Below are 72,089 nucleotides of genomic sequence, written 5' to 3' on the forward strand. Positions count from 1 at the left end.
TCCTAACCTTCAGACCTGCAGTAACCCCTGTCTATTAGACATATTAAACTGGATATTCATAGACATTATAAGCTCAATATATACAGAATTTATTATCTTCCCCTCCCCAACTATATCTTCCCAAGTTCCTTAACTTCCCTCTTCTGTCTCCCTATCAAAGACAACACCATTCTCCTGATCACCCATACTTGCCACCTTGGTGGCATCCTAAATTCCTCATTTTCTCACACATACCCCATAACTAATCTGTTGCCAAATCTTGTCAATTTTACTTTCAAATCATCACTTCTACATACCTCCTTCTCTCCCCTGACACCATTGCTTACACACATCAAATACTTGAACACAGTTATCATACCCCATCTAAAATCATCTCTTCCCACCCCTAAACATTCTCATTTTCCATAACCTCTTTTCATGTGACAAAGACTTAAGACCCATCCTGTATCCATCCAGTCTGCCCTTCCCTAGATCCTTTACAGCTTGTTAATATCCATTTGAAATCATGGCATCCAGAACTGAACATGTTCCCCACCCACCTACCAAGCAGTCAGTTATTAAGCTCTTATTAGTGTCAGGTACTGTGCTAAGTGCTGAAGATTTTAAAAAAAAAGGCAAAAGACAGTCCCTGCCCTTAAGGAACTTACAATCTAATGGAAAGATAGCATGCAAACAAATAACTATAAAGCAAGCTATACGCAAGGCAAATAGGAAATAATTACTACTGAAAAGGCACTAGGATTAAGAAGTGTTGGGAAAGGCTTTCAGTTGAAAATGTGATTTTAATTGGGACTTAAAGAAGGCCAAGGAGTTCAGAGTGGGTTGATGAGGATGGAGAGTATTCCAGGCATAAAGAATGACTGGAGAAAATACCCAGAGATGAAGTTTCTAGATCATGGAACATCAAGGAAGATATTGTCTCTAGATAAATTAGTATGTGCTGGGGAATAAGGTATAAAGAATGGAAAGCTAGGAGAGGGATACGTTATGAAGGACTTTTAGCAGAAAATTTTGTATTTGATTCTGGAGGTCACAAGTCAGTCACTAAATCTTCTTTTCTCTAGCCTAAACATAACCAGTTCATTCAACCAGGGCTCACATTTTGTGGCATCTTGAAAAGGGAAATGTATGACCAATAATTAAGTTTAATCTGCATTGTGGGCAATTAAACTGTTCACTTTGGCCCTAGAGAGAACTAAGAGCAATGTGTGGAAGTTTCAGAGATCAATTTAGACTTGATATTGAAGGAAAATTTACTAAATATAAAGGTTGTCCAAAAGCATAATGAGTCACTTTCGGAGGTGGTAGATTCCCAAGGTTTTACTATATGGAAGAGTGGATGTACCTGGAGTCAGGAAGACTCATCTTCCTGGGTTCAAATCTGGCCACCAATACTTACTAGCCTGTGTTACCTTGGTTAAATTAATTATCCTTGTTTGCCTCAGTTTCCTCATCTATAAAATGGTACATCTAAAGAATGACAAATCATTTTAGTAACAAGCCAAGAAACCCCCAAATGGGTCACAAAGAATTGGACATAATGGAAACAACTAAACAAGTACAAGGCATTCAGGTCAAAACTAGAAAACCACTTTGTAGGGTGTGACATTATTCAAGGATGAATTGGATTAGATAGTCCTGGATTGGCTTAAATAGTCCTGGACATCACTTCCAACTGAAAATCTGTGATTTCTGTACCATTTTTGGATTCTCAAAATGGTTTTCTTACTGTGATATAGGTAGTAAAAATAACAACAGACTTGTTTTATAGATGAGGAAACTGGGACACAGAAACTTGCTTATAGCCACATAGATATTGTTTCAAAACCAAGATAAATACCCAAGACTGCCAAATCAAAGAGTCATATTATAGGTACATCTAGGTGGGCTCAGTGGATACAGATTCAGGACTGGAAACAAGAGGTCTTGGGTTCAAATCTAGATTCAGACACTTTCTAGCTGTGTAATCCTAGACTAAGTCATTTAACCCCCACTTCCTAGCCCTTCCTTCTCTTCTGCCTTGGAACTGATATTTAGTATCAAATCAAAGATAGAAGGTTAGAATACAAAAATTATTTTTAAAACATATCATATTCTTTCTAGTGTGTCACAATGTCTTATATGTGATATGATTTGAAGAATACCTTTCCTCCATGGGGAGAAAAGGTCTTCTATACTCACCTGCAATGTTAATAAAAACTGAATCATTAACGATTTGTTCTATGGGTTAAAATTAAGGTCCTCTAGGGACCAGATGGGTGACTTAGTGGGTTGAGAGGCAGTCCTGGAGATAGGAGGTCCTGGGTTCAAATTTGACCTGAGACACTTCCTGACTCTTGACCCTGGGCAAGTCACTTCACCCCCATTGCCTAGCCTTTACAACTCTTCTGCCTTGGAACCAATACATAGTATTGATTCTAAGACAGAAGAGAAGGATTTTTTTAAAAAAGATTATGATTCTCTAGGAGTCTTCTACTATAATTTCAATAAAATAACAGTTCTTTGGGGGAACAGATTATTTCATCTTTGTTGCAATGTCCTCAGTGACTAGCAAAATGTATAGCATATAGTAGGTACTTAATAAATGCATTTTGATTAATTGTGCACATATAATGAGAGTTTGGCCAGATAGAGTCCTGATTTTACTAAACTGATGCAAATTCCCCATGTGGAAAAGCTGATGAATTCTTTTCTGGAAGTCACAATGCTGTGGGAGAAATGAGATCACAGAACACATGTGGGCACTGTGCAGCTGCTTCTATAGAATCTCTTAATCATATAATGAGTGGAAGACTCTGATGGTCTGTAGAAGCTTCCACAAGGCCTTTGGGGGTTTCCATAATGTCTTCCTTGCCATAGTCCCTTTGGCCACTTTGTTGATAGTTGGCCTCCACTCTTGGTATATGGTAAGAGACAGTGTAATAAGGGGAAAAGTCTTAGGACTTTCTTCTCATAGAGGCCATGAGGCTCTGAGAAATGTCCTTCCTACTTGATTTCTGCTTTTATTATTTTCTTTTATGGGTGGAGGGAGTGAAGTCTCTGATATTCTGAGCTGTAAAAGGCCAGGAAAACATGTTGGAGGGATCCAAGAATCAGGGTCCAAACTGAGTTGTGACTCTAGCCCAACACTGATGGGCTGAGGAGCAAGTAGTGACCTTCAGGGACGATTTTCTGGGTTCAGGACAGGGCAAGCTGAAACAAGAATTAATTTGGAAGTTTTGACACATCTAGACTTGCACTTAGTAGGGCCAATACTATTAGAAATTGAGCTCTTTAATGAATAATGCATGGAAATGATCAAATAAAATACTATAAAATTAAAAAAAAGAAATTGAGCAAAGTGTTGGATAGGGTACAAGAGAATGACCTCGAAGGGAGTTGGAGGAAATATTTATATATTTGTTCTTGCTTCCTGTATCTTCAATGTAAATATCTCTTTGGGAAATGTAATTGAGTTTAGTGGTAAAAAGGAACTGAGATAGTAGTCAGTGGCACCTCCCAGTGGAGGGGGAAATAAAGCTGATGGCAGTAGAGAAAAGAACCTGCAAATCACTCAAACTACCATGGAACCCTGAGGGGTGACTATAACCTTCCTGAATATGGAAGTGTAGGACAAGGTATATATACTACACAAATACTCTCGGGAGAAATAAGCCATTATTCTATTATTAAACCATTAAGGTACATTGACTGGGCTTGAAATGACCTCCTTATTTTGCACTAGGAGGAACTGAGACCCAGACTAGTTTTGGGACTTATCAGAGGTAAAACTGTGACTTAAAAAGAGAGGTAGAAGCCTAATGTCAAATTTGATTGATTCTTTCTTCTTTATATCTTTCACACCCATCATTTCCTTTTCCTTCTTCTTTCCAAGTCCTACATTTAGCTTACCACCATGTCTTGAGAAAATGGATATAACTTTGTATAAGTGGACTCCCAATTCCTCTCTGTCCCTCTCTAGCTCATATCACACATTACTAAAAGTTCGATTTTCCTGGAGCAGCTAGGGGACAGAGTGGATACAGGGACCAGTCTGGATTCAGGAAGAGTAGAGTTCAAATCCAGCTCTGACACCTACTAAGTGTGTGATCTTTTTTTTTTTTAAATAAAACCCTTACCTTTTATCTTAGAATCAATACTGTGTATTGGTTCCAAGGCAGAAGAGTGGTAAGGACTAGGCAATGGGGATAAGTGACTTGCCCAGGGTCACATAGCTGGGAAGTATCTGAGTCCACATTTGAACCCAGGACCTCCCATCTCTAGGGCTGACTCTCCATCTACTGAGGTACCCAGCTGCCCCCTAGGTGTATGATCTTAAACAAGTCTCTTGACCCTGTTTGCCTCCATTTCCTCATCTGTGAAATGAGCTGGAGAAAGAAATAAGAAACTACTCCAGGATCTTTGCAAAGAAATCCCCAAATGGGGTCACAAAGAATCAGAGATGACTAAACAATGACAACAATTGCCCTAAGTGAGTTTTAGGAAGCATAGATCCTTCCCCTACTCAAATATATTTCATAGCTCTTCATCACCTAGAAGATGAAGTCAAAACTCTTCAGCCTTAAATCCAGCACCTTCTACAAGCTGTCCCAGCTGACTTTCCCAACCATTTCTATTTTTTTAATTTTATTGATGTGTTTTGTTTTTACATTACAAACATTAACAGATTAATCCCTCGGTGAGAGGTCTCTTGTAATAAAGCAAAACAAGTAAAACTAACAAAACAGTGACCTCATCTAAGCAGCACCTGCTTTGCTTCTCTATTTTTTTAAATAACAGAAATCTATTTTTTTCTGTACCATCCCTCACCCAACTGGAAAAAAGAGAAGAAAAATAAACCTTGTATTAAATGTGCAGAGTCAAGAAAAACAAATTCCCTCAATGGTTGTATATGAAAATGTATTTCAATCACTATTCCCTATACCAACTCTTCTCTAGCCAAGCTGGTCAAGTCAAAGTTCCCCCTGAGTGTGCTTTAGGATTTTCTGGCTCTGTGTCTTCATTCAAATTCTTCTCCTCCCCATTAAAACAATCTGAAATTCTCTTCCACAGTTGACTATCAAGGTTCAGAATGATTCCCAGCTCCTACATAAAACTGTCCCTGATCCTGTCGTTCTCTGGAATCTCTTCCTCCTCAGAAGCCATGGGTTTTACCATTTATCTCCCTCGTTTGGCTCTCCAGCATATGTGAGTTTGTTCATGTGTTCATTCTACGAGTACATTTAAAGTTTTTTTTTTCATCAGAAGAGACAGTGTATTAGATATCCCTTTATCCCCTCCCATCCAGCACCTAGTTATCAGTCAGTCGATAAGCATTAAGTACCTACTATGTTCCAGGCACAATACTAAGCACTGATGATCCAAAGAAAGGCAAAAGATGGTCCCTGCTCTCAAGGACTTCACAGTCTATTAGGAGATGGAACATGAAAAATATCTAGGTACAAACTAGCTTTATATCCAGGATAAATTGAGACAGACTGAGATTGTCACCTCTAGGAGGTGATGTTTTAGGACAAAATTAAATGGGAAGAAGCCTTATTATGGAGCCAGAGGATCTGAGTTCAAATTTTAAACCTCTGCTATGACAGCAGCTATAGCTAACATTAATATAGCACCTACTATGTGCCAGGCACTATGCTAAGTGCTTTACAAATATCTCGTTTAATAATAACTAACATTTAAATAGCACCTACTATGTCAAGCACACTATCTAGACCTTAAAAATATTATCTCGTTTAACAATGGCCAAAATTGATATGTAGCACCTACTATGTGCCAGACACTCATTAAGCTCTTTATAATTAATAACTCATTTACTCCTCACAATAAGCCAGGGAGGTAGATATTGTTATTATCCTCATTTTACAGATGAGGAAACTGAGGCCAAAAGTAGTTAAGTGACTTGTCCAGGGTCACACAGCTAGCAAGTGTCTGAGGTTGGACCTCAACTCAAATCTTCCTAACAGCATGCTTAGAGCTCTGTGCACTGTGGCACCTCTTAGATGTTTATGGTTAAATTATTTAACTTCTCTGGAATACCATCTTTTCAGCCATATATCAGGAGAGTTGGGAAAAAGGCATTGTGTGTGTAGTGGCTGGTACAGTGGACCCAAAGGCAGGAAAATTAACATTCAAGTCCTCTCTGATACTTTCTGCCTAAGTGACCTTGGGTAAGTTACTGTCCCTCCCCTAGCCTTTCTTTTCTCATATATAAAATGGGGGTAGCATTTGCATCTCAAAATGAAGGAACAGAGGATGACATAGTAAAAAGAGGTCTGAAGTTAGACCTGGGATCAAATCCTGATTCAGTCACCCTGTACTTGTGTGACTTTGAGTAAGTCACTTAAATACAAACTCAAGATTTTTTGGTGATTTTTTTTATTCTGTAAAATGGGAAGAACTAGGTAGCACAGTAGATAGAGGACCAGGTCTGGAGTCAGGAGGACCTGGGTTCAAAACTGACTTCAGACACTTCTTAGTTGTGTGACCTTGGGTAAATTGATTAATTCCCATTCTCTAACCATTACCACTTTTCTGCCTTAGAACGAATACATATTAGGGATTTTAAGACAGAAGGTAAGAGTTTGAAGAAGAAGAAGAAGAAGAAGAAGAAGAAGAAGAAGAAGAAGAAGAAGAAGAAGAAGAAGAAGAAGAAGAAGAAGAAGAAGAAGAAGAAGAAGAAGAAGAAGAAGAATTGATACTAAGACAGAAGTTAAGGGTTTTAGCAAAAATAAAATAAAATAAAATTAGAGGGGTTGGAATAAATCCAGCTCTGGGTCTGAAATTCTCTAATCTATGGCCATTAAGATTCCTTCTAATTCTAATTTATAATTACACTATTCATATAAAACATGTTCCAGCTTCCAGACCAGGAGTTCTGAACCCCTTAGACTGCCTGGTGAAACCCATAGATCCTTGTCAGAATAATGCATAAATTTAAATGCATAAAATAAAATACATTTTAAAGACATAAAATAAAATACCAAGAATGGCAAAGGAAATCTATTCTAATAAAGTAGAATCAGCAAATAATTTTAAAAATAAACAAGTTTACAAACCCAGACCAAGGTAATGGGATCAGGGGGAGGATGAAGAAGAAATGGGTGTTTTCAGATATGGAGAGATTCCCTCAGTGGACAGAGACTGGCTGAAATGGTGAGAGCACACTGAAGGAACATTGTTCTAACTGCAATTTTGCCAAAGGCCATCTGAATAATCTGACCTTTAAAAATAATTTAAAAAATATCAGAGATTCAGAACTCAAAAGGTTTCTAGAAGTCATCTACTCTAAAGCTCTGGTTTTTCAAGTGGGTAAACTGAGGCCCAGAAAAGTTATTCGCCTAACACCAAACTGTAAAATGGAGATTTGATCCCTAGACTTCAATCCCCAGAAGTCCTTGGTACTCCCTAAAATTCCCTATAATCTCACCGAGTCTCCATCTGGACGAGATCACAATGAGTATTTAACTGGCTCTCTGCCTCAGATGCTCTATCTTCCAATACAGTGATGTAGTGGGTAAGCTAAGTGCAGGGGTTTTGAATGGGCTAATCAATCCTAGGCATATGGTTTTCTTATTTGTATTTTATTTATTCCTTAATTTCTAATAATCTTTAATAAACCTATTAAAATATGATATTTATATTAATAGAGACTAAAATTAATTTTTACAAAACCCAGGAGTTCTTTCACCATTACTTCTAAATATTTACTCTCAGGGGCAGCTGGGTGGTCCAGTGGATTCAGAGCCAAGTCCAGACATAGGAGGTCCTGGGTTCAGATTTGACCTCAGACACTTTTTAGCTGTGTGACCCTGGGCAAGTCACATGACCCCCATTGCCTAGCCACTACTCTTTTGCCTTGGAATCAATAAAGGGTATTGATTCTAAGAGGGAAGGGAAGGGTTTAAAATAAATAAATATTTACTCTTCATCTTTGATAGGATTTAACTACTCATCACAGTATTTAATCCTGGATCCTATTAAAAAAAAATAAGGCCTGATCTATTCAGGTAGGGTATATTCCTTCTGTCTGAAAGACATTGCTAGTTTCTGCCCATTCAAGTCAACATTTTATTAAGTGTTTAATTTGCGTATATCACTGTCCTATGAAAGAGAAGCCCTGAAAAGGGCTCATACCTGAGGTGCCAGTCCTCCTTCAGTACCCCATTTGCCCCAGATACCTTTACTCAGATCTCATCAGTGGGTCCAAGAAACTCTAGCAAACAGCAGCCACATCTCAATAAAACTGTCTAAACAGGTGGGCTAAATCAGGTTGAGAGTAATCAATAGGCCTGGAACCTATGGGTGAGTTAAGGGGATGTCTACCTGAGGCATGTGAAGACTTCCTCTAGCCATTTCTTTTTCCAGTTCATTTTATAGATGAGAAACTAAGGTTGTTTTAACTTGCCCAGACTCACAAAGCTAGTAAGTGTAGGGGGCCAGGTTTGAACTCCAGAAAATTAGCCTTCCTGAGTCCAGATCCAATTCTGTGTCACCTCTGTTACTGTCCCCAAGTGTGATATTGGGCATTTCATTTAAATTCCCTGGGTTTCACTTTGTTCATCTTAAAAATGAGGCAGATATTTACAACACATGAAAAATGATCCAAATCACTAATAATAAGAGAAATATAAGTGAAAAGAAACCTGAGCTTTCACTTCATACCCTGAAAATTGCCAAAATGACCTAAAAATGGGAATAATCAATGTTGGAGAGGCTGTAGAATGATAGATACACTAATACATTATTGATGGAGTTGTAAAATGATAAAGCCATTTTGGAAATCAATTTGGAATTATGCAAATAAAGTGACTAAAATATAACATTTTATATAGAATAGAAGCAAAGACATCTTTGCTGGGCTTCAACCCCAAGAAAATCATCCATAAATCATCATTCTAGTGGAGAATACAACATGGAAATCACAATGTAGGTTGTTAAGGTTAAAGTTAGGGGTTATTGACTGAATATATTATTCTAGTAGTCTCGAGGGATTAATTTAATCCTAATAAAATAGTCAAATCAGTTTGGGATTTCTATGGTGGTTTAATTATAATAGAGGGAAGAAATAAGAAGAGAGAGAGAAAATTAATTTGATCTGCTTTGGCAAGCCAGATAGGAGTTCAGAGGCCTAGGCCAAGGGGCCTTCTCAATCTAGCTTGGCTTCCAGCCACAAAATCTCCTCTGAGATGAGGGGTCTCCTAGGAGGATATTGTTTTAGGAGATAAAGGGAAAAACGAATCAGCCTAAATCACTCACCAAGCACAATAAAGACACCGCCACAAGCTCCTAATGCTGAAAGAACCCAACATCTCCAAGAGAGAAAGCCTGGAGAGTGGAAGTTACGTGAAATATATACACTGTTCTTTACATCACTTCCTGTGTCTCACATGTACCAATGGTAGCTTAAGCTTGACTTAGGGTAGCCCAGGGTCTGTCAGTTGTTTCTTATTTGCCACTTGTTAGCACATGTAGTCATAGGCCATCCTCATCAACACTTAATTCTTAAGTAGGGGTGTATACATTCCTGGTTGCTAGGATTTTAAAGACTAATCAGGGTGGAGAAAATCTAAAATTCACAAGGTGCAGGATATACATATGCAACTGAAGATATTCTTAGAGGAAAAGGATTAGCAGTTGAGACAGGAACTATGAGAAGCAAATAGGAATAAACTGAAGAGTAGAGAAAATGGAGGTGAGAGTGAGAGCTATCTGCTAGAGAAGACAGGAAAGGAGGGGACCATGGTTTCATGTAGAAGAATTTGCCTTAGCCAGAAACATCATTTCTTTATAAGAGATAGAAACAGGGAAGGAAAAAGTAGGAAAAGATTTCTGAATGGTATAAGATGAAGAGGAGGGCAAAAGAATGAGTCCTTAGTGAATATCTTGAAGTTTTTCAATGAGGTATGTTAGGTGAGGTCTTCAGCTGAGACAGTGAAAGAGAGAAAATGTTGATAAAATTTTAAGGGATAATAAAATTATTTGGAACAGCCACTGTGGGGCAGAGGATATGGAATTAAGTAAGGAGGTATAAAGGTATTGCTTTGTAGTAGTAAAGGTCTAGGTGAGATTATTTAACATATGTTTGTGATTTATTCTACCTCAGTTTGGCAGAAATGCAAATAGGAGAGAAGAAAGCAAATGTTGGGAGAAATTCAGGATTGGGATTTGGAAAGACATGATAGGCAAAAAGAAAAGGGGTCCAGGGATTCAAGGGTAGAATATGTGAAGAGTTGTCTTGTATCACAATGAGTCAAGTCAGGGAAGGGGAAAAAACTTCTCTAAGTTCAAAAGTGATAGCCTTGGAAACAAATGAAGAGTGGAGGAGCTAGTGCTCAAGGTGAGGGTAAAGAATAACAATGAAAAGACTTAGGAAAGGATAAAATAATAGAAGAAAATACTCAGATAAAGGAATTTTATAGTTCTTGAAAATGGAAGTGGTATCGTTATGTGAGATGACAAAATCAAGGATATGACTACCTCTGGGTGGAATTGGCATGGAGTTGAGGGGAAACTTAGAAGAAAGACTAAGAACCAGACATCTAGCTCTTTAAAGAAAAATCATGGCCTCCATGATCTGGTTTGGCTGATAAATTTTGAGACCATGAACCTCAAAAGAGAAGAAATTTCTGAGTAATGGTGGTAATTAGGAAGAGCCCCAAAGCAGCAAAGACTATTTCACCTCATCCATGATGACAGGTGAGACGAGGGAGTGAATGAAAGTATAAACAATAAGAGAAAAGATAGACAAGGATTCCATATCATCAGGAAGAAGCCAGGTCTCAATGAGTGTCAGAAGATGGATAGAGTTAAAAAGGGAAAAAATAAGATCAAAACAAACATATTAAATGGAATAGGCATTTTGAAGAGGACAGAAGGAGTGGTTAGATATTGAGTAGAACAGTGGAGAAAGAGAGAGGATTGAAAAATATGGGAATGAAGGAGCAGACATTTGAGATAAAGAACAGAATGTATGCGCTGGCAGCCAGGAATTCTGAGTTACTAGGCAGGGGAGATTTCAAGGGAGTCTGAGATCCCTCCCTCTTCTAGAACTGTGACACTTTGCTTTTTGATCTTTGCTACAAAAGCTCTTACTTCCCACTCTGATTACAAGATTTTCTTTATTGTTCATGATTCTAAAAGTCATGATACTTACTGCCTCCTTTAACCAGGATAAACACAGCCAGTGTCAAGAGTAACACCACTTGGTAAGGATATGAATTTTAAGAAAACCTTCTAGAGCATCTGACGTTGACATTGGTTATTTGCTTTCCAAAGATGCTCTCCTTCCATGAATAATTCAGTCTGTAATTCTAGGATAAATACAGACTTTTGTTGACTCTCCCTTGACCCAGTTAAAGGTATGAATCTGCCTGGGAACTTATTAGAGGAAAAGGGGGAGAAAAAGGTGATACCTGCAAGAAATTTCAAGAGCTCACAGTACTCTAATCTGACAAGATGCCAGAAGGCTTGCGGCCTGTTTAGTATCATCGACATCTTTCATCTGTCTTGAAATGTTCCTCCACTATCCCACAGTGAGAAAAAGTGACACCAAATTGTACTTATGTAAAAAGTCACTTTGTCAGGGACATGGAATAAGATCAGAGATAATCTTCCTGGGAAAACCTTAATTAAAGAATACGACTGAAGTAAGATATGTATTCTACAATGACATTTAAGATTTTTTTCCTTCTCAAATGAATATAATAATGGCAAAGTCCAATTTTAATTCTAGACATATACTTTTAAAAACTTTCTTTTTTCCCTTTGTTCAGATTCAGAAGATATAACTTTAATAAAACTTATATGACATGCTAGTTCTGGAATTGTTAAAACTAAGTTCAAATCCTACTTCTAATGACTAGTATCTTGTGATCTTAGGAAAGTAATTTACCTCTCCAAGCCTCAGTTTATTCAATGACATATCCAAGGTCCTTTGCAGCTCTGATTCTATCCAGTGCCTTATTTTGTCATGAAAGGGACCCTTGGTAATTTAAGGGCTTCATAGTACAAGCTGAAAAGTTTAGGGTATAGATTTAAGAAATGATAAAGAATCAAGGCCAAAGACTTGGGTATGAACAATAAGTCTGTTACTCAAGAATCATTTTATGATAGATATAGAATTAGAAGGGTTCTCAGAGGCCATATAGTCTTATCTCTTCATTTTACAGATGAGGAAACTGAGGGCCTGAGAATTTAGTTGACTAGCCCAAATCACCTAAGTGATAAACAGCAGCAATGATATTTGAACTCAGGTATTATTTTTTTAAACCTTTACCTTCCACCTTAGAATCAATACTATGTTGGTTCCAAGGCAGAAGAATGGTAAGGGCTAGTCAACGGGGTTTAAGTGACTTGCCCAGGGTCACACATCTAGGAAGTATCTCAGGCCAGATTTGAACAAAGACTTCCCATCTCTAGCCTGGTTCTCAATCCACTGAGTTACCAGCCCCCCCCCCCCAGGTCTTCTGAACCTATAACCATTTGTCTTTTGCCTAATTACCTCCTTGGGCAGCTAGGTGGTACAGTAGATAGGACATTAAGCTTGTAATTAGGAAGACTCATCTTCATGATTTCAAATCTAGTCTCGAACACTTCCTAGCTGTGTGAGCCTGGCCAAGTCACTTAACTCTGTTTGCCTTAGTTTCCTTATCTGTCAAATGAGCTAGAGAAGGAAATGGAAAACTACAGCTATATCTTTGTCATTAAAATCCCAACTAGGGTCATGAAGAATAAAACATGACTAAAAATAGCTGTTAATCATCAATTGTCTCTTCAATTGTCTCTTCAATCTTGGGCAGATTGATCAGATTCAATTTCATCATCTTCAAAATAAGGAGGTACTATATGATATCAAAGGCCTCTAAAGCTATAACCCTATCATAAATATGACCTGGTCAAAAGACTGGAGTCCAACATTTTACTGAATCATTAATGAATATTCTTTGAGTCAATGAGTGAATTAATGGACACTTATCAAGTACCTACTATGTGTTAGGGACAGGACTAAATGCTATGTAAATAAAGAAAGGCAAAAAAAATAATCCCAATTCTCAAAGAAATCATAGTCCAATGGGGGAGACAACATAGTAACAACTCTGCACAAACAAGATATAGATGAACTTAAGTAAAAGATAAACAGAAGGAAGGTACTAGCTTTGAGGGTAATTAGGAAAGGCTTTTTACAGAAGTGGGATTTTTTTAGCTGGGACTTGAGGGAGATGGAGATATGGAAGAAGATAGTTTCAGGTATGGGGGGACAGCAAGCAAAAATTGCCAAATTTGGAAGATGGGGTACATGGTGCAAGGAATAACAAGGAGGCCAGAGTCACTGAATCACAGAGTATTTGGGGGAATAGTGTAAAGAGTAAGAAGACTGGAGAAGTAGAAAGGAAAAGTTTATTAACTTTTAAAAGCCAAAGGATTGTCTATGCCATCCAAGAATCAATAGGAAATCCCTGGAGTTGATTGAATAAAAGGGGGGAGAAAGAAGAGTGCTATGTGGCCATACTTTACCTTTAGGAAGATAAGTGTTGCAGTTGAGCAGAGGATAGACCACATGTGATGTCTAGATTCTTTTTTCTGACAATGGTTTTCAGATATTCCAATAATTCTTAAATGATTTTTCCATCTATTTTCCAGGTCAGTTATTTTTCCAAAGAGATGATTCATATTTTCTTCTATTTTTTTATTCTTTTGACTTTATTTTTTATTATTTCTTGATGTCTGATAGAGTCATTAGTTTCCACTTTCCCAATTCTAATGTTTAAAAAAATCAATTTCTTCAATGAACTCTTTTACCTCTTTTTCCATTTGTCCTTTTCTGCTTTTTGATGATTTCTTTTCTTCTGGATTTTTGTGTCTCTTTTACCAAGCTGTTGATTCTCTTTTCATGATTTTCTTTCATTACTCTCGTTTCTTTTCCTAATTTTCTATTTCTTTCTTTTATTTTCCAGGAATTCTCATTTTGCTTGGGTCTAATTAGCATTATTTTGATGCTTTGGTTACAGCTATTTTCACATTGTTTTCTTCTGAGTTTATGTCTTGAGCTTCCCTGCCACCAGAGTAATTTTTTGTTGTTCAAGTTTTGTTCTTGTTGTTTTTGCTGTTTGCTTATTTTTAAAACTTCGTTTTTGACTTTGAACTTGATGTTAAAGTTGGGCTCTGTTCACCTGGGGTGGAGAGGCATTGTCCAAAGCTTCAGGCATTTTTATGATCCTGTCTTCAGAGCTACTTCTGGGAGAGGGAAAATTTTCAATGCTTCTAAGGTGATATGATCTAGGATGGGTCATTGCTCTCCTGGTCTATACTCTGATCTTTATTTTCAAAAGGCCCTTAGACTCCTGAAGTCACAAATGCTAGTGCTCCACTCTGCCTTGGAAATGAGAATAGAGTCTCTGCTCCCTTGTGACCCACAATACGCACTCCTCTCCACCCATGAACTGTGACCAAGAACTGCTTGCTTATGGACAATAGAGTTCCTAGTTCCTACAAGCTGTACTCAGTCCTAGCAGTGGGACTCCTAAAATCTCTTTCTGACCAGTTGTCTAAATCTCTTACCATCTCTAGACTGAGAGCTTCTGCTGCAGCTGCTTCTGTTGCCCCTAAAACCCACTACTGGTGCTGCCACCTCATGCATACACTCTGAACAAGTCTCCACCCTAGTGTCAGAAACCTTTCCTGACAATCTCTCATTCAACCAATAATCTTTGGGGGATGGATTGGGAATGGAAATCAATACCCGGCTGACAAACAGAAGTGTTACTTATCAAGAACTTGTCTCCTCTTCCCCTGGCACTAAAAGTTCCCCATTCCCCATGCCTAATTAGATGAGATAAATAAACTATAATAGATATACATCATTTCCATATATTATGGCTCCTTTTAAGTATTTTTGAAGCTAAATATAATCATATGTACTATTTTTCATTTGTACTTTTCAACTCATGCCTTTCCAGTTCTAAGTCTCACAAATGATCTCCAGGCTAGACTAAGTCTCAAAGAGGCATTTAATAACACTAAAAGAAAAGGGAAAACATTTTGACTGTATTCTTGCTGTGAAGGCAAAAAAAAAAATGTGATTCCCTTGCACTGCACTGGAAGATTTAGACCTAGAAGGGGCCGTGTTGATCATTTAGTACCAGAATCCTATTTTAGAGATGAGAAAACCAAAGCCCAGAGAAGAGTGAAATAGTTTGTCCAAAGTCACACAAGTTACTAAGTATAATAGGAAAGATTTGAACTTGAGTCCTCAGTTTCCTCATCTGTAATATGAGCTGGAGAAGGAAATGGCAAACTTCTCCCGTATCTTTGAAAGAAAATTCTCAACAAGTAAACAAGTGTTAGATAGAATTGAAAAGAGTGAACAACAACCTCTAACTTTGTATTACACCATTGTCTCCTCCCCATACAACCTCCACAGGGCTTCCAGTTTCAAACCCAGGGCTTATACTTGGCTTCACACTGCTACCCCACTCAAGTTATACCTCCTCTACCTGCTTCATTCTGGCTCATACCAAGTTCCTGGCAAAGAATAATATATAAAGATGCATCTAGACTTGTGCTCATTTTCCTTAAAATAAAAGTTTATCAAATTTTCCTTAACTCCTCTGATTTGAAGTAACTTTAGATATAATTGTAGGAGTTCTGGCTACCAAAAAAATATGGCAGAGAGATAATGAGCAAGCCATCATTTAAATAAGTTTAATCAAGCATTATTTTAATTGGTGCCAATATGGACTAGTGAACATGTGTTTTATATGTATATATATTTACTGAAAAATGAAACTGAATCAAGTTTCTTCCTTCCCACTTTATTGAAATATCTCCCCTAAAATAAGTTTTAACTTCAGACCTTCTCTTCTTCCCACTCACCAAACAATCTCCACAGAGACATATGAAATATATCCTTTTCATCCCAACTCTGATTCTGATCTGTAGATGCGATGAAGAAGGAGAAAAAGGTGATGAGAAAATAAATGGGATAAGAAATGAGGAAATTACAGGTAGAAGAGGAAATAAAAATAATGCTGGATTTGTCATAGTCATAGTCATAGGACTTGGGTTCAAATACAAACTTTGCAACTTTATCCCTATAAGATCTTGGGCAAATCCCTTCATCTCTCTCATCTTCAGTTTCTCCTTCAGTAAAATAAAGAGATTGTGTTTTATGGCCATCTCTCTACTCAATAAACTCTAATGTCTACCTACTGCTTTTAGGAGAAAATTCTAACTTCTACATTTGACATTCAAATCCCTTCATAACTTAGGTCTCTTCTACTTAACCAGTGTATTTTATCTCCCCCCCCCTCAATGTATGCTTTAATCAATGATGCTGACTTCTTGGCTTTTCCACTATCAAGATACTCCATCATCTTTTAGCAGTGGTCATCAAAACATTATGGTGTTGGCTAAGAGACAGGAGAGTGGATCAATGGAATAGACTAGGGGTAAATGACCTCAGTAAGATAATGTTCAGTAAATCCAAAGGGTCCAACTTTTGGGACAAGAACTCACTCTTTAATAAAAATTGGAAAACAGCATGGGAAAAATCAGCTTTAGATCAACATCTCACACCCTTTACCAAGATAAATTAGAAATGAGTAAATGACTTAAATATAAAAAGTGAACTCATAAATAAATTAGGTGGACATAGAATAGTATACCTGTAAACTCTGTGGGAAAGGAAGGAATTTAAAACCAAACAAAACATGGAGAACATTACAAAAAATGTAAAATGAATTATTTTCACTATACAAAATTTAAAAGGGTTTGTATAAACAAAACCAGTGCAACCAAAATTAGAAGGAAAGCAACAAACTGGAGAAAAATTTTATAACAAAACTCTCTGACAAAGATTTAATTTCCCAAATAGATAAGGAAGTAAGTCAAATTTACAAAAAATAAAGCCATTCTCCAATCAACAAATGGTCAAGAGATAGAAATAGTTAGTTTTCACATGAAAAAATAAAAAATATCAATAAACACACAAAAATGTTCTAAAACACTCTTGATTAGAGAAATGCAAATAACAACTCTGAGGTACCACTTCATACCTAGCCAACTGGTCAATATGGCAGCAAAGGAAAATGACAAATGTTGGAGGTGTTGTGGCAAAATTGGGACACTAATACACTGCTGGTAGAGTTGTGAATTAAACCAATCATTCTGGAGGGCAATTTGGAATTATGCTCAACGGGCTTTAAAAGAATAATTGCCCTTTGATCCAGACCTACCACTTCAAGGTTTGTATCTCAAAGAGATAATAAGGAAAAATACTTGTTCAAAAATATTTATAAATATGAATAATATGGAAATAGGTTTTGATCAATGATGCATATATAACCCATTGGAAATGCTTGTCAGCTCTGGAAGAGGGGAGAATAGAGGGGAGGGAAAAATCATGAATCATGTAACTATGGAAAAATATTTAAATTAATTAATTTTTTAAAGACTCCATTTTTTCTTTTTTTTTTCTTTTCTAAAACCCTCAACTTCTATCTTAGAATTAATACTCTATATTGGTGCCAAGGCAGAAGAGTGGTAAGGGCCAGGCAATGGAGGTTAAATGACTTGCCCAGGGTCATACAACTAGGAAGTGTCTGAGGCCAGATTTGAATCCAAGATCTCCCATCTCTGGGCCTGAGCCTCAATTCACTGAACCACTCAGCTGCCCCCAACCCTCTATCTTTTGACTCAAGGTATTTTCTCTTTTTGTTGCCCATACCTGTAATGCCTCATCTCCATCTACTGCCCTGCTTGACTTCCTTTAAGTCTCAACTAAAATTTCACCTTCTAAAGGAAGCCTTCTTCAACCCCTCTTAATTCTGATGCCTTCCCTCTGTTAATTATTTCCTAATAATCCCAGCTATTACTTGCTTTATATGTATTTGTTAGCACATTTTCTCCCCTATTTGATTGCAAACTCCTGGAGAGTAGGGAATGATTTTCGTCTCTTTTTGTATCCTGTGCTTAATACAGTGCTTGGCACACAGTCAACACTTAATAGATGGATTGATTCTAGCTCTAAATCTCCCTACTTCTAATTGTATGATGGAAAATGGAAAGCTCACTCTAGGACCTCCATTTAAGAGCATGCCATCTCTTCATTTCCTACTTGACTTCAGTCCTCTGATTTTCATGCTTTTCTTTTTTCCATTATGCACCCATACTAGGTACCATTCTCCCCACCCTCCTTTTCAGTTTCCTTTTGTGTATTTTCCTCCATTGTTAGATTAGAAACCTCTTGAAAGAAAGGGCTATCATTTGCCATTTTTGAGTATACAGCATTTAGCACAGTTCTGGTGCACAGTAGGCACTCAAAATGTCTCATAACTAAATCTTTGATTGTATGATTCCAAATCTAAACTACCTAATTTCTGAGGCTACTTCTAGGAATTCTGACATGAAGGAAATTGTGGGGTCCTATAATTGAGAGTTGTAGGTGAAATGAAAAAGACAGTAAGACCAAGTCAGGGGAAGTTACATTAGGCATTTAAGGTCTATGTTTTAATATGAAAAAAAGGATCTGTCCCTGCATATTGGTACCCTAGGGCAATACTCCTGTTATCCCTTCCTTGTCATTCCTCTGCATGTCCTACATTGGTAATTATGCAATATTTCTTATTTGCTTTTGCTATCTCTTCTCATATAACACAATTCATGTGCTGGTAATTAATTTATCCATGGCAGGTAATTAATAAATAAATGTTGGTTAAATTAAATTGTGAGTCATGTGCTTTCAAAAGCTTTTTAACAATTTCTTTCTACCACTCTCCACTAATATTCATATAACCCCATTTCTATCCCATTAAATTAATTTTGGTAGGGAGAAACATCCTCACAATCCTAAAACATTTTCCTCTGTCATCAGTGTGTTATACTAGGTACAGCCCTAGACTTGAAGTCAAGATTACCTGGGTTCTAATCCTGCTTCAGACATTTACTAGCTGTGTGATCCTGGGACACTCCCTTAATTTTTCACACCTTCAATTTCTTTGTTTTTTTAATTAAATTATTTATTCCAAATATTTTCATGGTTACATGATTCATGATTTTTCGTACTCTTCTGCCCTCCTCACTCCCAGAGATGACAAGCAGTTCCAATGGGTTATACATGTATCATTGTTCAAAACCTATTTCCATATTACTCATATTTGCCATAGAGTGATCTTTTAATGCCAAAACCCCAATCATAATCATATCCCTATCAAACCACATCATCAATCATGTGTTTTTCTTCTGTGATTCTGCTTCCACAGTTCTTTCTCTGGATGTGGATAATGTTCTTTCAAATAAGTCTTTCTGGATTGTCCTGGATCACTGCATTGCCATGAATGGAGAAGTCCATTACATTCGATTGTACCACAGTGTATCAGTCTCTGTGTACAATGTTCTCCTGGTTCTGCTCCTTTCACTCTGCATCACTTCCTGGAGGTTCTTCCAGTTCACATAGAAATCCTCTAGTTCATTATTCCTTTTAGCATAATAGTATTCCATCACCAACAGATACTACAATTTGTTCAGCCACTCCCCAATTGAGGGACACTCCCTCATTTTCCATTTTTTTGCCACCACAAAGAGAATGATTATAAATATTGTTGTACAAGTCTTTTTCCTTATTATCTCTTTGGTATACAAACCTAGCAGTGGGTCAAAGGGCAGACATTATTTTAAAGCCCTTTGGGTATAATTCCAAATTACCCTCAAGAATGGTTGGATTAATTAAGAACTCCACCAGCAGTGTATTAGTGTCCCAACTTTGCCACATCCCCTCCAACTCAATTTATCCATCTAAAATGAGAGAATTGAACTTTGGAGCCCTTCTGGCTCCAAATCTGAGATCCTTTGTCCATAAGTAAATCATCCATTCTGAGCCTTACTTTCCTCATCTATAAAATAAGAGATTTGGACTTGATGGCCCCTAAAGTACTTTTCAGTTCTCAATCTGGAATTCTTTCATTTACATTGCACAAAAAATTTACATTTTGCAAAATTATTTGCATTATATGCATTATCATATGTCAGTTGGGTACAACTCTCAATGTCTCATTTTGGAGTTTTCTTGGCAAAGATTCTTGAATGGTTTCCCAATTCCTTCTCCAACTAATTTTACAGATGAGGCAATGGAGAAAGGGTCAAGTGACTTGCCCAGGGTCACACAGATAGTAAGTGTCCAAGGCTGGATTTGAACTCATGAAGATGAGTCTTCCTGATTCCAAACCCAGTGCTCTATCTACTGTGCTTTCTAACTGCCCCATATTATTTGTGTGTATTATATTTTTTTTCACAAAAGTCCCATGAAATGTAAGCATCATTATTCTTGTCTGGTAAGGGAAGACTATGGGGCTTAAGTATCTACAAGTGTCATGGATAATGTAAATGTTGCAGATATGAGAAAGATTTGGAAATGTTATTCTAAATTATGAGACTACAAAATAAATGGCACAAAGATCCAAGGAAATGGGAGTGAGAAAAAGGCAGAAGAAGGAATAATGGTGGATTTTTCTACTTTACAGGGCTCAAATCACTTCTTTCCCCTTGTTTATTGACTTCTTTCTTTTTCCAAGTAAAGGGATTTAATGAAACCACAGAGAAAAACATCAGTGGAATGTTACCTCAAATATGTATAACATCAATAGAAAGAGTGGACATATACAGGGATCGCCCATGGGAGCTGTGCATAAAGAACTGTTTATTCACTTCTGAGAGAATGGACTACAATATGTTTAGTTCCAGGTTATTGAAAAAAAAAAATCTTTCTCTCCTACTGTGTCTGACACTACTTAGCTTCTCCAGTCCTTACTCCCTCTTATCTCCTGCTTTATATGTGGTGTTTTGGGATTTCCTGAAATTTCAGCATAATGTAGTGGAAACCAAGATGGTTTTTGAAGCTGGTAGATCTCTATTCAAGTACTGCCTCTGATACCTACTGGTCATATTCCTGGGTGTATCAGACCCCTTTCAGTGGTCTAAACAACTTGCCAAAATTTTAAGTTGCAAAAATGGTACTACTTTCATTGGGAGAGGGAATTCCTCACTTGGAATTTCCCTAGACCAATAAAATCACAGGTCCGATCCCTATCCCCACAAATATACTTCAGCAAATCCTCTACATTTGTTGGGTACTAACTCTACCTGGGCAGAGCCAAACGTGTCTCCATCTTCAAATGCAACAGGAAGACTTCTTTAAGAATAAGCATTTAATGTTGTCTGCTGAATCAAATTCCAGAAGAGTGGAACCTCCTTTTCTCAATATCTCTCCCTCAAGAACATGACTATTGAGATATAAATTAAATTATAAACAAAAGCCTGCTTGTCCCCTTCCCATAGTTTTATCAGTCATTCTCTAGATGTTTATGAAGATCATTCTTGACTTATGATCCACTGAATTGGTAAAATCCTTCACTGCAACTATGAATTGTGTAGGTTGTGAAGGTACTATCTGCTTGTGTAGATCATTCTCATATAGATTATCTAGAGGTAAGGAAATGGGCATATGGATAAATCAACTACCCTTTTGTAGAAAATTATGCTGATTGTAATTGATTTCTTTTCCATTCATTCAAAACCTTTGCTTCTTTGACATATCTTGAAAAATTTTATCTTGAAAATTAATCCCCAAATGAAACCAAAAATGTTTCCTCCAATAATAATGTAAATATGCTTCCAAAGTTCTTTTTAAGAGTCAAATGAGAGTTGATGAATAGATATTAAGTGTTTACTATATGCCAAACACTCTGCTAAACTCTGGGTATAAAAGGAATTGCAAAAGGTAATCACTGCTCTCAAGAATCTCAGTTTAACAGGAGAAGCAATATGCAAGCTATTATATATAAGCAAGCTACATATAAGATAAATTGAAAAGAATGTCATTATTTCATCTAGCATATCAGATATTAGGGTGTCAGAGTACAAATGGGGTAATTCCATTGCCATTGATAATGAGAATAAATCATGATTGATATGGTGATTGATCTGTTCCATTTCAGATCTATTTGCTGTCTTCCTTTCAGTTTCATTTCTCAGTGCTTTAGGGTTCATCTAAATTAATGGAGGCTCAAGCAAAACTGTTTGCAGACCTATTAAATTCCTTAATTTTGTTTGTTTGGCATGTGTTTATAATCTTCCTTTATCTTCCTGTGTAATGTTTTTAAAAATAATTTGTATTCTACATATAACCCAGATCAAAACTGCTTATCAGTTCTAGGAGGGGGAAGGGAAGAGAGGAAGGGAGACAATTTGGAACATATAACTTTATGTGGAAATTTTTTTCTTACATGTAATTTGTAAAAAATAAAATATCTTTATAAAAAATCTTGTATTCTAAACCTATGTAGCCTATGGTTGTCATGTCTCTATCTGGCAAGATCAAGTCTTTGATAGTCAAATTGATTTCTGGACTCTTCTAACAACTTTATTGTAGGAATTATATTTTTACATTTAAATTTCTCTAAGAGATGTTAATAATCATAACCAATATTCCTTACTTTTAGGTATTTCTCATTTTTAGTCAACAGCTTATTTAAATGCATAGTAGAAGCTATTATAATTGCATGCAATATCTTTTAATTTGGTATCAATTTTAGGCTTCTCTTGGGTCTTGTTTTTGAACGTCAAATTTTTTGTTTAGATATGGTCTTTTCATCAAGAATGATAAAAATATTCTATTTTATTAAATAACAATTTTCCCCCTGAAAGGATATACTTAGTTTTACTGAATAGGTGATTCTGGGTTGTAAACCTAGATTTTTCACCTTCTGATGTATCATATTTCATACCTTCCAATATGTTATGTGGAGACAGATAAGTCCTGTGTAATGCTGACTGTAACTCCATGGTATTTGAGTTGTTTCTTTCTGGCTACTTAGAGTATTTTCTCTTTGATTTGGGGGAGGGGGCTCTAGAATTTAGCTATAATATTCCTAGGAGTTGTCATTTGGAGATTTCTTTCTGGAGGTGACCTGTGTATTCTTTCAATCTCTATTTCACTCTCTTATTGAAGAATATCAGGGCAGGTTTCTTTGATAATAGAATATTTAGTTTGCAAATATTTATATTTATTCACTTCATATGACTACTATGCATACTTATGTGTGTATATATTTTCTCCTATATTTGAATGTAAGTTCCTTGGCAATAGGGTTTTTTTCATTCTTTAAGCTTGTATCTCTATTATCTAGCTGTGCCTGACACGTGTTAGTGTTTATTAAGTATTTATTTATTTATTGAATGACTAATTATGGGGATCCATTGAAATTTATTTAGTAGATTGTTAGTAGGGTGGGAGGATGGGAGAGAGAAAATGACATGGTCAGAACTATGCTTTAAGAAAACCATTTTGGGAGCTGTGTGGAAGCAGACTGGAGTCAGGAAGTGAGACTTGAGTTAGGAATACTGAACTGAAGGCCACCACAATAGTTTAGGGAAAAAAAGATTAAAGAGTGAAGTAGGGTATTATCTGTATTATGAGAAGATTAAAATTAACTCTCCCCTGATTATAACAATGAAAATACTTAACTCTCCCCTGATTGTGAAGATTATATTGTAAACTCTGCCTATTTTTAGAATACTGTACTTAAAGTTGAGTAGGAGATCTGCCCATTTTTAGATTTAGTCGCCAAAGGTGCAAACACCCCATTTCACACATTGAGTGAGGGAAGTCTGTGACCCACATGTCAAATAGTAGGTGATGAATCAGAATCGACTGACTGCTTTCTGGGCAGTCCTAAAACAAAGTGTCAACTGTGATTGGTAGATGTAAAATTAGGGAAAGACACCAGAAGTGATGTAAGAGAAAATGTCTTTAAAGGGAGCTATTACTTCCTGTGAGAGTCAGTTCTTCATTTTTCAGAAGTGGAGACTGGAGTCAATTCTTCATACCTTGGAGTCCTTTCTGACTGGACCCGAGACCCTGTTTCCTGGTGAGGCTGATAAAAAATCTGCTGAATGGATTGACATATGGTGAGTGAAAAGCTGACTCTTAACTGCTGGATTGGCTGAAGAAACTAGCCTCAGGAGGGACCTCTACTCTTGAGAGAGGCTCCCTACATCCCAGGTCTTCGGCTCAAGGCCAAGGTCCCTCACAGCTAAGCACTAATTAGCCCTGCCTGGGTTGAGCCTGGGGGGCTGGAGATAAATTACTTAGTTATCCTCTCTCTGATTTCTTGCTTCACTCTTTCCACATTTTGTAAATAAATTGTAAATAAATCTCTTTGGAATTAATTAAATTCCTGGCAACCACATTCATAAAATATAAAGTCTAACCCTTTTAAAATTTTATCCCTTTCCCCCCTTACAATTAGTAGAAAGCAAAAAATTCACAAGATGCTATAGAGACAGAAATTACAATATTTGACAAGTGATTAAATATGAGAATGAGGAGAATAATAGGGATTATTTGAGTGATAAATGATAACTAAAGATCAGATCTGCCAATCTCCTCCCTTCCTCCTTTTTTCCTCCCTTTACCCTCCCTGTTTTTCCTCCCTCCTTGTCCCTCCTCCCTTCTTCCCTGCCCTTCCAGTTAATTCTTCTGTTGATCTCTCTCAATCAACTCAGGGTGAGTTTTATGATGTCTCAAATAAAATACTCTTTCTCTTCTCTAAGATTAAGTAAGGGGTTTATTGGGGAATAAGGGAAAGATAAGGAAATGGAAGGAAAGGGTTTGGGGTTTCCCTAACACTAGAATAATTCCTAGGTTGAAGGATGGTGAAATATAGGTCAGATTGGGAAATTTGGTTAACAGGTCTGGAAATTTAGTCACTATAGTACAGCAAAGAAATAAGACAGAGCTGGACTTTTGTCCTTCTTTCTTTCTGTCCCCAACCCAAGAGACCCTTCTTCTTTTCTGTCTCCAAGGCAAAAAGACCCAGATTTCAGTTTGTTTCCTCCTTTCTCAACAGTCTTTTCTGATCATCATTCCAATTAGAATGTTCTCCTTGAGTGACAGCTCAGCATTCTCAGCTACTCCAACTTTGCTGCAAACTTTTCCCATTTTCTTTCTTCCACAACATTACAAGAGTCAAGGTTGATGCCAAGATTTCAAATCCTGGATGGTGGTACCTTTGGAAATAATAGAGAAATTAAGAAAAGGAGGGGAAAAGTTTAGGAAACAAGAAAATGAGTTCTGCTTTAGTCATTTTGAGCTTAAGATGTCAAAGTTACATCTTATGCTAGATTTCAAAGAGTTATTGTTGATATGAGGTGATCTCAAGCCAGAGTTTAGAGCTAGAATGATATATAAATCTGGAAATTATCTTCATATAGATAAAAGCTAATCATGGGAGCTGATGAGATCACCAAGTGATAGAATACATAGGAAAAAAAGAAGAAAGCCAAGAACAGAGACCATAGTTGGTGGGTATGTCATAAATGAAGAACCTTACTGTAAAAGACACAATTACACATTTATATAACCAGGAAAGAAGAGAAATGAAAACACAAAAGAAAGAGAATATCCAGGAGGAGTTGAGCAATAGAGAGAAATCAAGAAGGGTGAAGATGAAGAAAATAGTTTTAAATTTGACACTTATGAAATCACTGGGAATCTGGTGGGTGGGGGGGTCACTTTTAATTAAATGATGAGATTAGAAGCCAGATTGCATAGTATTTAGAAGAGAGAGTTTATGAATGAGAAATTGAAATCAGATGATTTTCATGCCATTCAGCTGAGAAATAAAGGAAAGATATAGTGCAATGGTTATCAGGCATAGTAAGGGCAAATGAATTTCCTTTCTTAAAAATGAAGAGGACTGGGGGAAGCTATGTGATTCAATGGATATAGAGCCAAGCCTGGAGACAGAAGGTCTTAAGTTCAAATATTACCTCAGATATTTCCTAGGCTATTGCCCCTGGGAAAGTCATTTAACCCCAGTTGCATAGCCTTTACTGTTCTTCTGCCTTAGACCTAATACTTAGTATCACTCAGTTCTAAGGCAGAGGATAAGGATTTTTTTAAGATGAAGAAGACTTAGGGAAGTTTGCAGAAAACAAGGAAAAATATGATTGGGAGGGATTAAAGATTAAAAAAAATAGTGGAGATAATAATTGTGAATTTCAAAACTATTCCACCCTAATCAGACCATTCTTTAGAAGATCTGATTTAGCTATTTCCTCATCAATAACAATAGAGATACTTGGAATAACAGAATCGGGTCTTGGAAACTACATTTCTCCTCCCTTCTTAGTTTAACAAGATTAGGAAGGTCTGCATCAAACTCAAGATTTAATTATCTGAGAAAATGGCCTTCAACAGACATGTGCAAAAAAAGGACAGACTTCTGAGCTGTCCTAAGTCAAGCTTGAGCCACCATTGGCACATGTGAGATGCAGGAAGTGAGGTAGAGGACAGCTTCAGGAGTTCTTGTGACTTCCTGTGGAAAAGGCTAGAGTTCAGTTCGATCCTGGAGCTCGAGCTTGGAGGAACCCCGCAGACAGCTTTCCTTCATATTGGTCACATGAGTGATGAGGACTGACCCCTTTCTCTGCCTTGGCTCTCCAAGGCCTTAAACTCCCACTTTGGCTCAGTCTGCGCCAGAGCGATTTTTGAGTTAAACTCCTTTGCTTCTCTCCCTCTAATATTTTCTTCCTCCTGTTGTAATTAAATCACCATAAAATTTGGCAGCTAACTTGGGTATTTTATTATTTGGGATTTCCCTTTGCGACCACTTAAATGTAGATTTTTTCAGTCTCAACCATAATTTCACTCTTTACATAATTGGATCAATTTTCTAGAAAAGATGGGAGTAGATAAAATCAAATCTGTATACAGACCATTTGGACTTAGAAAGCAGATGGATCATCTCTTTATCAAAGCCTAGAGTGAAGTAAGAGTGGGGGTAAGGGCGATGTAAGAAAAATTGGGGGTGAAAAGGAGGGAAGAAGATGTACTTCTTGGCAAAATATATATATATATATATATGTATGTATGTATATTTTTTATTGTGAATTTCAAAACTACTCAACCCTGTTCAAACCATTCTTTAGAAGTTGGGATTTGGCTATTTCCTGATCAATAACAATAGAGATACTTGGAATGACAGAATCAGGTCTTGGAAACTACAATCTCCACCCTACTCAAGGTAACAGGATTTAGAAAGGGCTGCAGCAAAAGCTCAAGATTTAATTATTTGAGAATATGACCTTCAACAGACATGTGCAAATGGGACAGACCTCTGGGCAGTATTGGGTTAAGCTAGAGCCACCATTGGCACAGGTGAGACACAGGCAGTGAGGTAGAGGACAGCTGAGGAGGACTTCCTTCTTTCTGTGTGGAGGAGAGTGTGGTGGTTGGAGCCTGGACTGTTTCTCCATTTTGGTCATGTGAGTGATAGGGACTGATCTCTTTTCTTTGCCTCGGCTATCCAAGGCCTTGGGCCTTTGGCCCAGCCTAAGCAGAGTGGGTATTTAAGCCCTATTCCCTTCTCTCTCCTTTCTCTCTCTCTCTCATACCTTTCTTCCTACTGTTTGTAATTAAAAACTCCATAAAAGGTTGACTGCTGACTTGAGTTTCCATTTAGGAATTACATAGCTGAATTCCTTGGTGACCTTAAATTAATATATATCAGTCTTTTAAAGTGATTTCCATATCACATTATGAAGGATGAGGCTAGATTATTACATGAAAGATTTGTGGAGGAGGTTATATGGAAAACAAGGAGAGAATAGAAGAGCCCAATTGAAGTATGGTATGTAATATGAATTTGCAGTGGACCAAGTCAGCAAGATTTTAAGATTTCTTCCAACTTTATTCAATAGTAAGTAAGTATGGCCTCAGACACTTCCTATGTGTGACCCTGAGCAAGTCAATTAACTACCATTGCCTAGCCCTTCCTGCTCTTATGCCTTGGAAGTAATATACAGTATTGATTTTAAGAGAGAAGGTAAGGATATTTTTTAATAGTACATGAATAGGAAAAAAAAGTCGATGGTAAGAGTAATTCAAGGGCAGGATTTTGCAAGGAAGGTATAACCTACAATAATTCAAGGGGCAAGAGATTTGAGTGTAGAGTATAATATTATGGTATCTACATAACCAAAGACCAAACTAGCTTAAAGAGTGTAATTAGCACAAGTCTGAAGATCTTAGAAAGAACTAAGGAACTGGGAAACTGGTGGCCATTGTAAAGATGAATAGGGTTTGGCAGAGTAAAACACAGACAGAAAAGGAAATATAAATGATTATGACCAAATTAAAAATGGAGTTTTCAAGCATAGAATTGGATGATGGCAAGATCTTCATGTGTAGCAGAATTTGGAAGAATAGGTCATGGAAGTTGAATCAGTTGAGAAATTTCAAATTTAAGACATTAAAGAGATTACCAACATGTATTTTGAAATCCTTTAGTATGAGAGAAATTGCAAGAAGAAAGACTATTAGCCAGGCAATGAATCATTGACAAAGAAGGGAGAAAAACTTCATATTAAGAGATAATGGCTACCAGTGTCTGAACTAGGTGGTAAAATTGGAAAGCAAGAACCTCAAAAGAAGAGAGATTCTTAAGTCATAATGATTGAGGGAGGTAATAGAATTAGCAATGGGGAGCATGTAATAGTCCAACTCTTTCACCACAACTCATGAATAGGGCACTACTGATAAAAATTTAGGCATAAATAAATAAATAAATAAATAAATAAAGGGTGGCCAGGAATGCACTATGATCAGGAGACAGCTAGGACTTAGTGAGTGCCATAATACGGAAAGAGCAGAAGAAGTAATAATTATAAAATGACAATATGGAGCAAGACTTTCAGAAGGCACAGTGGAATTCTTCAAGAGTATAGCAATAATATAATAGACATTCTTTTTTTCTTTGTTCAACCATTTCAGTCATATATGACTCTTTGTGACCCTATTTAGGGTTTTCTTGGCAAGGATACCAGAGTGGTTTTCAATTTTCTTCTTTAGCTCACTTTACAAATGATGAAACTGAGGTAAATAGGATTTAGTGATTTGACCAGGGGCATAGATTTAGTACATGTCTGAAACCATATTTGAACTGAAATCTTCCTAATTCTAGGAATGCACTATTATACCACTTAGCTGCCTATACATTCTTTAATATAGCATAGTGTGAACTTTAGATTACTCCACCCTACTTAGTCTAACAATATCAGGAATGTCTACCCCCATACTTAAGGATTAAGTATTTAGGAGGATGGCCTATGACAAACATGTGCTAGCAAATGACAAATCAGAAACAACCGACAGACCCCTGGGCTGTCCTAAGTCAAGCCTAAAATATCATTGGTACAGACGCAGAAAAGTGAAGTAAAACTGTCTATATATTTTGCATCACTTCCTCTCTCCAGTCTCTTAGATGACGGGAAGATGGCTGGTGGCAGCTTGCTGAGTGTGTCGGCATCTTGGCATGGTGGCTGCTATTGTCCGGGTTTAGAGGTGAGTTTTCCTTGATACCATACTGGAGAAAGCCTAGTAACCTAGTTCAGTGAGGCTCTTCTCTGAAATCTCTCAGCGTTTAGGCTGATTTTTCTCTCCTTTACCTTCCCAACAATATCCTCTTAGAGAAGCCTTTAATCTTCAAGGACCTCGTGGCTTGCCTGGCACAGGCTGGGCAGGAGAAATCCTATACCTTTTCCTTCTCTCTTCTCCTTGATTTCTTCTCTTTATATTGATTAAACCACCATATATTTCCAAACTGACTTGGGTATTTTATTTGCAATATCCCCTGATGACCAAAAATCAAATTTAGATTAGGTCACAATCCTAAATTATCCTTGCAATAGGAAGACAGCATGAGATTTAATAAAGGGCTGGCTTCAGTTTCAGAAATATCCAGCCTAACTCCTGCTCCTGACAAGACTTTTAACCACACAATACCCTGAAGGTAACTCTGTAAGACTATAAGTAACAAGGCAGCCATATATCTGATTTGATAAAGGAAATTACTTATCAGATGCACCCTATTCCATGAAATCATAAATAAATAAGTGAATTAATAAATGAATTAATATTACTTGAGAATTTGAATTTCTAAGACTTTTCTCTTTTGGAGAAAGGAATTATATTCTTATTGGAAATAAATGGGTTTCAATTTAGACAGCATTTCACTTCCTATGTTAATGATTTTTAAAAATTCAATATTATTTTACTTTCATCTCCTAATTCCCCCTCCACTCATGAATCTTTTGCCCTTGTCTCATCGTCTTCCTTGATAAACCCTACCCTTGGATTAATGCCTCTATATATCTTTCTTTTTTCTCTTCTTACTTATGTTCTATTGAACTGAACTGAGAAAAATCTTAAAATTCTATTGACTTGCTTCACTTCAAAATACTATCAAGTTATCTTATCTCAACTGGATCTACCTTTCAAAAAGACAATCCTTGTGCCCTTCACAATAAAAACAAAACCAAAATCTATTATATGGTCATGGAAAACAAAATTTTGTATTAGTCATGTCAAAGAAATGCATCAGTTTCTGCTCTAAGTCCACCATCTCTCTATATGGAGGTAGATATGATATTTTGTCATGAGTCTTCTGTAATTGTGGTTGGTCATTGTGCTGATTAGAATTCCTAAGTCTTTCAAAATTGTTTGTCTTTATAATATTGTATAGTTTTCTAAATTGTTCTAATTCTTCTGCTCACTTCACTTTTCATCAATTCATATAAAGCTTCTTAGGTTTCTCCGAAACCCTCTCCATATTTTTTCACAGCATGATAGCATTCCATCATTACCATATGCCATCATTTGTTCAGCCATTCCTCAACTTATGGACACTTTCTTAGTTTACAGTTATGATAAATTATTTAAAGAGAGAGAGAGAGAGAGAGACATTATGCCTCTCTCTCTCTCTCTTTCTCTCTCTCTCTCTCTCTCTCTCTCTCTCTCTCTCTCTCTCTCTCTCTCTCTATATATATATATATATATATATATATATATATATATATATATATATATATACACACACCCTTTTTCTTTTTCCCTGATCTCTCCAAAATATAGACCTAAGAGTAATATATCTGGGCTAAAAAGTATGCATACTTTTATAGCTTTGATGATTTAGTTTCAAATTCTTTTCCAGAATGGTCAGACCATCTCACAGCCCTATTAAGAGTACATTAATGTACTTGTTTTCCCACAGACCTACAGTATTTGTTATTTTAGTTTTTTGTTACCCTTGCCAATCTAATGGGTATCAAATGGTACAATTTAGAAAACATCATATTATTGTAAGGAAAAGCAATTTTAAATTATATTTCTCTAATTATTATTGATTTATAATAATTTTCATCTAGCTATTGATAACTTGGATTTCTTCTTCTAGAAAATGCCTAATTATATCCTTTGACTACTTATCACCTAGCAAATGGATTTTATTCTTTTAAAAATTGATTCAGTTCTCTATATATGTTAGATATAAGACTGGTATCAGAGAAACTTGATGCCATTTTCCCAGTTTCTCTTTTTCTTTTTTAATTTTAGCTGCACTGGTTTTATGCAAAATAATTTTAATTTTATGTATTCAAAAGTGTCCATTTTACCTTCTGTGAACCTCTTTGCCTCCTATTTAGGAATGAACTCTTTCTCTTTCAATAGATCTGACAGGTAACTTCTAGGCTCCACTAATATATTTCTAAAGTCACCCCTTTTATTTAATTTATATGTCAATTTAGAGCTTGTCATGCTATATACTGTGTGAGATGTTGATTCCTAGATAATTAGATAGCTAGTTTCCACCAAATTGCTTTCCTCTTTTCCAAGTAGTTTGTTGTTATTATTGTTGAAGAGTGAATTTTGTCCTAATAACTGAGATATTTATCAAACACTAGACTGCTCTTTTGTCTCTGCATATTGTGGAGCCAATCAATCTATTGATCAATGCCTCTATTTCAGTACAAATTATTTAAATGATTATGGTTTTATGGTATAGTGTAATTTTTGGTATATTTAGGATCCCTTCCCTCTCACTTTTTTCACTCATTTCTTTGATATTATTGACATTTTATTCCTCAAGATGAATTGTGCTCTTATTTTTCTAGCTCTAAAAAATAATCCTTAAGTAGTTTGATTGGTGTAGCACTGAATAAATTAATTTAGCTACTATTGTTATGTTGTGTTGGCTTAGATGAGCAAAGAATAATTAATATTTCTCAAACTATTAACTTGTTTATCATGTTTTAATTATGTTTATATAGTTTTTGTGTGTGGCCTGTCAAGAATACTCCTAAGTATTTTATACTATTTATAATAATTTTAAATTGAATTTTTACTTCTATTTCTTCCTGCTGGATTTTGTTGGTGATATATAGAAATGCTGATGATTTATGTGGGTTTATTTTATGTCTTGCAATTTTTCTGAAGTCTTTAATTGTTTATATTGGGGTTTTTTCATTGCTTCACTAGGGTTCTCTAAGTAAATAATTATATCATCTACAAAAAGTGATAGTTTCATTTCCCCTTTGCCTATACTTATATACTCAACTTCTTTTCATTTCTATAATCATCATTTCTAGCACTATATTGAATAGTAATGAATATCTTTTTTTTAGCTCTGATTTTACTGAAAAAGACTATCACAGTATCATGAGACCAGCTTTTCAATTCAGATAGATATCTTATTAAGGTATCATATTAAGGAAATATACTTTTTCTCCTCTGATTTCTAGGGTTCTAATTATAATGCATACTGTGTCTTGTCAAAAACTTATATTGATAAATTCAAAAAAACTTTTGGAACAAAGAAAGAATATGATTGTTGACTGGCTCAGCTCCTTTACCTCTCTCTCCTCTGCACATTCATAAATTTAGAATTGTCAGTTCACAAAGACAGGCTGGTCAGGAAAAGAAGGGTAAGTAGGAGGAAAAAAATATTCACTAGCTCCAAATACCTGGAACATAACAGTGGAACAAGACATCAGCCTGGAGGGGAAAAAAAAAACTATAAAATTTGTATCCTATCTTGGGAGAATGGCATATCATGCTATCACCCTAAGATCATCTTTGCCACTAAAAAATTGCTGAAGTAAATAAATAATGCATGATGGAGAGAGATTGTTATTTTACATCCTCACATCTTGTCATCCTCCTTGCACATCCTTATATCTTTTTGTTTTTCGGTTGTTGTCGAACAATAGAAAATTAAAAAGCAATATTTTTAACAAGATATGACCTGTAATGGGAAGAGCTTGTTCACAATCATTACTTTTTATCAATTAAAAATCCAAATAATTCCAACAGTTCACATTCCCTTAAACCTGATTACAATTGAATAGAAATCAGTACAATTCAGCACACACTGCCCTTCTCAACCTCAAGCAAAAGGAAGCTATCCTTTCATAGAACTCCTCCAGGGAAGTGACCAGTTAACTCCCAGCTCCAGGAAAAACTCAAGGAAAATTTCCATTTAGGGGCTGACCCTGACAGAATGACCTCTGGCCTATAGGCCCAGATGCCAATTTGATTAAAATAATCGTTCAAAAATAAAAAATCACAATAAAGTGAAATGTTTAAAAGAAAATACCAGTAAAACACAGGTTCAAGTTTCACACCCTAACATCCAGTGGCTCATTTAAAATACTTGCTTCCCCGCCTTAATCCCAAGCTTTTTCCAAAGCCATAGCTCATGAACCTTTACTGGTGATCCAAAGAATACAAGAAATTTAAAACAAAGACATTTAATAAAATAGCATCATCTGGAAAAGAGTCATAACCCTCTCTCATGTCCCAAATTAGAACAAGTTCTCCCACAAACACATATTCCATTATTGGGGAGAAATAAAAATTGTAGGAACATATATCATCAGAGTTCTATAGAAATCTCTGTCAAATATTCCCCCATTCAAGCATATGTATGGTGGGAATACGTGAGGCAAAGGCACAGATTTAGATGAACTCACCAATAGAAAACACATGTAACTTTTGTATTTGCATGGAAGAAGCAACTTTCACCTCCAATGATGTTACCACTTTTCTCTTGCCTAAGCTACCCCTGACAGGTTTCTTGGGGAATGTCATACCTTCTAGATCTGTAGTTTCCATTGGAAGTATAGTCTCCTCTGAACATGACCTCTTTCAAGTATTGGTCCCCTCACCCCACCCTTGTTTCTCATGACTGCTGCTACCCAGTACTTATCCATTGGTCCCATCGTTGCCATTGGTCAATGTTATCACCACTGGACAGATAGTTTTGAAGCTTCTCTCTATTTTCAGCTTCTGACAAGCTAGTCTTTAGATGAAGGGCTCTGTCTTTCTCAAAGAAGGATGAGTAGATTAAATTATGTAATGTTAGTTTTAATTACAAGATATTCTCTACTTCCTCTTTTAGAAATCAGAAGTCCTTCACAGACCCAACCATTAGACTAGAGGGAAACTTACTCTAAGGAAAATCCTTTTCTATTTTTTTTCTCGCTTGAAAAGTCATCCTGTGTGTGTGTGTGTGTGTGTGTGTGTGTGTGTGTGTGTGTGTGTGTGTGATCACAGTCTTTTATAGAAGGGGCTTTATTTTCCAGATCCTTTGCACAAAATGTCAGACACAAAAAAATGCAATCCCAACTCTGTTGTCTCTTGAGATTTAATTCTTTTTTTAAACTGTATTTCTTTAGCACTGAGATTTACTTCTCTGTGAGATACATTTCCCTAATTTATTGCTAGAAGGTCTATGTGACTTACTGTTTACTTTTTTGTGGCTAAATCATATCATGTTATTATCCCTCTAAAAGAGACTCATAAAACCTGAGGTACATGAACTTAAAAAATAATAGCTATTTCAGTATAATTGACTCTATCATAATCCTGTTATGTTATTTTAAGCATTAAAATCATTATTCTGAAAAAGGATCTCTAGACTCCCCAGATTGCCAAACAAGTCTGTAAAAACCACAAGATTAAGAATATCTACTTTTGAGTACTCAAAAAAAAGTCAAGAAAAGTCAAGAAAAAGGCTAAGATTCCTTCATTTCTCAACTGCCAAGCTTTTCAATTTTACTATGACCTCAGAGGAACAGGGTATTTTACTGTCATCCTAATTCAAGTAAAAATTCACTAAAGAACACATATCATTTGTTCAGTATTTATAATATTTAAATGTCCCTTTATTAGCATTCCATGAGAAAATTTCTCTCTGTCTCTTCCCACTCTCTTTCCCCACCTTTCTCTCTCATAGAATTTCAGAATTGGAAGGTATCTCACAATTTTCCTAGTCCAACACATTCTAGAACAAAAAATGTCCCCAATACCAACCCCAAGAAGTTATCTTCTAATCTCTACTTGAAAACTTCTAAAGAAAGAGAACCCAATACCCCCTAAAGTTGTCCCTTTGCTTTTGGACAGCTCGAATTACTGGGGATTTGTTCCTGACTTCAAGTCTCAATTTCCTTTCAACTTCCAGCTATTCCTTTGCTTGAGAGAAATAAATTTCTCTCTTCTACATGATAATGTAGAAGCCTATTCTCCCTTTGACATGACAATCTCTCAAATAATTAGAAACATCTGTCATGCCCCAAACTCAGTCATTTTTTTCTTTTCCAGACAAAGTGTTGTAATTTCCTTCATTCAAAGTCTTAATAGTGCATGTACATATGTGTGTGTGTGTATTTCAACTTGAATGTTGTCGTTGGCTGGTCTCCAGTTCATCTCTCTGTGATAATACCAACTTTGACAGAACAAACCACTCTGTTTATTGAAGGAGAAATGATTCATATTTGGAAGAAATGGTACCTTTCAAAGTTTTACTAATCCAGTTCATCCTAATGTATAATATTCTCACTCATCTATGCCTCAACTCCAATCCTTCCTTCAGGCTCCACTGAGTACAGCAAAAGAGTTTCCACAGACCTGAGAAGGACAAAATCCTTCTCCACTAACTTCTTAAAAGTGCATTCAAGGGATCTCTCAAAATCTAGGATAAATTCTGGATAATCTTCCTTCCATGAGACATACAAGTGTGACATTTGATTGATATGAAAGAAAATCAGACTGATCAAAATAAATATGGTTCAAGTTAAGAAATAATAAAATAAACATTTTTGAGAAACAAAAATAAGATAAAAAACCGTAATGAAACAAAATTAATATGACAGAATCATTCTATGACTTAAAACATTCAAGACAGCTCCATTCCCCCATTTTCCCATTTTCCCATGGCATATTTCCCACATTAATTCCTCATTTTTCTTTTGTGATCTATTTTGATTGTAGAAAAGAGAAAAGAAATGCTATATTTATTTACAAACAAATCTTCTCAGTTATGTAGCTGTTTCAGATAGCATCCTAATTCTTTACTACTTCAGGATTCTTACTTGAGAAAGGATTCAATCCTGATTTTTTCTTAAGAGATAGTTATGAGTTATAAATTCTAACACATAGTTTGTTTTAATTAGACTTCTCCATACATACACACATATACACACATACACACACATACATATAATGACACAGACATGTACTCTAATATCTGACTGAGAAAGACTTTCATAGTTAAGAGTAGAATAACCTGGGGGCTGAAAGCTGGGAACATGTTGTCATTCATTGAAAAAAACTCCTAAGGTAGCAAGAGTCATTTGAAATCATCTCCACTATCTTCTGCTTCTGAGAAGGATAACATTTTGCAAAGATACGAGGTGGGATTTTGAACCTTCATCCCCTAAGACTGCTTAGGAGAATACTTCAGGACTTGGAGTCAAAATATGTGTACATTGAACTTCATTTTTGCCTCAACTCTAGTCTATTCTGTGTGAGATCCCTGGCTTCTCCTCATTTCCCTCCAAATCCTTGGCCAATTTTAATGGATGTTTAAGGTCCTTAATCCATTCCTTAAGGAAGCTAGAAGAAGAAAACCAGAACACTGAACTATGTATAAAATGGATTTCTTTCTTTCCATACTCATATGCATGGAAATTCTGTCTTTTCTCTCTATTCTAAGAAGATAAATTTATTCAGGGAGCAAGTTTCTTTTCTTTGTAAATTTTAAAAGTTTATTTTGCTTTGATATGACTTCCATTTCCAAATGAAGATAACAAAGTCATCTACTATGATAACAATAAAAGGATGAAAATTTTTTCAGAAAAAAGCAGACAACACATCATTCAATTCTTACATTTTATACACTGTTCCATATACATTGTCCCCTACCTCTGCAAGAAAGGACAGAAAGCAGAATTTGGCCATTTGGACAGGTTTGGTCATTAGCATTAGTTTCAGCTTTTTGTTCTTTTAATTTACATTATTTTATTCACTGTGTATGTGATTTTCCTGGTTCTGTTTACTTCATTCTGCATCAGTTCTTAAAAGTGTTCCCATACTTCTCTGAAACCTTCATATTTGTCATTTGTTTCGGTGCAATGTGGAGAATGGAAAAATGTCTTAAAGAAATGAACCAGTAGCTCTCAACAGAAGTCCAGGCTCTCAGTAAGATGTGAAAAAATGCTCTAAACCATTACTAATTAGAAAATGAACATTTAAACCGTTCTAAAAGTCCAACACACACCTATAGATTAGCAAAAATTATTCTAGCAAATCAAAGCAATCAGCACGTGAGTTACTGTGGGAGAACAGATACACTGATGCATCATTGGTGGACCTGTGAAGAGGCACAATGATTCTGGAAAGTAATTTGGAATTGTGGACAAAAGTTAATAGACAGTGAATACCCTATGACAAGCTTTATCACTCCTATGTTGTGCCCAAAAGAGATCAAAGAAAGAGGAAATGGTCCTTGATTTATCAAAATTTCCAGTAGCTCTTCTGGCACAGAATTGGATACTAAGATATACCTATCAACTGGAAAATGACTAAGCTAAATTATGGTATATGAATGGGATGGAATATAATTATGCTGATATATATGAAGAAGGAAAATGATTACTCAGAAATGAGGAAAGTCTTCTGTGAACTGATGCAGGGTGAAGTGAGCAGAACCAGGGACACAATATGCACTATAATATAAATGCTATAAAAGCTAACAATTTTGAGGACATTTATAAATTCATGAGGAATTAAATTAATAGAAGCAAGAGGACAATTTTTACAATAATGACACCCCTAAAAACAAACAACTTTGAAAGCTCTAAGATCAAAACATTGGCGACCCAGGATCCCAGAGGACCAAACACTATCTAACTCCTGACAAAACAGAAGATAAAGATTTAGGTGAATTTGTGTGTGTGTGTGTGTGTGTGTGTGTGTGTGTGTGTGTGTGTGTGTGTTTATAAAATATAGTTAATGAGTGAATTTGTTTTGGTGACTATACCTGCATATCTATTACAAGAAATTTTGTTTATCTTTTATTTTTCTCAACAGGATGAGATGTATAAGGGAGAGAGAATAGATTTCTGTTCATATCAACAGAATTTAATTTTAATTTTAAAAACATTGACAATAGAGAGTTAGGGGTATAGCAGTTACAGAATGTTGACTATACTTTCAGGTAAGGTCACTGTTAGTATTAGTTTTGCTTATTTGTTTTTGTTATACGAGATCTATCACAAGGGTTAGGTGATCTAAAACTGCTTGTAGTGTAAAAACAAAGCACATTTAAATAATTTTAAATTTTTTCAACAAAAACAATAAAAATAAATGGAACTAGAAAATGAGGGGATGCCCTTCAATTGGGAACTGGCTGAACAAACTGTGGTATCTGTTGGTAATGGAATAGTATTGTGCTCAAAGGAATAATAAACTGGAGGGATTCCATGTGAACTGGAAGGACCTCTAGGAATTGATGCAGAGTGAAAGGAGCAGAACCAGAACATTGTACACAGAGACTGATACACTGTGGCACAATCAAATGTAATGAACTTCTCTACTGGCAGCATTGCAATGATCCAGGACATCCAGAACACTACCCACTTTCAGAGGAAGATCTGTGGGAAAAACAACTGCTTGATCACATGGTTCGATGGGGATATGATTGGGGATGTAGACTCTAAGTGATCACCCTAATGCAAATATTATTAATAATATAGAAATAGGTATTGACCAATGACACATGTAAAACCCAGTGGAATTGTGTATTGGCTATGCAAGTGGGTTAGGGGGAAGGGAGGGAAAGAGCATGACTTTTGTAATCCTGGAATAATACTCTAAATTAAGCAATTCAATAAAATTTTTAAAGATTTGAAAAAAGAATTAGAAAAAATAAATGGATAGAGCTGACTTTAGAGGTCCTAGGAAGCCCTGGGTTCAGATTCTGCCTCTGACATATACTGATTCTGAGCAAATCACTTAGTCTCTCAGTGCCCTAGACCACTACCTCTAAAATTCTTAAGTTGTAGAGAAGGTACCCACTTGCCTTGGTAAAAGGGGTTCCCCCTAGAGATTTCCCTAAGTGAATGAAATAGCAGGTCTTCTGTTACATTGCATCATACATTTTTAGCCTTTCCCAATGGATAATCATCTCTTTTGTTTCCAAAGCTTTGCTACCACACACGCACAAAAAAACAACACTGCTATAAATTCAGTCCATCTCAATTTAGCAAAGCACTTAATTAAGCATTTTTTTGTTGCTGGGACCTTTCATAAGGGCGCTGTGAGCATAAGGGCAAAACAAAACAAATTCTGTACTCAAAGAGCTTACATTCAACTGGAAGGAAGTGGTGGGTTGGGGAGGGAACACTACTAGGTAAACACTGAATCAATGTGAAATGAACTCTGTGTGGGAAAATGAATTCATCTCACTGGAATGGAAAAGAAAAATGAGGAGAGGCAGGGGAAGAACCTGATAGAAAAGGAGAGGAGGAAAGAGCAAAGAAGAAGAGAACAGAAAGAGGAAGAGAGAGAAGAGGAGAAAGCAGAGAAGCAGTGGGAGCTACAGATGACAAGGGAAGGTGGGAGTGGAAGCTATATCTCAGGGCTCTTCCCTGAGTCAGGACAAGATGCAAGAATTATCCTTGAGATGCAGCACCCAGTCACTGGAGATGCTGACTCCTAGAAGTCACTAGGTAGTATAGTGGATGGAGCTTTGGCCCTAAAGTTAGGAAGACTTAAGTTTGATCCAAGCTCAGACACTTCTTATCTGTGTGACCCTGGACAAGTCACTTTGCCTCTATCTTCCTCAATTTCTTCAATTGTAAAATTGGGATAATAAAACACCTGAATCCCAGGATTGTTGTGAGGATCAAATGAGATTATATTTGTGAAATACTTAACACAGTTCCTGACATGTATGTGCTTAATTAAAGTTTCTTTCTTTCTTAGATTCTAGTTGGAATTCTGTCTCTGAATATATTTTTTATTTCTGCCATGGCTCCTTTATTCTCTTATTTTTTTAAACCCTTATCTTTCATCTTAGAATGATTACTGTGTATTGGTTCCAAGGCAGAAGAATGGTTAGGGCTAGGCAATGGGGGTTAAGAGAATTTCCCAAAGTCACACAGGTAGGAAGTGTCTGAGGCCAGATTTGAACCTTGGATCTCCCATAACTAAGCCTGACTCTCAATCCACTGAGCTACCCAGATGTCCCCTCCTTCATTCTTTCAGAAGGCTTTTCTCCTTCCTGATTGAGTTAAGGTGATTCCAAAATACTTTACTGTTTCAGAAAAATAAGCCAGGCCCAAGGAACATAAAACATGCTCTCAATTGATTTAGGGGCAACAAGGGAGATTCTTAGATAATGTGAGATGGTTAGTGGCAAGACTGAGTTAAGGGAATAGCAGGACAGGGCAAAGAAAAAGCATATGAAAGATTATATAGTAGTTTCCTATTTTAACTGATTATTCTTGCAAAGAGGGAAGCTAAATTATTTCTATGTCACTTAAAAATTGGCAAGTTCCACCTGAACCCCCTAAATTTTTGCACCTTTGGTAAAAGCCCAAATCACCCAGTCCTAGTTATGGCTCCATTGAGTTTATTCATTATTAAAATGACTTTTGAATGAACAGGCCATACTTTTCCTTCTTTCTCCATCAGACCAATCTCTTACGGGTACGCCTGTAACAGAACACATTCAATGACCTGCACAATAGAATTCTAGAATTTAGGTCTGGGGAACAACTAATACATTATTTAGTATAACCCTCTCGTTTTAGAGTTCAGAAAAATAAGTCAGGTTTAAAAAAAAAAGAACCTTGTTTAAGTTCACAATGGTAGCAAACACAAAAGTCACTATTTGAATTTAAATGATGAGTCTCTCTAAATTTGACCTTTATACGTCAATATGGGATAAATAACAATGACAATTATTACTACTAATGAAATAGCTAGTATTTACAAAACCTTTAAAGGTTGCAATGTGCTGAACAAATATTACCTAATTTCCTACTAACAACATCATGAGAAATAGGTGCTAGTATTATTCCTATTTCTATATTATATTACAGATGTGGAAATTGAAGCAAACAGAGGTTAAGTGACTTCTCTAGGGTCACAGGACTAGGAAGTGTAGGAGACCAGATTTGAACTTTGGACTTCCCTACTCCAAGGGCAGCAGTCTATTCACTGTGCCATCTGGCTTCCCTCTAATGTAAATTAATGTCATTGTAAAGCAAAACAATTGAATCATTAGAATACAGAGATATAAATTTGATAGAAAGGATAATATAGAGAGCACTGCTCTTCTAATGAGAAAGGTCTTGAGAGCAAATCCAATTCAGATAGGATCTTAATAGCTACATGACTATAAGCAAATCACTCTTTTGAAATCCAATTTCCCATCTGTAAAATGGGAATCGCTAAAAAACTGTAATATCAAACTCATAAAGGTTGAGGCACCAAAAAGATAATACGTGTGAAATATGTTACCCAAATTTCAAAGACTTATATAAATGCTAATTTATCAATGGCAGTTTTCTCAATATTCAGTGTATTTTAACACTGAAGTCAGCTAAGAAAAAATTATAAATATTGTTATGAAGGGAAGTAACACAGTATTATATGTGCATATATATGCATACAAGACAGATAAAGGGCACAATGGATTGAGGGACATGCCTGGAGTCAGTGAAACTTCAGTTCAAATCCATCCTCAAGACACTACAACAGTGTGGCCCTAGATCAGTTATTTAACTACCTTTGCCTCAGTTTTCTCATCTGTAAAATGAGCTGCAAAATGGAGTCACCAAAAGCTGGATATATATATAAATATATATATATATATATTGTTAATAGGTATGTATGTATATACATATATGTTGTCAGATAGAGAGGAAAGAAGAGATAGAGACCAATAGAAAGGAATAGACAGATTGAAATGGAGGAGAGAGGAAGGAAGGAAGGAAGGAAGGAAGGAAGGAAGGAAGGAAGGAAGGAAGGAAAGGAAAGGAAAGGAAAGGAAAGGAAAGGAAAGGAAAGGAAAGGAAAGGAAAGGAAAGGAAAGGAAAGGAAAGGAAAGGAAAGGAAAGGAAAGGAAAGGAAAGGAAAGGAAAGGAAAGGAAAGGAAAGGAAAGGAAAGGAAAGGAAAGGAAAGGAAAGGAAAGGAAAGGAAAGGAAAGGAAAGGAAAGGAAAGGAAAGGAAAGGAAAGGAAAGGAAAGGAAAGGAAAGGAAAGGAAAGGAAAGGAAAGGAAAGGAAAGGAAAGGAAAGGAAAGGAAAGGAAAGGAAAGGAAAGGAAAGGAAAGGAAAGGAAAGGAAAGGAAAGGAAAGGAAGGGAGGGAGGGAGGGAGGGGAGAAGGGAGGGAGAAAGGGAGGAAAGGAGGGAAGAAGGAAGGGAGAGAAGGAGGAAGAGTGGAGGAGGGCAGAATAAAGGGGGAAAGGGGGCAGGAGAGAGTAAAGGAAAGGTAAAAGAAAAAGGAAGAGACTGAGAAAGAGAGACATAGAGGAAGAAAGACACAGATTGAGACAGAGATGGAAAAGAGAGAGAGAAAGATGGCTAAGAGAGAGATTTGTCTTTAAATTCCAATTCAGCCATTTACTAGCTCTGTGCCCCTGGTAAAGTCATTGAACCTCTCTATTGGCTTCAGTCCTCATTGGTACAATGGGAATAGAAACATGAATAGCTCTTGTCTCACAAGGTTGCTGTAAACATCAAATAAAATAATGTATTGAAAGCACTTTGCAATACTTAAAGTGCTGCATAAAAATAAGTTATTGTTTTCATGGTTCATATTTCAGTCTGTAGTGCAGGAAGCTTCCTTTGGATAGCAAAAATATCACCAATGGCAGCAATCAACAGCTACATTTCAATTTTAGTGCTGGAACCAACAGTTTCTAAACGCTGCATAGCCACTTCCTTTTTATATTTAAGCTTTCCTCGGTTCTTGTGAGATGCATTTTTCCAAGAGTTTCTCTGTATTGTGTTCCCTTTTCCTGATGTCCTCAAAGCAGGACCTCACAATCATCCTTCCAAGCAAATTGTGAGGAGGAAAATGCTCTGATGTGATCCAGATATGCTGATAGGCATATACCCCAAGGAGGTCATTGTCAAAAAGAAAGGCTCCATGTACCCGTAATATTTATAGCAGCTCTTCCTGTTGTAGTAAACAACTGGAAACAAAATAGCTGCCCATCAATTGGGAGAGGGCTGAACAAATTGTGCTACATAAATTCATGGAATATGACTTGACTGTGTTTGAAGAAACAATGAATACTGTGAATGCACAGGTGCATGGCAATTTCTATATGAACTGGTACAGAGTAAAGTACATAGAGTCTGGGAAATGATGTAGAAAGATGAACAGGACAATGTCAGCAGAAAAAACATCCATCGCAATCAAGTGAAGATGAATATTATGAAATTATAAATAATAATCTTGGTCTCAAAGAGGAACTCTATGAAGCTACTTTCTCTTGCTCTTTTACATTAGTAATCAATTGGCATAGAACATTGGTTTCACTTTAGATATTTTCCTTGTATTGATGGGTTTTAGTATATTTTCCTTTTTCTTTCTCTTTTTTTTTCTTTTTTAATTATCTGAGAGGCTGTTCGATAGCACAGTGGACCGTCATCAGGTCTGGAGTTAGGAGGACTTGAGTTCAAATCTGGTCTCAGTCCCTTCCCAGATGTATGAACCTGGGCAAAGCACTTTTAACCACAATTAGCCCTTGTTGCTCTGTTGTCTTAGAATTCTAAAAAGCAGGTAAAGATTTTTTTAAATTATCTCTTATAATATCCCATTCTAGGGGATGAGAAGGGAAGAAATACAGAGAAAATCTATGTGCTGTAAAAATAAAACATTAACAAAATCTATTTTAATTAATATTTTTAGGATCAAATCAACTCCCAATTCATAGGTATATAATTACTTTTCTCCCAAATGAAACCATGGTTCAGATATCCTCTTACATCTCATACAAAATAAAAATTTCACATATCTAAGTTTCAATACATAGTAGATAATTTGGCACAAAACACTTTAAAATGTTTGTTGATTGACAATTCAGATGCATACATTTTCAAATTTCATGTGTTCAGTCATTTTTCATTCATGTCTGATTTCATGACCACATTTGGTATTTTCTTGGCAAAGATAATGGTCTGGTTTTACCTTTCTTTCTCCAACTCATTTTACATATAAGGAAATTAAGGGAAATAGGAGTAAGTGACTTGACCAAGGCCATATAGCTAGTGTCTGAGGCCTCAAAATCCAGGTAGTCCTTCAAAATTAATTTCGAACTGAAATATTTTACATAGGCCATTCACAAGAAGATTAATCAAGTAAAACTTTATAATATAAACTTTTTTAAAAATACCATATTCACAGAGAAATGCAAATCAAAACAACTCTGAGGTATCACCCCAAACCTAGCAGACTGGATAACATAACAGCAAAGGAAAGTAATGGATGCTGGAGGGGATGTGGCAAAGTAGGGACATTAATGCACTTCTGGTGGAGTTGTGAATTGATCTAACCATTCTGGAGAGCAATTTGGAACTATGCCCAAAGGGCACTAAAAGACTGTCTGCCCTTTGATCCAGCCATAGCACTGCTGGGTTTGTACCCCAAAGAGATCATAAGGAAAAAGACATGTACAAGAATATTTATAGCCATGCTGTTTGTGGTGGCAAAAAACTGGAAAATGAGGGGATGCCCTTCAATTGGGGAATGGCTGAACAAATTGTGGTATCTGTTGGTGATGGAATACTATTGTGCTCAAAGGAATAATGAACTGGAGGGATTCCATGTGAACTGGAACAACCTCCAGGAATTGATGCAGAAAGAAAGGAGCAGGAACAGACCCAGGAGAACCTTATACACAGAGATGGATACACTGTGGTACAATCAAATGTAATGGACTTCTCTACTGGCAGCAATGCAATGATCCAGGACAATTCTGAAGGACTCACGAGAAAGAATGCTATCCACATCCAGAGGAAGAACTGTGGGAGCAGAAACACAGAAGAAGAACAACTGCTTGATCACATGGGTTGATGGGGATATGATGGGGAATATAGACACTAAACAATCACCCTGGTGTAAATATCAATAATATGGAAATAGGTCTTGATCAATGACACATGTAAAACCCAGTGGAATTGCACGTCAGCTACAGGAGGGGGTTGGAGGGAGGGGAGGAAAAAAACATAAATCTTATAGCCATGGAAAAATATTCTAAATTAACTAATTAAATAAAAATTTCTCAAGATAAAAAATAATAAAAGAAAAAAGAAAAAAGAAGAAAGGGAAAAATACCAGATTCAAAAGAATACTAATTCCACAATTTTCTCTGGTCTGAAATATCATGAAGGTTCTTTCCTTCTCAATGAAGGTACCAGCTTCACATCCCCCACTCAAACTCTCCCCAAAAAAACTCAAAGTCAGAAATTTCATAGTTCTTCCCTCCCAAGTAGCCTCTTTTTGCACCTGCCAGCTTGTTAGAGAAAAGTATTTTCCAACCAACTTAAAATACAATGCAATAGTGTGTGTATGTATATATATATATATATATATATATATATATATATATACATACACACACACATATATATAATGTGTTCAGACCCAGACAAACATATAAAACTATAACAACTTCCATACAATGTCACCTTCTATTCCCACTCTTCATATGCCCCTAGGAACCTCATCAAGAAACCCATCATCCTGTCAAGATTGCATCAGCCTTAGTGCTCACATCTCATCAGTAACCTCAGAACTCCCTGTCCCTCTGATTGGATGAATAGAGGGCAAACAAAAGAGTTCCTCCTAAAGCATTCATTTAAAGAGGGCTCCAAGGCCAGCCATCTCTTCATTCTTCCCTGGCTACCTTCTTTTGGATTGGACTCCATCACGTTCTCATGTCAAGTTCCATCCTTTCCCCATCTTCCTCCTTTTCAGCTTTCTTTTGTCCATTGCTGTCCCCTATTAGATTGTGAGCTCTTTGAGAAATGTTTTACTGACTATTGACTACATCAATAGCTATCTCCACAACAGAGTCTACCCAGATGAAATAACTTACAGGGACCATCACAACCTAGAACAGGGAATGTCCCTTTCCCATTCTCTCACATTGACCCTATATCCATACATCTTGTTGTCCATGGGCTCAGTTCCTCTATTCCACCATTGATGCCAATCCTATACCCTACCTCATTTCAGATTTGGGTCTAAACTAGAGATATAAGAAGTGGCCAAGTGTCCCCCTCATTCAACATAGTGGATAGATATTCAGCTTCAGAGGCAGGAAGACCCCATTTCAATTCCTGCCTTAGCTGTTGGTCCAACCCTAGACAAATCACTTAACCTTGCAGTGTCAGCCAATGATTCCATGAGACTATAATTTGCAGCTCAGGTCCTGGCCTACATTTGTAGAGGGAGATTCCTTATCAGGAGCCTCCTAAACCAATGAATCACAGACCTAGTACACAAAAAAATGTACTTTGTATTAGAAATCTTGAGCTAGAAGGGCCCTCAGAGACCATCTTGTATACTCCACATTAAAGATGAGAAAATCTATGAGCAAGGACATAAATTATTTTTCTCAAGGTCACATAGAAAGCAAGCACAAAGGTAGAATCTGAACCTAGGTCTTCTGATTCCAGAGTTGATGTTTTGTTCTGCTACACTAAGTTTCACACATGTGTGTGAGATTATATTAGAGTAGTCATTGCATCAATAAGAATATGACTAGGGCATATGTTAATGTAACCTAAATACATAAACCAAATACCCAAGACAAACTAAAATAACTTAAAATAAACTGAAATAACTTAAAATAACAAACTGCATCTCCTATTAGGTTTCATGACCATCCAAGTGCAAAGCCACAGTTTGAAGATCTGGCTGAGATTTTTAAAGAATAGGAAACTCACAAAATAGAATGTTTATTGGATCAAGACTTGCTACTCTTTCCAATTTAATAACCTGGTATTTACTGAATTAATTTCTCAAATATCTATAATTTCAGAGGAAAAAGCATTGCCCATTTAGGATATCTATATTAAAAACAACAGTAAACCAAAAATTGGTTTCCCCTCTCAAAATAACACTTTTCCAATTTAACACAGACTAGGGGAATTATATAACTGAATAAGTGATACAGTCATCAGGCCATAAAGAACAAAGTGGAAATGGTTGTTTAGAGGTCTTGATTTTTTTTTAATTTTATTGAAGAAACTCAATAGTTTCACTACCAACAATCCAATGGAATCCTCAATTGAGAATTCAGCCCACTCATCAGTGAATGATAGACTCAAATATAGTACAAGTGTTTGAAAATCTATTGTCCACATAGAAAACTGTTCCCTATTATAAACAAGTCATAACACAATATTTTCAAGAACAATTTATATAAATAGAATATTTTGGAGACATTTCAAACCCATTCCAGTTCTGCCTAACATTATGTTTTTATCATATCTCCTAAATAAAGAAAAGAGTGGCTTCTAATTTAAGAGCAATTCCAAACTGAACATCTCTTTTTCACCTAATGTAGATGTATGACTTCAAGCTATATAGAGCCACTGGAAAAAAAATAAGTTAAATAATCCCTTCACCTCATTGAATCTTTTTCCAATGAGATAAAAATGTCATTTGGATTCAATAAATGTAAAGTTCTTACCATATTTCAAGAAAATATAGATAATGAAAGTGTCGAGCCTAAATTAGGAGATCACATTGATCCAAGTATGAAGATGATATTGAACAATACTTTAGTATCCTCTAGGTAAGACCCGCTGCAACATAAATCTTGATCAAAGAGAAGTCTATGGCTGAATACATTAGGAATTAATGACATCCTAGAATCAAAACTGAATGGAAAGAACAGAGTTAAAGCAATTAATATCTATGCTATACTAGTTTTAATGTATATGCCCTCAGAAGTATAAAATGGACTATATACTTGAAAGCATCCAAATAAAAACCTATACAAAATATATGACATAGAACCCATCACTCTTAAGCAACTATCAAATAATTAACCTTTCCTTGCAATAAAAAATCTTAAGGATTGATAGATATTCTTAGCTCATGTGATAAACAAGTAAACAAAAAGCCTACAAATAGTTGAAGAAGCACGCAACGCCATCCCACCGAGCAATAGTGAAAGCTGGCAAAAATTACACGATGTTGAATTTGTTAAGTATAAAGAAATATATATGGACTCTGAATGGACTAAGTGAAATAGGTAAGAATAAGGAATGAAATCAAAAGTTCTGCCATGAATCACATTCAACAAGATTCCAACTAAAATGTATTTAACAGGCACAGCTAGGTAGCACAGTGAATAGATAGAGAACCAATTCTGTAAATGGGAAATCTTGAGTCCAAATCTGGCCTCAGAAACTTGACTGGGCAAATCATTTAACTCCAATTGCCTAGAACTTAATACTTTTCTGCCTTAGAATAGATACCTAATATCAATTTTAAAATAGGAGGTAAGATTTTTAAATGCATTTAACAAATAGCAGTCATGTGGATTTACTCATAGAAATGAAACAATTTGTGATGGATATTCATAACCAAACCATCACCACCAGCAACTACAGATAGGTTATCCTTAAGAAGTCTAATGTTAGTGATTAACCTAGGTCAAGCGAGAAAACTAGAGATCATAATACATCACTCCCTACTATAAAAGTTTGAACACTTCCTCAATAACTAGAATGGTGACTAGAATTTTACACCACAAGTTCATTATTTTTCATGGACTAAAAGACAACAAGTCTCTATCCAACAAACATAGGCTTCAAAATAGTCTGTGGAGCTCAACCAATAAACTGTACTGAGATGTGATCGATATTACAAGCCAAACTGTATTTCACAGTTACCTAGGTATAATCATTAAGCCATAAAAACTTGAGAACAATTCTTTTTAAAGAAAGTACCATCCCAACTACCCATTATCCCCCAGTGATATGGAAAGAAAAGAATGAAAAAAATGTAGACTTGGTCATTGAGCTCAAAATCATGTGAGAACAGAATGCAGCACATATTTTCCCTACTGGTTTGTCTACTACTAGAGTTGTACTGAGCATGCATCCAAGAAGCTGCACTCAAAGAATGAGTATACAGTATTTACATGATTATTTAACTACAATATGTAGTTATATTGCTCATATTTGCAAGAACCCATATAATATTGAATATTAAAGGAAGAATAGTAGAATTGTCCATCTGCCTATCTGGACCTCAACAAAAAAAAGAAGAGGAAAATGAAATAACAATACTATTATGAATGATGGTAATAATGAAATCAAATCATGGTATATAGAAAAGAAATTGAATAAATGGCTGTCATGTGGATTTGTTATAGAAATTGAGAGATTTATTATAGGAATTGAGGACAAGGCTTTTGTCACCAGAAATGGCAGAAATGTTATTCTTAAAGAATATGAATGTATTGATCAATAAGGAAATTGTCAAAATTATATAGCATAGTACTGATGTTTGCAATAATTACCATCTACCAAATATGTAGTGAAACATGACTTTATGGGAAGAATTATACATCAAAAATTTCTTATCTTTCCTAAGTTAGCACATGCTACAAATATAGATCTCAAAGTATTCTTTAGCGTTCAATAAATAAACTGTTGTTGTGCCATCATTTTTCAGTTGTGTTCAACTCCTCACGACTCTATTTGAGGTTTTCTTGGCAAATGGCTCACCTTTTCCTTTTCAGATTATTTTCCAGATGAGAAAACTGAAATAAACAGTGAAGTGACTTGCCCAGTTTCATAGTTACTAAGTGTCTGAGACCAGATTTGAACTCAGGAAGATGACATTTTCTAAATTGGTTGATGTTGTAAACTGTAATGAGTTAAAATGGTGGAAGATATAAATTGTGATAGATATAAGAGAGGGTGAGTAAATTTGACCACAGAAAATATGTTTTACTACAGTGTCTTTGTTTTTAAATCAAATATAAGGTGGTCACCAGGAAATATATTCCCAAATTATGAATATGCCCAAGTCAACTGGGTTTTATAGAGAATTTAATTAATAATACAATGAGTAATCAAAGAAAGAGAGAGAGCAAAGTACAAATATGAAGGGCCTTAAGACAACATGGCCTAGACCTGAGTCTTAAGAGAGAGAGAATCAGTCAGTTTTTTATCACTCACCATAAGATTTGTCTTAAGCAAGGATGTCTGGGGAACAGAGTCTCCCCAGAGGGAGTTCCAGCTAGAGTCAGCCTCCCAAGGGACTTCTTCTCAAGAGATCTTCAAAGGGCCTCCTCCAAAAGGATCTATCTCCAAGGATCTAAGGATCTCCAAGCCTCCAAGCCTCCAAGCCTCTCAGGATCTCCAAGCCTCCGTTTGCTCAAGAGATACCTTTTCTTATATAGGGTTTTTTTCCCTATGTCACCTCCCCTAAGTTCTTCCATCTACCAATCACCATAGATGTTTCCTAAAGGACAGCCCATCTGAATTCCTGCTAAGTCGACGAATCTCCTCAGTAAATCTGAACCAGAGAAAATGCTGTTGTGTCGACTAATCTCATTAAGAGAAAACTTGCCCGACCCTTTTAGGTACCTAGCATCCCATTGTATCAATTCTAAAAAACAGGCATGGCTCAAAGAACTCCTTGCCTTATTATAAGCATGAGTCCAAGTACTTTCATTGTTTAGCAAGGAGTTTTCTCCCCTAAAGCAGTCTTAAGTACGGGTGGAGTAGAGGTCCTCCCATTTCTGATCCTGGCGAGTTCTCACATCAAAATGGGGAATGTTTCTAGTAGGGAATTGTTCCAATTAAGAATTCGCCAATGGGGAAATTTTTAACATTCACAAGTCTGAGAAATTTCAAGGTTTACAATCCCCCCTGATGATCATTGGGAGACTAGTCTCCCCATTGATCATTTAACATAATCAATTTGTAATCCTAAATGCACTTCTAACTATAGATATACGATATTCAAATTTCTAAGAGGAATTAGAATAGTGAGGGAGGAAATAGAAAAGAAAGCAAAACCAATGTTTTGCTAGGCGCATTGACAGAAAGCCAAATTAGGGGCAGTCCCTTTTGGCATAAATGTGTACATTTACAATAAATGTTCAATCAAAGTTCAGTTCAATCAATCATATTCAAAGTTCATTCTTGATCTTCTTGATGAAGTGTAGGTTTTCCGGCATCTTTCTGCAACAGTTCATTCTCTGGATATAAAAGTTTCAAGCTTCTTTCTTGAAGAACTTTTCTCAAACAAAATCAAAATCTTGAATTTTTATAAAATTACAATCTTAAACAAAAAATCAAAATTCTTGGATTTTTATAAAAATACAATCTCAAACAAAAATTTCAAAAATTCTTAGATTTTAAATTAAAATACAATCCCCCCTGAAGTAGGTGTTAAAAAACATCAAGTTTAGCTCAGAATGCAATGTTTAGTTATGGGGGTGTATGAGTCAATTATCAAAAGAAAAGAAAAATAATCAAAAACATAAGGAAAAATTCAAAATAGGTCCTTGTATAGGTCCAATTTAAAGTAATTTCTATCCCATAAGTATGTAGGACAGAATGCAGTAATATTTCACTTAGCCATTTGTAGCCAAGACTACAGGAAGTTGCCATAATATAAGAAGAGAAGAATTAGAATTATATTTTGATGGGGAAATGTCATTCCCTTGTCTGATTTTTTGTCATTCTCAGGGATATAGGGATCCAGCATGATAGTCAAATTTTGTACTTGTATGAGTACTTCATAAAGAGTGTAGATACAAGGAAGTCCTACGACTTAACGTATGTCAGGCGTCGCAACTTCGAGTCTCACATTTAGTATTTCCTTTGAGCTCTTTTTTGGCACTATTCAGGTTAAGTCTGTGCTCCATGCTTTTTATCCCTTTTTCTTGAATCAGATACATTAACATTAATCACAGTCCTGTAATATTTTATCAATAAATGGCAGGTTCCCATAGTTTAAAGCTTTTGCATATATATTGATATTATAGCAAGAATACATATATTATCTTCTATTACTGCAGGAAAAAAAATTAATTATATGTACCTTTAGTACAAAAAATGAGAAAAAATCAAATATTCTAATTAAAATAAAGAAAAGCAATAATAAAAGATAAGGAAAAATCAGTAATTCAATGTGTTCTCAAAAAAACAGCATCCACTTGTCTATGGATTATTATCTCCAATTCATATGATAGGATACAGTCAATCAGTCTCAGCAGAAGATGCTTTCTTCACATGTGAGCAATGAATCCAAGAGTCCTTTTCTCCAATCTTTATAGATGTTGGAGTAGTTAACAATATTTGGAATGGTCCTTCCCATGAAGTTTGAGTTGCTCCATTTCGCTTGAAATTCTTAATATAAACTTTATCTCCTGGGTTCAGGTCATGCAGAGAAAAATCTAGTGGTTTGGCTTGTACTGCAGCTCCAGATTCATGAAATTCATGTAGTTTATGCTGTAATTCCTGTATATAGGAAGCAATAGTAATATCTCCCCCTACTAGTGAGGTATATGCAGGGGAAAAAGGTTTAGCCTGTATAGGAAGATGTCCAAAAAGCATCTCAAATGGTGAGATGTGTAGGTCTCCTCTAGGCCTGCTTCTGAGATAAAATAGGGCCAGAGGGAGAATTTCAGGCCATTTTAAATTGTTCTCAGTGCATTATTTGCCAATCATAGTTTTAAGTTCTTTGTTCATCCTTTCAACTTGGCCTAAACTCTGGGGATGATATGGAACATGAAATTTGGGAGTTATTCCCAAGCAAGAATATATCTGACTTAGAACAGAATCAGTAAAATGACTCCCCCTATCAGAATCAATATGTGCTGGCAGGCCAAAGCAAGGAATAATTTCTTTTAAAAGTATCTTTGCAACAAAATCTGCTGTGGCTCAGGTCGCAGGAAATGCTTCCGGCCATCTGGTTAGTTGATCTACTATTACTAGACAAAATTTATAACATCCAGCCTTTGGCATTGTTATGAAATCCATCTGTAGATGTTAAAAAGGTGTGTAAGCCAGAGGACATCCACCAAAGGCTTTTCCACGAAACGCATGTTGGTTATATGCCTGGCAGGTAGAGCAGGCTGAACATACTTTAGAGGCTATACTAGTTATACCGGGGGCTATCCATACTCTTTTGACAGAGCCCACAATGCCCTGGGTGCCAAAATGACCATTTTTATGACTAGATTGGCAAATTTGGTTATAGAAACTTCTAGGGAACAGGGGTTTTCCTTCAGATGACACCCATACTCCATTAATCTGTTTTGCTTTAAATTTTTGTTTCCATTTTTCCACTTCTTTTTCATTATAGGAAAGTGGTAGATTTAAATCATTAGTGGTTGTTAATGTTAAAATTAATTCCGGTCCTTCTATGGCTGCTAGCTTTGCAGTGGCATCTGCTCGATCATTTCCTCTAGAGACAGGGTCAGTGCCACCTGTATGGGCAGAGCAATGAACTACAGCTAGGGCTTCAGGAAGCTGGAGAGCAGAAAGAACTTCATTAATAATTTCTGCATTAGCTATAGATTTTCCAGCTGAGGTTAAAAATCCTCTCTGGAGCCATAGCATCCCGACTGAGTGACAAATGCCAAAAGCATATCTATAATCCCTATAAATGGTTGCCTTTTTATCCTTGGCAATTATACAAGCGTGCTTCAGAGCTATGAGTTCTGCCCCTTGAGCGCTAATATTAGAGGGCAGCAAAGCTGACCACTCAGTGGCAAATTCTGTGACTACAGCAGCTCCAGTGTAGCATATGCCATCTCTCATAAAAGAAGAACCATCAGTAAATAAGACCAGATCTGAGTTGTTTAAGGGACTGTCCAAGAGATCTGTACCTCTTAGCTGTCTTGTAAGAATAAGTAGTACAGCCTAACCCATCATGAAATTTCCACCACAAGGTTCTGTAAAATACACCAAACTGAATTCTATTCAAAAAAGCCAAGAAAAAGTCACAGTAAACCATTTTTCCAACCAGGATACATTAGACAGAGAGAAAGGTTTAAGCCTCAACACTCTAATCCCTAAGCCCAACTAGCTTCCCTGAGAGGGAAACATCATTACAAAGCCATTGTCCACAATTACCTTGATAAGATGTTATTAGAGCTACTTACCCTGTGATTTCATTGCTATCCTTTTCTCAAGTCTCTCCCCTCTCCACTCTATCCTCTAAAGAGCTTCCCAGAGTTCTCTTTCCCCTAAATTATAGTAATGAGCTTATCATTCCTTTACTCCATAAACTATTATCTATATATTACCTCTTGGATAAAAGCTAAATTCCTCTCTTTGTTGTCCACCCTATTTTTCCAGACAAATTCCATATTATCTCCATTCACTTACACCATTTTCTAATCAAATAGGTCTATTACAGTTTAAACACAATATTCCATCTTCAGTCTCTGTCTTCATACTGCTTTTTCTCTGTGCCTGGAATGCTTTTTCCATCTCACCTCTGTCTTCCTTCTAGGCTTTGTTCAGATGATTTACTTCACTCTAAATACTAATGATAATGCTCTCCATTATTTTATATTTATTTGGTACATATTTTCCTTTTACTTACTCATATAAGTACCACCCCCAAGTAGACTAGCACCTCCTTGAGGGCAAGAAATATTTCCTAGAGCACTGTTTCTCACATAATAATGTAACAGTTAAATTAGTTTCTCTACTAAAAGTATTATATTTTATGAGGTTTATTAAAGATTATTAGAATTAAGGAATAAAGAAATACAAAATAAGAAAAACATGTGCAACCTACTCACTACATCTTGCCTGCTAGGTAGAGAGACCTGTGTGCCTAGAAGTGGAAGCAGAGAGCCCAAATAGGCAATACAGTCAGTTTAAATACAAATTTTGTTCTTGGCCCAGGTGGGGATCTTAGGTGAGATTATAGGGCATTCTGGGAAGTGTCAAGGACTTCTGGGGATTGAAGTCTGGGGTTCAACTCTCCATTTTTACAATAGGCATATAATAAATGCCTGTATAATAAACTAATGGAAGGATTGGTGGATATGAATGGTATTTCCCTTAGTACCTAGGGCAGTGCTTTGAACATAAGTCATTTTTTTCACTTCAGTGGTGACTTGCTTTATAAAGGGAATACAAAGAATGATGGTGTCCATGCACTCAGCTAGCACTAAGTCCCAAGGACAGAGAGTACAATCCACTGCTACTCTCTCAAGATAAATCTAGAAAGCAGCATTCATAGCATCTTTCCTTAGTAACCCTTTGTTAATAATTGTAGCATTATATCACCATTCTTAGAAATGGAAGGTTGAAACAACTGACTCAGAGTCCTAGAGCATTTTACTGTGGAATGATTTTTTTTCACCAAGGTCAATCAATCAAGCAATCATCATATAATAAGTGCTTTTTGTTTACTAGACATTGTGCTAAGTTATGCTGGGGAGTTATTTTTTTAATTGAAATTTTTTATTTAATTAATTAATTTAGGATATTTTTCTATATTCTTTCCGTCCCCTCCTCCCCCATACCCCAGTAGCTGGAAAGCAATTCCACTGGGTTTTACATGTGTCATTGGTCAAGATCTATTTCCATATTATTGATTTTTACACTAGGGTGATCATTTAGAGTCTATATCCACAATCGTATCCCCATCGACCCATGTGATCAAGCAGTTGTTTTTCTCATAGATCTTCCTCTGAATGTGGATAGCATTCTCATAAATCCTTCAGAATTGTCCTGGATCACTTATTCTGGGGATTTAAATGGAAAGAATAAAACAAGATCTAACCCGTGGTTAACTTTTGATGTCCTCATAATTAAAGATCAATGTACAGCTCCATTTATTCTCCTGTATTCCTCATAAATTCTCCTAGAATATCCTTCTGAAATATCATATATGGTGTGATGATGATGACCAGATCACCTAAGATGGATGAACTTTTATTAGAGACATCAGTGACCTCTTATTGGAGAAGACATTCTCCTTGTTGGCCTATTATATGGTTAAGAATAACTTCTTCCCATTGGTGACATAGCTAGAATTGCCTGCATCTAACTAAGGCAGTCATTCTTTCTTTCTAGAAACATCCATAGGTGGAGGATTCATTCAGTGAGTAAGAGGCACCACACAGTAAGTTGGATGGAGAAGAACCGTCTTCCCTTCCCCTTAGACTCTTTGGTCTAGAGAAGTCAGTTTGGTGTTTTTGCCTTGTTTCTTTTGTCCTTTTCAGTTCTAGGCACAGAGTGGAGTCCCAGATCCAAGAGCTTAAGCCTTGGGGACCTTGGAACCCAGGATTCCAGATCAAGTATTCCTACTTGCCCATCAGTGAAATCTTTAAGAAACAGAGTTCTGGATACAAACTCAAGTGTTTCTTTGAATCTGAAACTTAGTGAGATTAATGTAATATAAGAGATAATCTGAAGCCATGAAACTAATTCCCCCTTACATCCCCAAAGACAAAATCTTGTTGGAGAGGTGGAATTATGCCCCATCAGTGTTTGAGGAAATGTGTATATTCTTGCTTTTCCTATACCTTGGAAGTAAATATTTCTTTGTAAATGTTCATCTTGAGTGATTAAAGGGATTTGGGGGGGGGGCAGCTGGGTGGCTCAGTGGATTGAGAGCCAAGCCCAGAGACAGGAGGTCCTGGGTTCAAATTTGGTCTCAGACGCTTCCTAGCTGTATGAGGGCCTGGGCAAGTCACTTGACCCCCATTGCCTAGCCCTTATCACTCTTTTGCCTTAGAACCAATACTGTGTATTGATTCTAAGATGGAAGGTAAGGGTTTAAAAAAAATAAAAGGATTTGGGGTGCTTGACCACATAAAATTAAGGAACATAATAGGTGGAGGAAAAACAAGGGACCCTTTTAAGGCTACCAGAGAGCCATGGTGGGGTTGGGGGTGAAATGTAATATTTTTGGCCTTTATTTAGGCAGTTGGAGCCACCGAGTTCACCTGTAACAATAGGATCACAGGTTGAGACATTTAGATCTGGGAAGAAACTTAGAGTTCAGGGTCCTTTAAAATTTTACTGGAAAGTGATGATTTTGCTTTCACAAAGGTCAATCAATCAGTCATTATATAACAAGTTTTTTATGTGTGTCTGGCAAGTGCACAATATTATTAGAGACTACTAATTCCAATCCACAAGCAGACATTGTGTAAATGGAGAAACAAAGGTACAAAGTAGTTAACTGGCTCCCATAATGTCATACAGGCAATAATTTCATGGAGTATTTGAACCAGGTCCTCTTAACAAAAAGTCCACTGCCCTATGCCTCCTGAATATAAAGGAAAGATTGGGCAGCTGTGGACAGAGTGCTTGGACCTTGGGTCAAAAAGACTTCAGAAACTTACTAGATATGTGACTAAGCAAGTAATTTTACCCTGTTTGCCTCAGTTTTCTCATCTGTAAAATGAACTGGAGAAGGAAGGAAATCACACTAAAGGTACTGAAATAGATTGTGACTTCCTTCTCCAGTTCATATAAATGTGCTAATAATCTCTACATGGGATCACAAAGAAAATTCTCTAACCACTCTGTTTTACTTCCTCTGCTACCTTCTTGAGTTCTGGGAGGCATAGTTTAAGAAGGACACTGATGAGCTGAAGAGTATATAGAGAACAGTAACAAGAATGAAGAAGGGCCTTGAGTCTAATCTTCTGAAAATTGATTGAAAAAACTGAAGAAGACTCAGAGAAGATAGGATACTTTTCTTCAAGTATTTGAAAGATTGCCTTATGGAAACTGGGTTTGAATTGTTTTCCTTGGCCCCAGAGGGCAAAATGAGGACTGATGGTAGCAGTTAAGAAAAGGAAAATTTAGATTTGATGTCAAAAAAAGAATAAAAGGAAAACTTCCTACCTATGAGAGCTGTTCTAAATTGGAATGGTGTACCTTAAGAGATGATGGGCTCTTCCACTCTGAAAGCTTTCAAGGAAACACTAAATGCTCATTAGTCAGGCATGTCAGAGTAGCAATTTGTTCCAAGTATTGGTTATGCCTGATGACCACTGAGGTCCCCTTTCTACTCTAAAATTCTGATTCTAGCAGTCATTCTATCATTCTTATGCATCTTTAATCTCTTCTTTATCTCCTGACTCTTTCCCAAATGCCTAAAAATATGTTCAGATCTCCTCAATTTTTAAAACAAATCAACTTGCTATGCCCCTTCTACCCCAACCACCAAATCAACCTTACCTTCAATTTCTAGTTCATTCAGTAGTTACTCCAATTTACTATGAAACCACTTGGGAAAAAAATTCAATTCCTAATGATCCCAATTACTTGCTACCCCTATCCTCAAAACTTTTAAATGAGTCTCCTATTATTAATATCACTACTACTACTACTACTACTACTACTACTACTACTACTACTACTACTACTATTACTATTACTACTACTACTACTACTACTAGCCAATTGACCATAGGCAAGGGGAAGAGGGAAACCAAATTAATTAGATCATGTAATGTTCCCTTTTATCTTCCTTTCTCAAAATGCCCACCCTCACCACCACCCAGAATATAGTAGAGTGCCCCAAACAACCTGGAGCAAAATAAAATCCTTTTTCCTCTGAGATCCTGGGAGAGGAGAGATTGGGGGAGCAGGGAAAGGAGCTAACATGTCCCCAGGCTTGAGAAGGAAAAAATAGGGAAGGCTTCTATCTAGGCAATTATTGCCAATCTGACCTCTCATTTACTGGAATGGAAGTTGGGATGATTAAAATAAATACATTCAGTATCAAAGAACAATAAAACGAAATAGGTTTTAAAATGAAATAATGATCATCCAGAGGCCCACGTTTCACATGCTACTATCTATTATCTCACTTAAAATCATCCCTTTCTCCCCTTAATTGAAAGTATGAAAATGATTCCCATGTTAATTTGGTTCTTGGCTCATCTGCTTTCTTGGAGGGGTTATGAAAATTAAATACTCTGTTTTTAATAATAACTTTTCTCCTCATAAAAGAGTTTCTAATGACCACTTCCCTTAGTGGGTTTCTAGGTACACATAAGATCATTTTCAGTATTTTAAATGGTATAATTTGTGTGAATATATTGAATTTTTCCCCAGTGGCCTTCATGTTTTATTTTTATTTGCTTTAAAAGTTGTTTAAATTCATTTTTATTTTTTGCAAGATAGGGATAGGGACTGGACCTGTGATTTCTTTGTTATAGGGAATGCTAAGATGAGGAAACTATACCTCCCTGCAACTTATAGTCCTTGAAAATTGCCTAGAAGACTGAGACTTTCAGTGACTTGCCCAGGTACATACAGACAGTAGGTGTCAGAGTCAGTATTTGAGGCCAAGTCTTTTTTTTTCTTCTTTAACCTTATACAGAATTTATTTAGTTCAAATAGCTGAGTTTTCTGACCTTAAGATCAAGGGTTTCTTATTCTCTACCTTCCATTATCATTTAAATATTTTAAATATAATTCTTTGAGGCCAGCCATGACATCAAGACACTTCTGGCAGGAAGCTATCCCTATATCCCCTTCTCTCAGGGCCATTCTCTATTATCATTGTTCAATCATTTTCAGTCATGAATAACTCTTTGTGAGTCCACTTGGGTTTTTCTTGGCAGGGATACTGGAGTAGTTAGCCATGTACTTCTCTAGCTCATTTTATAGATGAGGAAACTGAGGCAACTAGGGCTAAGTGATTGCCCAGGGTCCTATAACTAGTAAGTGTTTGAAGCTAGACTTGAACTCAAGTCTTCCTGACTGGCACTCTGTCTCCACTGTACCACCTTGCTGCACTAACTGCCCTCTCCAAGGGGTCTGCTAAAGGTGATCCACCACACTTAAAAGACAACTGTGGATACCAGAGTAATGATAATAAGTAGAGCTGAATCAGCTAAACAGGTAGGTTTTAGAAGAATTGCCATTGGAAAGAAAACTCTCTAGCAGGAAGATGAATAAGGATAAAAAATGAGTGAAGGAAGATCAGAAATTGGGAGGAAAATGGTAGTAAGGTTGAGCAAGGAAAGAAATAAAACTAGACTTTCTGCTCAGTGAAACTACCAAGTCATTAGAGGCACAAAATTCAAGATTTAGACTTAGGATCCAAAAGCCAACTAGTCTAATTCTCTCATTTTAGAGGATAAAAGTGGGTCCAGGAAGGTATATAGATAATAAATGGAAGGGCTGGATTAAAAATAACTTCTTTAAATTCCAAATCAAGCTAGCTTTTCTTTTTTTCTTTTTTTTAATCCCTTATTTCCCATCTTAGAATCAACACTGTATCTTGGTTCAAAGGCAGAAGAGTGGTAAAGGCTAAGCAATTGGGGTTAAGTGACTTTTCCAGGGTCACACAGCTAGGAAGTATCTGGGGCCACATTTGAAAGCAGGACCTCTCATCTCTAGGTCTGGCTTCCAATTTACTGAACCATCTAGCTGCCCCCAAAGTTCCATGGCATAACACTTGCTTCTAGTCTCTAAAACATTCTCCTTCCTGGGAGATTGATTTGTTTTCTCCTATAAATTTGGAGGAAACTGTATTCATGTTAAGATGAGGTTCATTTTGATCTCACTATTAAATTCACTATTAAATAACTGTATTCTTTTATTCCTTTAGTTATTATGACTGCTTCTGGGAATTTGTAGAGGAAGGATGACTTGGTTTGTTCTCCCTGGTTTCATCTTGCTTTAGGATGTCACTTCCAAGTCTAGAATTTTCAAGTTATGATGGGAAACAAGACCCAAATCCTTCAGTATGAAACCTCTAGAGAATGATAACAATAATAAATGTAGTAGTAATAGACAGGTTACATTTGTCTTGCAATAAAGAAACAATATATTTTTCCTTCCTGACACTCCTTGAGTTGTTAAATTAAAAACCCAGCCCTTTCTTCTTACTTAGGATCATTTCAACATGAAGTAGATTATGGCAACCCTTCTATGAAATCGCCTATTAGTAGTGTTAATAGAACTTGTAAGTATAAGAACAAGAAGATCATTGCATATCACTTGAAAGTTAAAAAGTACATTACAGACATCCTCTCATACTGTTCTCAGGAAGAAATTAGCAAATCATGGACCTCAGAGATTGGAGGGACCTAACAGCCATCTAGTTCAACTTGTTCCACAAGGAGAATCCTTGCTACAGTGTTCCAAATGTCTTTGCTTAAAGACTCCCTAACTCCCCAAACAGCCCACTAAACTTTTTACTCAGCCAATAAGCAGAGTAAAACAGCCCATTTTTGACTTACTCTGTGTCTTGGTAACAATTGTAAGATAGAAGGACAAGGGCTAGGCAAATAGGATTAAAGTATTTGTCCAGGGTCACACAGCTAGGAAGTATCTGTGGCCATATTTAAAGCCAGGAATAGGCATTTATTAAACACCTACTATGTGCCAGGAGCTGGAAATACAAAGAAAGACAAATGCAGTCAGTCCTTGCTGTCAAGGTACTTCGAGTCTAATGAGAGAGGCGACATGCAAAGAGCTATCCAAAAGAATAGAGACAAGACAAATTAAATAGAGTCAGCAAAGGGAAGTCACTAGCATTAAAGGAGGTGGAATTTTAGCTGAGGCTTGAAGGAAGCCAAAGAGACATGTCAGAACGTGAAAATGAAAAGGGAGAATATTCCAGGCATGAGGGACCACCAATGAAAATTCCCAGAGTCAGATCCTGGGATGCCTTCAGCACGGAACAGCAAGAATATCAATATCATTGGATTGCAGAGTCCTTAGAAGAGTGGGAAGGAGAGAGGGTATAAGGTATAAAAATACTAGAAAGAAACCAAATCTAATTCTTCTGCCATATGAAAATCAAATTCTTGAAGACAGCTGTCATGATCTCCCTCCCTAAATCTTCTCTTCTTCATGCTAGAAAATCCCCAATTCCTTCAAGTGACCCTTCTATTCTATGGTCTTCCCAATTATAGCAGCCTTTCTCTAGACACTCCTTATCCTGACTGAAAAAGCAACAACCAGAAAATAGTGGCTGATTGAGTTTGTTGAGCATTTTTTTCCCACTGTTCCTGGATTAATCCCCCGCCCCAATGATTTTCTCTATGCAATGCTTCCAATTTTGACAGTATAAACCACTCTGCTTATTGAAGGAGACATGATCTGTATTGGGAGGAAATTGTCCATTTTAAATATTTTAACAATTTAAAAGAGAAATTATATAAAAGTTATATAAAAGTCATATAATATTCTCTCCCCCAGCTCCCCAAATCTTCCATTTTAGAGTATACAGAGTTTAGCCTGGCAAACTGCTATCTAGAATGAGAGAACATTTCCTTACACTGACTTTCTGCAGGAAACCCTTCCCACAATCTAATGGGTAAATTCAGGTTGGGTCCTGTTCATGAGATCATGCCAAGCCTGACCTCTGACCAAAGGACCAGAACATTGGGCTAACCAAAATAATTAAGTTCCGCAAAAAAAAGTAAGATTAAATTAAATGAAATTTTTCAATAGCCTATTGGGACCTAAATTCAGTATGATAATATATATTCTAATTTTTAGAAACTTGGACATGGCTCTATTTATGCCCTGAAGACACTATATCTATCGATTCAATGTCTACATCAGCAGAGGGTCATTTTTAGTCATGGCTCCAATCCCCCATCAAACCCAGCATTTTCCCATTACTTGTGTTGTCTTTCTGAGATCACTTTCTTTATTTTTATGTTATCTCCCTTTCAGAATGTAAGTTACATGAGGACAGAGATTCTTTTTTGCCTTTCTTTTTATTTCTAATACTTATCAGTGTCCCGGCCTAAGCACTTTGTAAATATTTGTTATCTAATTAATAGATCATTGACTTCTTTTCTCCAATTTGTTTATAAAGAAGAAAGATGTTTCATTATATAAGCTAATTGTTATCTGGCTTTGAGGGCAAAGACTTTTTTCAATTTTTTTTTTGTCCAGCATACCAAACATAGAGTTTGACAAATAGTAGGTATGTAATAAATAAGTGTTGACATATTAGTCAATTGATTACCAGAGTAAGCTTCTGATGTTGTCCCAACTCTCAACTATCACAACCTTACACCAGATTCTATCACCTTAGGGTGGTAGTGAACATAGCTTCTATAAAGTTTATTTCTATGTTGCTTCAGTTAGTCTGACTCTCCATGACATCATTTGGAATTTTCTTAGCAAAGATTCTGCCATTTCCTTCCACATTTTATTTTGCAAATGAGGAAACTGAAGGAAATAGGGTTAAGTGACTTGCCCACAGTCACATAACTAGTTAATGTCTGTGGCCAGATTTGAACTCATAATGATGAGTATTCCTGACTCCAAATCCTGGAATTCTATCCATTGCCTCATCTAGCTGCCCTCATTCTTATGCTGAGAAATAATAACTAGGAGGTCCCCACAGGAGGGCTATCATTCCCCCATCCCCAAAGTACACCAATAACTGTGATAACTACAGATTTGCTGCAGGACCATGAAATTTAGAAGGTCCATAATTTATAATAATTATTTATAAATTTGAAGCCATGTTTTAATTCATTACATTTATATTCTGGCAGTAAATTCAGTCTTTCTTTAGCACAAAAACTAGTTAGTAAGAATAATTAGTTAAACTAATGGAGCTCCCAATTGATATTTTACATTCCCCATCCCCACTTAATCTAAGCTCCTCTTCAGTAATGGTTTTCCCAGAAAGAATCTCAAGTTCTCCCCAACAGCTCTCCTGTTGGGGAGCAAGAAGATGAGGGCCTATTAAATGCTTCTTGCCCCAGGTTCCATGTTGTGCTTTTTAGCCCCAAAGGGCATAATTACTAGTTATAGCTGTGCCCAAAGAGTTCCGATCGAGACTTTTCCCCCTCAAGAGTCAATCACGCCATCCCCCCAAGACATTCAAGTCATATAATCCCTGAACTCTGCCAATGAGTTCCTACACTAAATAGAAAAGGTCTCTCCATCAAGTTGGGTGGTATGGATCTGCAAACAAATGAGAGACCCTTGAGATATACTCAGAATAGACTGTGCCGAACTGGCAAATGGAATTATATTCCTGGAGGGAGAGGTTAATGAGAAATGGGACCAGTGCAGAGAGGTCGGATTAATACCTCCCCCCTCTTCTGAACACCATGCCAGCAGATAGCATTAACATTTTCGGTTGCCATGATGTCTATTAAGTTTGCTTTTTAGTGTTTTTTTTTTCACACCTAGACCTGTGACTTTATTTTTAGAGAGAATTTCTGAGGACAATGGCTCCTCTGACAACAAGTACACACTAGCAACTTCTCTTCACCTTGGGGAGTTAAAGTTAAGTGACTTGGCAAAGTCACATGATCATTTTGTTTCAAGGACAGGATTTGAACACAGATTTTTTCTGATTCCTAGGTCTAATCTCTATCCACTATACCATGCTACCTCTCTGGAATTGTTTCTCTAGAAACACTGTATTCTATGAGTATTCATTATAGATTATTTATAAATTTCTACTGACATCTTTTGGGTTTTTTTCTGTGTCTAAGCTTCCCCCTCTAGCTCTCTTCTATGCCTCTCAGAGAGCCATCATGTATAAGAAACAATTAAGAGAAAAGAGAAAGAGAAGAGTAAATCAGTGAAAATGATCATTATATCAATAAACATCTAACAGTATATGCAGTATTCCAAATCCCCCACACTTCTGCAAAGAACCTGGGGGAAGCATCTTCCTATATCTTTTTCATGAATGTCACGTTTGTTCTTTGTAATTTCACAACATTCATTTTCTATTGTATAGTGGATATTATCTCCATTTATATCACTGTAGTCATTGTGTATATATTCTTCTTAGATTTGTTTATACTACATTGAGCTCAGGCAATATAATGCCTCCGTTCATATAATCATTTCTTTGCTTCTCTGAATTCTTGTCTTCATCACTTCTTACAGCACAATAATATTCCATTATATTCATGTACCACCATTGGTTTACCCATTCCCCAATTAGTGGGCATCTACTTTTCAACAATAATTCTTTGATACCAGAAAAAGTGCTAATATAAATACTTTGAGGGAAACTGTAGCCGTTGTTTTTAATGCATGCCCTCTTTGGTGCATATACTAGCTGTGGAATCTCTAAATCAAAGGGAATAGACATTGTGTTCAGTTGTTTCATTCCTGTCCAGTTCATCATTATAAATTATATATTTTTTTCTTTCTGACCTCATTTGGGGTTTTCTTGACAAAGATGCTAGAGTGGTTTTTCCATTTCCTTCTCTAGCTCATTTTTTTTTGCAGTTGAGGAAAATAAAGCAGAGTTAAATGAACTTGCCCTGGGTCACACAGATGGTAAATGTCTGAGGCTAGATTTGAACTCAGGAAGGTGAGTTTCCCTAACTCTAGGTCCAAAGCTCTATCTACTGATCCACATAGCTGCCCTTGAAAAGTATCCATTTAAGAATATATAGCAGTCCTAGCTGCTGCCACCTCCTAAGACAAGTCTTCCAAGACAAGTTCCAGAAAGCCTCAAACTAAATAAAGGAACACATAGAACTTCATCAGAGCTCTTCTCATATCCTCTCCTAGGGCTTCTTGTAAGGATTACAAACTGCATAGCCAAGATCTAGATACACAGAGCACTAGACAAAGATCTTTGGTCTTACTTCATATGGCATCTGCTTCAAGTAAGTCTGGCCACAGCATTCACATTCCAGGTCTTTGTGGCCCAAAGTAGCCTCTCTAGAAGATGGATTGAGACCCCTGAGGCTGGAAGGAAATTTTAGCAATACTTAGTAAGGTACACAAAGAAGGCTCAATAAAAGTGAATTAGAAAGCACCAGATATCATTCAATAAAATCTAGGATGAAGGGCGAGAATAGACCTCAAATATCATCTAGTCCAACCACCTCAATTTACAAATGGGGAAATGGAGGTCCGGGGTTGGAAAGCAATTTGGCTAAGGTCACAAAGGTAGCAAGATTAAGAGGTGGATTTGAACCTCAGTCCTCTAACACCAGAGGCTGAGTTTAACCTAAAAATCCCATCCTTCTATCTCCCAGCAATCCTATACCTACAACATGAGATGTCTTGAATGAATGAAGAGTTAGCTTTAAGTTCCATGTGGGTCTCCAATAAGCCAACTACTATGACCTAATTATTAGAGTCAGAGTGTGTTTTGGTTAAATTCAGCACTTGCTAAGTACCTAATGTATACAAGGCACTGTGCAAAATGCTTAGGCTGTAAGGCAAAAGTAATGTTTATAATGATCTCTGTCTTGAAAGAACCTGTACTGGGACAAAAAACATGGGTAGAGATAAGTAAATACCAAAGAATTTCAGGAAGTAAAATGGATTAACAACTAGGAGAATCAGGTCAGACCTTGTGAAGGGGTTGACTTAATTTAGAAGAAAGCTAAGAATTCAAAAAGGCAAAGGTGAAGAAGAAAGGAACATATTCCAGATAGAGGCATAGAGGTGGGAGATTGTATACTAAGCTAATCCATGTAGGACAGAGAGAGTATGAAAGAGAGTGATGGGAAATAAGACTGGAATGGAAGAGTAGGTACAAGAAAGATGGTGGGATAAAAGGCCAATTTTAACCCGTGACCCATAACCCTTAAGCAGAACTTTCTCAGAACAGATATTGGGAGTTGATTATCAGAGCCTAAGTGAGGAACAATGGCACTTCAAGTGGTTTCTTCCTATTCTCCTCTCTTCTGTCCTCCACTCATTCCCAATTCAGGTCTCAGGACTTACTACAATAAGAATCTGAGAATATACATTAGAATGATGCAAAAGCAGAGGATAAGATCATGAGATTGCCAATTAGAACTGGAAGGCACCCTGAAAACATCAAGTCTAACACATATTTGACCAAGGATCCCTTCTAGAATCTGCCTGACAAGTCATTATCAATCTGAAGAACTCCAGTGACAGGGAATCTAGAGTCTCCCAAGGCAACCTCAATTGTTAGGAAGTTTTGACTTACATTAAACTTTAAATCTACCTCTCAACAATGTCCACCTAACTTCTTCAGACATTTACTAGCTGTGTGATTCTTGGCAAATCATTTAATCTCTGACAAGCCTCAGCTTCTTTATCTCTAAAATGGAGATAATAGCACCTACCTTACAGGGTTGTCAGAAATATAAAATGAATTCATATTTGTAATGTGCTTTATAAACTTCAAAACTTGGGGGAAACTATTGGAAACTTCCACAGTGTCCAGTCCTATCCTAGAGGCTATCTTTATGTCTGTCTATCTGGGGGCCAAGGACAGTCTATCATGCATAGAGACAGACTCCACAGATGGCAAATGGCATTTGGGGTCACCTCCTCTGTACTCTGCCTCCAGGCAAGATGGTTTAGTGAAATGATGGTAGATAGGATATTAAATGTCTCTCCTCCAAGACTGCCTGAGAGGAGCCTTCAGGGCTTGGAGCAGAAATATATGAGGCAGAGCCAGGAGAGCAACTGTCATCCCAACTTTCAAAATGTCTTTCTGTCCAACCCTGGTCCCTATGTGAGGCATTCTTTTTTCAAAATATATTCTGGATAATTTTGTTTTATTTTATATCATTTATATTTTCCAATATATTCTCCTTCCTCCCTTTCCAGAGACCCATCTCTTATATTTGAGGGTAGAAAGGAGAAACAAGAAAACACTTAAGCAAAGCTAACCAATATAAGCCATAAAGTATGACAATAATCTTCAGGACCAAAGTGCTGTACCCCAAGATCAGGGGTAGGCAAAGTATGACCGAGGGGCTAAATCCAGCCCCCCTCCTGTTTTCACATGAGCTAAGAGTGGTTTTTCACATTTTATCATTCTTAGCTTGAAAGTAAAAAAAAAGATGGTGGGCTAGATTTGGCCTATAAATTGTAATCTGCCAACTCTCTGACTCTATGCCATTAATATTCAAAGTGTCCTGGGTAGATTTAATTCTAATCCAATACCATAATGGAGATGAGGGGAAGAAAGAACCAAGTGCTCAACCACCATCTTCCTCCTACTCCCCAACAAGACAAAAAGAAATCACATAACATCTATCAGTGCCATATGTTAGCTAAGCCAATATTATAATTAGAAAGGAATGCATGCACACACACAGATGTGTGTGTAGATATACTCAGTTCCATTCAATATACATTTATTAAGTGCTGAATACTGGAGATCCAAAATGAGAAAAAGGGTTATCCTTGCCTTGAAGGAGCTTATAATCTCTTTTTATAAACCCTTATCATCCATCTTAGAATTAATACTGTGTATTGATTCCAAGGCAGAAGAGTGGTAAGGGCTAAGCAATGGGGGTTACGTGGTCACACATCTAGGAAATGTCTAATGTCAGATCCAAATCCAGGACTTGTCATCTCTAGGACCAGCTCTCCATCCATTGAACCACCTAGCTATACCCAGGAGCTTACAATCTAGTGGTAAAAACAATATGCCAACAAATATATACAAAGCAACCAGAATAAATACAAATAATTAATAGAGGAGAGGCACTGGAATTAAGAGCTGTTGGGGAAGTCTTCCTATAGGAGAAGGGATTTTAGTAGACATTTAAAGGAAGTCAGGGAGATTAGAAATCAGAGTTTAGAACATTAAATTCATGTGTGTGTGTGTGTGTGTGTGTGAGCTTCTTCCAATGATAACAAAAAATAACAACCCTTATATGCTGCCTTTCTTTTTCAGGTCTTATCTACTCTCATGGAATTAATTATCAAAGACCATAGATAAAACATTGGAAGGAGCCCTAGAGACCATAGAGTACAATTACCTCATTTTATAGTTGGAAATATGGGAAACAGAGAGGTTTCATGACTTTCCTAAAGTCACACAGGTAGTAAGTAGAACAACCAGAATTAAAACTCAAGTGCTCTGACTGCAGAATCAGTCCTCTCTTCATTATACCTCATTATTTCCCATAATGCCATCATGGGTTATCCACTCAACTTACTGGAGGCCTTCTGCTATTTCTCCTAATGTGTCATTAAAGTAGTCTGGCTATCCACCTCTCATCTCTCATTCCCATTACATAATGAACTTTTATTTTCATGATTTCATTTATTGAGGGACTGTCCAGATTGATGACATATAAATGTAACTGACATGATTGTGGTGACAAACTAGGACAAAGTAGAATGTTTTAGAGCTTTAGGACAATTTTAGAGAATTCTAGGAAGACTTGTAAAAGCCAATGAAGAGTGAAGTAATCATAATACAGAGAACAATCTATGCAATAACGACACTGTTGGATAACCAACCAGGCCCACATACAGGAAGTTCTGGTTCAAATCTGGCCTCAGATACTTCCTAGCTGTGTGGCCTAGAGATATGGAGGTCCTGGGTTCAAATCTGTCCTGATATTTCCTACATATGTGACCCTTGGCAAGTCATTGAACTCCAATTGCCAAGCTTTTACTGCTCTTCTCCTTAGAATAAACACATATTATCAATTCTAAAATGGATGGCAAAGGTGTTTTTTTAATACTATAGAAGTGAGTAATTTGAAAGATTTAAGAATTCTGTTTAATGCAATGATGAACAGAATTCCAGAAGACCAATGATAAAACAAGTTACCCATTGGCTTACAAGAGAGGTGACAAACTTAATATGCATAATGATATATTAATTTTTTATATACCCACTGTAAAAATTGTTTCATTTAATGATCTATATTTGTGATGCTGGCTTTATTTCCTCTTTTTTTTTCATTTGAGGAAATAGGAAGGAGAAAAATAGTCAATGCTTATTAACTAAAAATATTTTCTTTAATACAATATTAATATGATACAGTTACTTTAGCATTGTGGAGTTTAACCCATTTTGTATCACAGATTCCTTTGACAATATGATAAAGTTTATGGACTTCTCAGAATATTGGGGATGGGGTTTGTACATAATTGAAGGAAATTTTACTTTCTTCAGTAATTAGTTAATAAATAGTTAATGAAGGTCACCTTTATTTTTAAATAATTTTTTGTTTTTTTCTACTGCATCTTCCCATTCGGATTCACAGAACCTCTAAAATCTATTCATGGACCCCTTATGAATCTATGGAACTTAGATAAAGAACTGGTCTAACAGTATGTCTCCTCTTTGATTAATTTAAAAAAAAAGGTTCTCATCTTATTGAAAGTATCAAAAGCCAAAGTTAATTTAAAGTTTATATACCAGCTAAGAAATGAGTGATTTTAGAAGCCACTGCCTATTTCCCATCATTGCCCATATGTCCACATAAAGAAAATAGGGACATAAAGGATAAAAGGCTTTTTTGTATCTTTCTTTTCTTCATTGATTACCATGACCAAATAATTGACCAACACATGGCCAGTCTACTAGAGACATACCTCTGTACCCTTAACTGGGTTGGTCCTCAGAAATCAGATCCACTTCAGTTGTATTCAAAACCCATTTAACATAGCAGAAGCTGCCAAGAGTTCATAATCAGTATTTACAATCTTTGAAGACCAAGGCCAACTCAACATGATGAAGAGGCATTGGACTAGAGCTTTATGAAGAATAGCTTAAATCCTTAAATCAAATATTTAAAATGCTTAAAACTAATACTGCTAAACTACAATAATGCAAAATTCTATTTACTATCAATTCCAATTGCTGTATTAGATGGTTTGCCCAACTGATTTTTAATTTTTTATTTTAAAAATTAAGATAATTTTTCAGAAGAGTTTTTACTAAAGATTGATGTGTCAAAACAAAATCTATCAATAATATTTTAAATGTATGCAATGTCTCTGGAATACATAATATCTTAAATTAGTCAAAACAATGGCTCAAGGAGCTGTAGTTTTTGTCTGTGTGGGTGAGTTAGTCCTCCACTGAAACAAATAACAACTTCTCTGTATGCTAGGAGATGGTTTCCAAGGGTGATAATGGTCAAAGATTCAGCCCCTTGCAGATACCAAGGAAATGAGCCTCCAAATATAATCATTTTGGTCTTTAAACAAGAGAGATGAGAAATAGAGAGGGGAAAAAAAGAGAGAGACAGAGATAGTGAGTTGATAGAAGATAGATGGATGAATAGATAGACAAAGAACCAGACATATGACAGACAGAAGGATAGATAGATGGTTGGAGGGAGAGAGAGAGAGAGAGAACGAGAGAGAGAGAGAGAGAGAGAGAGAGAGAGAGAGAGAGAGAGAGAGAGAGAGAGAGAGAGAGAGGGAGAGAGAGAGAGAGAGATGGATGGGTAGATGGAAGTATGGACAGACAGACAGATGGATGGATGGATGGATAGATAGATTGATAGATGGAAGGATGGACGGATGGATGGATGGATGGATGAACGGATAGAAAAATAGATACATAGATAAAGAATTAGTCTATTATAAGGTCCACTGAAAAACTTTCCAGATTTACTAAAAATAGCATTATCTTGGCTTAGCCTTCTCAAAGACAAATACTTCTCCATGCTACAATAAGGCACTGGGGTTTGACTTTAATAGAGGAAAATAAAACAAAATAAAAATTTTAACTGATTTTTTTCCCTTAGGACTCTTTATCATTAAGATTCTGACACACAAGTCTAAGTATCAAGTTGAATAACAAATGATATTTGTAGTGGTGGTGGTGATGGTGGGGGTGGGGGTGGGGGTAGTGGTGGTGGTGGTGGTGGTGGTGGTGGTGGTGGTGGTGGTGGTAGTAGTAGTAGTAGTAGTAGTAGTAGTAGTAGTAGTAACATGGTTGGCTCTGGCCCCACTATCTTAGGGCCAGACCTAGTATATTTAATATCAATTCTTTCCATGGTTCTCAGGTGACTGGAAGGAAGGGTTTAAGGACTCTCTTCTCTATCATAAGCTCAAGTCCCTACCAGCTATGTTCTCATTTTAAGGGCCCAATGGCAAATTTTCCAGTCCAATTTAACTACTTAATATGGATGTCCTTTTACCAAATAATATTTACTTAAAAATTATAAAGGAAAAAGTACGCAAAATTTCCCCCAAGAATTCAGTGGCATAATTC

The sequence above is a fragment of the Monodelphis domestica genome, chromosome 4, assembly GCF_027887165.1.
Source record: "Monodelphis domestica isolate mMonDom1 chromosome 4, mMonDom1.pri, whole genome shotgun sequence".
NCBI lineage: Eukaryota > Metazoa > Chordata > Mammalia > Didelphimorphia > Didelphidae > Monodelphis > Monodelphis domestica.